At 48.7% G+C, this 72,089-nt stretch overlaps 2 pseudogenes; both read right to left on the reverse strand.

Annotated features, from left to right (window-relative positions):
* Positions 1-40,998: 40,998 nt before the first annotated feature.
* Positions 40,999-47,279, reverse strand: LOC146192647 (uncharacterized; annotated as a pseudogene).
* Positions 47,280-53,123: 5,844 nt separating this feature from the next.
* On the reverse strand, positions 53,124-56,352 carry LOC146192648 (uncharacterized; annotated as a pseudogene).
* Between the last annotated feature and the right edge of the window lie 15,737 nt (positions 56,353-72,089).

Here is a 72,089-nt window from a genome sequence, read left to right on the forward strand (position 1 = left end):
TTTACTAAAACATCATGAAGTAGCGGGCAGAGAAGCTGACCCGGAGAGAATACAGACACTCTCACACAGCTGGTGTCTAGCGTCGTCTCCACGGCGCGTCAAAGTAGTCTATCTCAGCGGAGTCGGCCGCTGCTTTTTATAGGTTTTCCAGTTCACAGGGAAAGGGAAAACCCTCACAGGAAATGGAGAGCCCGACAAGTCTGGGCAAGATGGGATGACTCAATCGCAGGTGGTCCGAACGCATTTGCTCCACCTCCTGCAGACGGGCGAGGGCGGCGCACTCTCTCACGAGCTCCAGGCTTGGCCGGCGTTTGCACACACACGCACGCACACACTTGGCGCGTGGCAGGATCACGCTGAGACTTGTCCGCGGGAGGAAGCGTTGCGCGGCCGATGAACGGCGCCGGAATGGCCGATCCGCTCGCGGTTCTGCCTGTTGCTATACGGTGGCCGCGTCAGCTGTCCCACTTGTCGGTGGAGAAACGTAACAGACTGCTCCGCCGGGGAAGGGAGGTACCGAAGGGCAGGGGACTGCATCCGCTGTCCGGAGGGATCGGGATGTTGCTGCTAGCCGGGGTAGTCCGACTCTGTTTCTCTTCAGCCAGTCAGCCTGAAGAAGTCCTTGGCAAGTCCGGGTTTCCAAGGCACTCTGCAACTTGTCTTCAGGAGAGATTTCTGACAACCCACAACGTCGCAACCACACTAAAAACTCAACCGTTCAGCCAGCAAGCACGGCACAAACTTCACTAAGTTATGCCAGACTATTTCCCTCTTATGCCCCCATCTATATTAAAGGGCAGCTCAGCAGCACTTGGAACGCGTCCACAAATTTGAAAATTTCGCTTTCAAAACCGTCCCTTCAAACAAATATAATGCAATACAATATGCTCAAAATCCTATGCCAGGAAGAAAAACACCAAGAAGTGAAAACTGAGGCTTCTTGTCACGTTATGGACTCCGACTTAGCCATCGGCATTACCGTTGAGATCACCTTCTTCACTAAAGCTTCGGCTGTCCGTTTCACGGAACAACCGTACCTTCCTGTTTCTGTGCAAAGAAACACATGAGCTTGAGTCGCTCACTTTTCTAAGCAACCTATCCCTCTCCTTACGGGTTGCGTACCGGTCATGCATTTTCTTTGCATGGACGCATTTGTGCCTTTGGGATAGTCGCTTTCTCTTTCGCGATAGCTTCAACTTGCACCATTCTTTCTCGCGCCTGCCTTTCCGTTTTTTTCTGCGGCAGCACTGGAACACATGATTTCTGCTTTCTTTTCGCAATCGTTTGAGTTTGCTCCCCTTACGATGGCAGCATTCTTTCTCGCGCCTGCCCTTCCGCGTCTTTCGTCGGCAGCACTGGAATACTAGCCTTCTGCTTTCGTTTGGCGCCCTCTCTGACAAGCTAGCAGTAACCGTTCTAGCGGTAACCGGAGCCAGTCGGGCACGGGTGTCGTCGAAGCGGTCAAAGCAGTCAAAGTGCGGCGCCGCGTCTGCATCGCGGCCAGCAGCGCAGGACTCACTTTCAGTTAAGTTCGAACAACAACCGCTCATGCCAGCCCTCAAGCTAGGCACTTTCTCTGGCGGCTCCCCACTCAGTGTGTCGTCTCGCTCAGCGCTAAGTGGCGCACGATCAAGCTCTTTCGACAGCTGGGCGCTTCGGATTGCGTGAGGGTCATGTGTGCCACGTCCGCGTTCGCACTGGGGTTGCTTTCGCGAATACAACCTAGCGTGGTATCGGAGCAGGAACTATTCTGACTCTGCTCTGGTCGCTCGCTGTCACCTTCGCAAGCCTCGCTCTCTACAGCGTACGCGCACTCCTCGTCGGTCTGCCCTGGCTGATCACAGCTCGCGGGCTGCGCAGTTTCGCTGATGGGCACTTCGTTTTTCTGCGTGCCCTGCTCTACGACACAGCTGATTTCGGAAACCGCAATTTTGTCATTTTCTAGCTGGTTTCCTTCTCCGTCGCGCTCTACACAAGCTTTTGCTTTCGACTCGAGAGGCGGTTCAGTTATTACCAGTTCCCCACACTCATTTGATGGAACTGTATCTCCTACAGCTACTTGGGTCGGCGTGCAGTTCACCTCGCTTAACGGCGTCACTTCGGACTTCTCACCGATTAAGCCTGCGCTAACCGTCTCAGCTAGTGTCTCGACCAAGGTAACACAATACTCCTCTGTTCGAGGCTCGGTCGGCTCGCTACTGCGGTCACGTTGCTCGGCCGCTTCCCGAAGCTGTTTCTCACACTCCGGTGCAAGTTCGATTTGCTCCGGAACTTCCGCACTGTCTAGCCATTCGCTTACAGCGGCTTTCAACTGATACATACGCAAATCAAAGTACGACTTGTCACAATGTTTCTCGCTCCCATACCTCTTCCGAAGATCATGAAGCGTTATATGATATCGTATCAGCAATGACTCTTTAGTGCATAGTAATTTTTCAAGCGGTCGCCAACCAATCGCTTGATTTCTTCCGACGCTTCAACGGAGAGAACAGCTACCAACATCTGCGCCGCTCGAAACGTTTACTTCTACAGACACTCTCGAAGTCTGCCAAATAATCTGCCATATCCTCGGCGATGAGGAACGGTGGTGGACCGTCTCGCGGTATTGAACCGTTACAATGAATGGCATTAAAAGCTTTAATCTTTTCCACGCTCATTCCATGTGCTGAAATCTCCAGCTGCATCAGTTTCCTTACGCGGGCGTCCTCTTTCTCGTGACGTTCTCTACGTTCACGAATCTCTTTCTCGTGACGTTCCCTACGTTCACGATCCTCTTTCTCATGACGTTCACGTTCCTCTTTCTTGTGACGTTCACGTTCACGTTCCTCTTTCGCGTGACGTTCTCTACGTTCACGTTTCTCTTTCTCGTGACGTTCGTCAATGATATCAAGGCATTCCAAAAGCTCGTCATCTTCAGCTTCCAACTCAACAATAGCCTTTAACACTTCTGGTTTTCTGAGTTTGTCTGACGCATCCAGACCAAACTCCTCAGCAAGCTCCAGCAATTTCGGTTTGCGCAACGACTTAAATCCAAACCCATGGCTGTTCCGAGTGCTGCCTTCTCTACTGCTCACTATTGACTTGCTGCAATTAACCCAGACAACAGAATTACCAGCTCTGTTCTCTACTTAACAAAAGCCTGGCAAAACCCAGTAGAAGAAAGTCCCGCACTCACCAAACCTCGCAGCCAAGAATCCAACGCAGTCGTTCCGCTGCAAGCAACCAGTCATCACACAGGGCTCGTCGCACTGCTCCCGCCTTTCCGCTTAGCTGCTTGTTTCATGGGTCACGCCTGGGACATCTCCACTCTTCCCACCAGATGTTGCACCTCGGTCAGGCCTGGCTCGTTTCTCCGACCACGGTCACTGCTTGGTCGTCCTCGTCTCTCCGCTGTTCACCCGTTGTTGGGCGACGGTATCGCCTGGCTCGTCCCTCCGACCACGGTTACGGCTTGGTCATCGTCATCCCTCCGACCACGGTTACGGCTTGGTCGTCCCACCGCTGCCTACCAGTTGTTACGTTCGTGGCTCGCGTGCTCAGCTCACCGCTGACGCCAGTTGTTACGTGCGGCGCGCGGCCCCTCGGTGGCGTTGGCCTGGCGGCTTCGTGGACGGCGGACGGCATCAACGGTCCCAGCAAAGACGAGGCGTCTTCTAACAAAACAACCTTTACTAAAACATCATGAAGTAGCGGGCTGAGAAGCTGACCTGGAGCGAATACAGACACTCTCACACAGCTGGTGTCTAGCGTCGTCTCCACGGCGCGTCAAAGTAGTCTTATCTCAGCGGAGTCGGCCGCTGCTTTTTATAGGTTTTCCAGTTCACAGGGAAAGGGAAAATCCTAACAGGAAATGGAGAGCCCGACAAGTCTGGGCAAGATGGGATGACTCAATCGCAGGTGGTCCGAACGCATCTGCTCCACCTCCTGCAGACAGGCGAGGGCGGCGCACTCTCTCACGAGCTCCAGGCTTGGCCGGCGTTTGCACACACACGCACGCACACTCTTGGCGCGTGGCAGGATCACGCTTAGACTTGTCCGCGGGAGGAAGCGTTGCGCGGCCGATGAACGGCGCCGAAACGGCTGATCCGCTCGCGGTTCTGCCTGTTGCTATACGGTGGCCGCGTCAGCTGTCCCACTTGTCGGTGAAGAAACGTAACACTACCTACAGCCAAAATTGTCATCCGCACCGACTCCCTACAAGCAATACGTCTGCTCCGACGCGTCAGTCGCAGCCCGGAAATCTGCCAGAATATACATTATCTGGCAGCTCGCATCTCGCAAATCATTCAAATTGAGTGGGTCCCACATGACCTACTCAGTCCGCAAACCTCTGCAGATTCAGCAACCCGCCAGGCGACTCTACCTTCATCAATGACAAGCATCCTCACTATGGATGGTGCCACTCTGCTTTTCGTTTCTGGCTATGTGTTAGAAGCCAGAAATATATATATATATATATATATATATATATATATATATATATATATATTGTAATAGGGCGTTTATTGAAGCTCAGATGGAGAGCTGTGAGGACAGGACCTTGCAACGGCGAGCCCAGCGTACTTCGTCTTCGTCGCACAACGCACAGGTGCATGTCGATGGCGATGACTATCACAGTACATTTTCCCCCCGGGTAAAAAAAAGGAGCCATCCTGGCGACTTATGGCGCGGAAAGCACAGCGGGGTCATAGAATGGCTTCAATCGGTTCACGTGAACTGTTTCACGACCACGGCGACGCAAGTCCGCAGAGGGCGTGACGGGCTCAACTACGTAGTTGACTGCAGATGTTTGCTGGAGGACCCTATATGGCCCGTGGTAGCGAGCAAGAAACTTCTTTGAAAGGCCAGGGGTTGTGGAGGGCACCCAGAGCCACACCAGTGTGTCCGGGAGATATGGCGAAGATTCGCCGGTATCACGGAGGTATTTTTGTTGCCACTGATTTTCTGTTGTGAGAGAGCGGGCGAGCTGACGGCATTCTTCTGCGTACGTGACGGCATCGGATAGCGGGGAAGATTCGGAAACGTCAGGGCGGTAGGGAAAAAGTGTGTCCATAGTACAGGGTGGCTCGCGCCCGTAAAGGAGAAAGAATGGAGAGAATCCAGTAGTGGCCTGTGTCGCGGTGTTATATGCGTAAGTAACAAACGGTAGAACTTGGTCCCAATTGGAATGGTCGGTGTTCACGTACATAGCCAGCATGTCACCGAGAGTGCGGTTAAAACGTTCTGTCAGTCCATTCGTCTGAGGGTGGTACGAGGTAGCGGTGCGGTGTATGATGCGGCATTCTTTCAGGAGAGCCTCAAGAGCGTCTGATAAGAAAACGCGTCCGCGGTCACTGAGCAGTTCGCGAGGGGCACCATGGCGAAGAACCAGGTTTTTCAGAATAAAGGCAGCCACGTCGCGTGCGGAAGCAGAGGGCAATGATGATGTCTCAGTGTAGCGGGTTAGATGATCCACTGCCACGATAATCCAGCGGTTGCCAGCTGAAGTTGTAGGAAGGGGACCGTATAGATCTATGCCGACACGATCAAACGGACGGGCAGGACAGGGCAACGGCTGCAACGAAGCAGAGGACTTGAGAGGAGTTTTTCGGCGTTGGCAAGACTGGCAGGAGCGGACAAAATGGCGGACAAAGCGGTACATTCCACGCCAGAAGAAGCGTAGACGCAAGCGCGTGTAGGTTTTCAACACTCCGCCGTGGGCGCACTGGGGATCAGTATGGAAAGCAGCACAAATTTCGGCGCGGAGATGACGGGGGATGACTAAAAGCCACTTCCTTCCGTCGTGAAGATAATTGCGGCGATAGAGCAGCCCGTCACGAATTGAAAAATGGTGAGCTTGGCGGGCAAGCGCCCGAGACAGACGACCTGGAGAGTGACTTGAAAGAAAGTCCAGAAGTGTAGATATCCACGGGTCGCGCCGCTGTTCCGTGGCCATGTCAATAGTGGCAAGCGAAGACAAATCGTAGGCGCAGATCTCATCAGGCAACGAAGAGGGAGGCAGCGGTGAGCGCGAAAGAGCGTCCGCGTCAGTATGCTTGAGGCCTGAGCGATATATGACACGAATGTCATACTCTTGGAGGCGAAGAGCCCAGCGAGCAAGGCGGCCGGACGGGTCCTTGAGGGACGCCAGCCAGCACAGAGCGTGATGATCAGTGACCACATAAAATGGTCGGCCATAGACATACGGACGGAATTTGCCGATGGCCCAAATAATGGCCAAGCATTCTCTTTCCGTAACAGAATAATTTGACTCTGCCTTGGTCAAGGTGCGGCTTGCGTACGCCACCACATAGTCTCGGATACCAGGTTTGCGTTGGGTGAGAACGGCGCCTATCCCAATACCGCTAGCGTCAGTGTGAATCTCAGTTGGCGCATTCGGGTCGAAGTGGCGGAGGATGGGAGGCGAAACCAAAAGACGGCGTAAAGTGTTGAAGGCGTCATCACAAGCAGGTGTCCATGCGGAGAGGTCGGAGCTACCGGAGAGGAGCTGGATGAGAGGAGCAATAATAGAGGCGAAATTTAAGATGAAGCGGCGAAAGTAGGAGCATAGGCCAATGAAACTTCGTAGCTGCTTCAGTGATTTTGGGCGTGGGAATTCGGCAACTGCACGAAGTTTGGTGGGATCGGGAAGAATGCCATCCTTAGAAACGACATGACCTAGAATTGTTAGTCGGCGAGCAGCAAAGCGGCACTTCTTCAGATTCAGTTGGAGGCCGGCGGTAGCGAGACAAGTGAGAACGTCCTTCAGTCGGAGCAGGTGGGATTGAAAATCGGTAGAAAAGACTACGATATCATCGAGATAGCAAAGACAGGTTCGCCACTTGAATCCACGAAGCACAGTGTCCATGAGGCGTTCAAATGTGGCCGGGGCGTTGCAAAGTCCAAAGGGCATGACGTTGAATTCATATAATCCATCTGGTGTAATGAAGGCAGTTTTAGAGCGGTCAGCGTCAGCCATTGGCACCTGCCAGTAGCCAGATCGTAAATCCAACGAGGAGAAAAACTCGGCGCCCTGCAAGCAGTCTAGTGCGTCATCGATGCGTGGCAGAGGATAGACGTCCTTGCGCGTGATCTTGTTGAGCCGGCGGTAGTCGACACAAAACCGGAAGGAGCCATCTTTCTTAGGTACCAACACAACTGGAGACGCCCAGGGACTGTGGGATGGCCGAATGACACCCCGACGGAGCATGTCGTCCACATGATCAGCAATTACTTGGCGCTCCGAAGCCGACACGCGATAGGGGCGCTGGCGCAAAGGTGCAGTTTTACCGGTGTCGATGGTGTGCTCTACGACAGACGTGCGGCCCAAGTCAGTTTGAGGAAAGTCGAATGAAGAAGCGAAGTTCTGCAAGAGGGCGACAAGTTGATCACGTTGCGCAAGTGGAAGATCAGCATCAATAGCATGTTGGAAAACGTCGGAGGGCGTCGAAGCGGTCGCAACATCGCAAGAGCACAGACTAACGTCGAAGGAGGGGGTTGAGTCAGCAAGAGTGGTGATATGACTGGGATCAAGCTCTTCAAGACGTCCAATGCATTCGCCACGGAGCAGGACTGCTGGGCAAGAAAATGGGTTCGAGGCGTAAAGTGCACTCTTGCCGTCTTGAATTTCGAGAACAGCGAACGGAAAAAGAAGGCAGGGATGACGGGAGGTGGCTTCGGAAGGTGTAAAAATCGCAGTCAAAGGAGTTACCCACTCACAAGACAGTGGTACGAGGGCAGCAGAGAACGGAGGAATGTCGGTGTCATGGGCGACGAGAAGTTTTGCAGTGCGGGGAGGGGTATCACAGAAGGGGGCATCACAGAGGGGGGCGAAGGCAATTTGTGCACGAGCACAGTCAATAACGGCTTGATGAGTCGATAGAAAATCGTATCCGAGGATGATATCATGCGAGCAGTTCGGCAGAACAATAAACTCGATGGGGTACAAGACGTCTTGAATGAGCACACGGGCTGTGCAAGATGCGGAGGGGTGAATGTGCTGTGATGAGGCGGTGCGGAGCGAAAAGTCGGAAATCGGAGTGGTCACTTTGCGAATTCGACGGCAGAGCGCTTCACTGATGACAGAGACGGCTGCACCAGTATCGACGAGAGCGAGAACTGTGGCGCCTTCTACAGAAACTTTGATAACATTAGCGGGACGGCATGGAGGACTTGAGGAATTCGAAACAAGCGCAGTTCTTGCCCCCGGAACTGCGACTGTTAGTTTCCCTCAACGGTGCTGGTAGAACGTCGCAGCATTGGAGAAAGCGATCGGCGCCGAGGAGAATGTGATCGACGAGTGGTATAGGTTTGGCGATCTTGTGGGACAAATTGAGAACCGGGCGGAATCATTTGCGAGCGTGAGTCGGTATCGTACGGGTAAAATCGAATGTCAGGCTGTGAAGGTTGGAGGCGCTGGCGACAAAGGCGCGCAACATGGCCCGGCCGACCGCAGGCATAGCAAATCGGAAGGTTGTCCGTAGTACGCCAAGGTTTCATAGGATGTGGGCGGAACCTTGAGGGTGGGGCTTGAAACGAAGGCTCAGCATGCGGCGGTGAACGGTAGGCAGGGGCCTGCACATAGGAGCCAGACGTGGGCGAAGGTGGTGGCCTAGCCGTTACTTGGGCATACGTGAGAGGTGCCGTCACAGGCGGCACCACGGGGTTGGACGGCAAGGCATCAGCGACGTGTTCTTGCACGACACGGCGTATAGCAGGGGCCAAAGATGGAGCCAGTTCAGGAACGAGGCGGCCCGAGTCTTGAAAATGGGGAAGGAGTGAGATTTGACGTGCGACCTCTTCACGAATAAAATCTTTGATCTTTTGATTCAGCGGGCTCCCTTCAGAAGTTGGCGAACCACCCAGGGCTAATGCGGATACGCCTTCGTCGCACACACTGGAGCGGCGCCTAGAAGCGCGCCGCTTGCGGAGCTCGTCGTAGCTCTGGCAAAGCTTCACGAGTTCACTAACGGTGGTGGGATCTTTCGCTACCAGCATCTGGAAGGCGTCCTCAGAAATGCCCTCGAGGATGTAGCGGATTTTGTTTGCTTCCGGCATGGCCGGGTCGACTCGTTTGCAGAGATCAACGACGTCTTCTATGTAGCTGGTAAAGGTCTCATCAGCGCGCTGAACACGATCGTGTAAACGTTGTTCGGCACGAAGCTTACGCACTGCCGGGCGGCCGAACACTTCCGCGAAATTCTTTTTAAATGTCGACCAAGATGACAGGTCAGCCTCATGGTTGCGAAACCAGAGGTTCGCCACGTCCGTCAGATAGAATATGACGTTACTGAGCTTGTATGAGTCATCCCACTTGTTGTAGGTGCTTACTCTTTCATAGGATGACAGCCAGTCGTCGACATCTTGATCGGCCGTGCCGCTGAACAGGCAAGGGTCACGCTGGCGCACGACGCCAGCACACATGATCGTGGGTGGAACGGCCGGCAGCGTCGAAGTGTCTTGCATGGCGGTCGTAGAGGGTAGTGTACGGCTTCGCAGTTCCAGTTTGGGTGGGATCGTACCCAGCACCTCCACCAATTGTAATAGGGCGTTTATTGAAGCTCAGATGGAGAGCTGTGAGGACAGGACCTTGCAACGGCGAGCCCAGCGTACTTCGTCTTCGTCGCACAACGCACAGGTGCATGTCGATGGCGATGACTATCACAGTACAATATATATATATATATATATATATATATATATATATATATATATATATATATATATATATATTCAAACGGTTTGCGGAGATTCTACAAGGCATCGTTTTTTCTGCCATACAAAGAACGCGAGTGTGTCCGCTATTCAGACAATATCCACCAAACCTCTGCGGGAAGACCGCCCACTGGACAATCTAAGCGATTCAGACCTCTGCGTGACGCAATGCCGCGAAATCGTTGCACGATCCTCCGTACGCCGATTGAGTTAGCTCTCCGCCGGCGGGAACTGCCATCCCGTAAAGTGCATTGCGGGGGCAAAACCACCTACACTGGGGTCGTCGTAGCATGGATGCTCTCATCGCTAGCAGTGGAGGCAGTTCGGAAAAATGGTTGACCGATCAACCGAAGAAACAGCTCAGAACAATACGTGCGAATAAAACAGCGTAGTGGGCTCCACCATTGTACCCAAGTGAAATTTTGACTAGTTACCGGTATGAGTACCTGACGGTGCGCTAGGTACAGTGTAACGTCACTCTGTGTGTCATAACATCTTCCTTTCCTTTACTTAGCCAAAGCTTCGTTTCATTTCACATGTGGTCTTTATTACTGCAAAGGCAAAAATTACATTTCTTTCCCTCCCTCCCTGTCTTTTCTTTCCTAGTCAGTTTATTCGGTTAAAGTATGAGGCGAATGCAGCTATGAACCTTTCTTTGTATATTATTTATTCCCAATATCAGAGGCTATCGCATATCTGGCTTGTTCGTGAAGACCTGCTTCTTTCACTGCGCACTCCAAGAGATTTTCCTCCTTGCGGATTTCCTTTCTCCTCGAATTAAGCCGCATCCGGATGGTCCCGTCATACAGTAGAGAGGAGGATATTTCTCCTGCAGAGGTGATGACCTTTACTTACAAAAGAGGCTTCCTTTGTGAGCACAAGTCATAGGTATACTGGTTTGGTTTGTGGGGTTTAACGTCCCAAAGTGACTCGGGCTATGAGAGACGCCATAGTGGAGGACTCCGGAAATTTAGACCACTTGGGGTTCTTTAACGTGCACTGACATCGCACAGCCCACGGGCGCCTTGCTTTTCGCCTCCATCGAAAAGCGGCCGCCGAGGCCGGGATTCGAACCTGCGTCCTTGAGAACAGTAGTCGAGCGCCGTAACCACTGCGCCATCCCGGCGGGGTCATATAGGTGTACTGCTCACTCAAATCTAAAGCTGAATTATATTCCCCCTGTAGAGGCAATAAGAGACTTGGGCTTCTTTTGTGAGCACACTTCCTAAGTATACTGCTAACCCAAATATAAACCTGAATTATGTTCACCCTATAGAGGCGATAAGACATTTACTTACAAAATGGGCTTCCTTTGTGATCACAACTCCTAGATAACTGCTACGCCAAATCTAAACCTGAATTATCCATGATGTCGTTGACAATAAACTGAACTCCGTGTTTGAGAGCCAATCAGATCGTTTCTAAGGCGTCCAGAACGCGCATAAATAAGACGCTAAAAAATGTGCCAGGGCACAGACGTCGGTCTGTAGCACGTCTTCTGGAGACCGAACTGTGGTGATGAGATTGACACGCCGCTCTTCATACAGCCGCGTTATGTGCCCTTTCACAAAGGTATGTGCAGCTTTATTTCTTTATGCGCGGAATTGCGAAGAGCTGAATATCGCCTCTTTCACCTGAAAGCATATAAACACCAAGCTAAACATAATTGTTCAACACTGTCATTTAGATTTGGAGTACAGTTCTTTATAGACAGCAATTATTAATTCCCGTTAATGATTTATTATTCATAAAATGTTCAGAACTGAGGGTTTTAACACTGTTTTGCCATTTCAAACATTTCTGTCACAGTGCACAAGCAGCCCAGAAACCTGGCGGTGCTGGATTTCCCGCAGGCAACACTAGGACAGCGTCGTAATTTCGTTTTCGAACACAAATTTCTTCACCTTGAAATTGCAATGCTAGATGGAGATGACTATTAAAATTAAAAGATTTGAAACAAACCTATGGCGTTCTGCGGCTGATGCTTTTTTGGCTTCTTTTCAAATCATGTCGACGACAGGCATAATATTTTCATTTTCCCAGCGTTTAACATTTTGAATAGTGTTCTTCCTCGTGAGTGAACTCATTTTGTTTCTTTCGTCTCAGTGTTCTGATCTGAATCCGAAGGCACCGATTTTCTTTCCGAAGGCTACCAGGAAAGACCCGATACAAGATAGCGACAGTACGTCCAAGCATGAAGTGTGCTATTTAGGTGTTTTAGTGTTATTACTGTGTTTTATATTAAAAAAATGGTCATAATTGAGGGTTTTAACACTGTTTTGCCATTTCAACCCTTGCTGTAACAGTGCTCAAACTGCGCAGAAATAGGTTGCTCTGGATTTTCCGTGGAGAATACTTCTGGGCGGACCCGCGCAGCTTTGCCGAGGGCGGCTGGTAAGTTTATTTTCGAACACAAATTTCTTCACCTTGAACTTGCAGTGCTAGATGGAGATGACTGTTAAAATTAAACGATTTGAAACAAACCTATAGCGTTCTGCGCCTGACGCTTTTTTCCCTTCTTTGCAAATCATATCGACGACAGGCATATTATTTTCATTTTACCAACTTTTGACATTTGAATAGTATTTTTCCTCGTGAGTGAACTCATTTTGTTTATTTGATTTTAGTGTTCTGATCTGAATCTGCGGGCATCGATTTTCGTTCCGAAGGCTACCATGGAAGACCCGAGACGAGAAAGCGAGAGTACGTCCGAGCATGAGGCGTGCTATTTAAGTGTTTCCGAGGTATTGCTGTGTTTAATAATAATAAAGTGCTCAAAATTTGGGGTTTTAACACTGTTGTGCCATTTCAACGGATGCTGTCACAGTATGCAAACTGCCCAGAACAATGAATTTGCTGGATTTTTCTCGCGGAAGACTACTTTTGGGTGGACCCGTGCAGCTTTGCCGAGGACAGTGTTGTAAGTTTATTTTGGAACACAAATTTCTACACCTTGAAATTACTGTGTTAGATGGAGATGACTATGAAAATTAAACGATTTTCGAAGTAGCCTATAGCGTTCTTTAGCTGGCGCTATTTTCCCTTCTTTGAAAATAATATCGACGACAGGCGTATTTTAATTTTCCCAACTTTTCACATTTGAATAGTATTCTTCCTCGTGAGTGAACTGATTTTGTTTATTTCTTTCAGTGTTCTGATCTGAATATGGAGGCCCCGGGTTTTTTCCCGAAGGCTACCATGGAATACCCGACAGGAAATAGCAACAGTACGTCCGAGCATGAGGTGCACTGTTTCAGTTTTTTCGGGTTGTTACTGTGTTTTAGATTATAAACGTGCTCGTAATTGAGAGCTGTAACCCTGTTTTGCCATTTCAACCCTTGCTGTCACAGTGCCCAAGCTACCCAGGAATATGGCGGTGCTGGATGTTTTGCGGGGAACACTATTTTCAGATGGACCCATGCTGCTTTGCTGAGGACGGCGTTGTGAGTTCATTTTCGAACACAGATTTCTTCCCGTTGAAATTGCAGTGCTAGATGAAGATGACTATAAACATTAAACGATTTTCGAAGCTACTTTTGGCATTCTTCAGCTGACGCTATTTTCTCTCCTTTGTAAACATCATCGACAGGCGTATTCTTATCATTTTCCCAGCATTTAACATTTTGAATGGTGTTCCTTCTCATGAGTAAACTCATTTTGTTTCTTTCGCCTGAGTGTTCTGATCTGAATATGGACGCACCGGTTTTGTTTCCGAAGACTACTATGGAAGAGCCGACACGAAATAGCGACAGTACGTCCGAGCATGAGGTGTGCTATTTCAGTGTTTCCGAGGTATAACTCTGTTTTATAATAATAAAATGCTCGTAATTGAGGGTTTTAACACTGTTTAGCCATTTAAACCCTTGTTGTCACAGTGCCGTGCCCAAACTGCCCAGAAATATGGTGGTGCTGGATTTCCCGCGGGGAAGACCACTTTCAGATGGAACCGTGCGGCTTTGCAGAGGACGGTGTTGTAAGATCATTTTCAAACACAAATTTCTTCACCTTGAAATTGCAGTGCTAGATGGAGATGATAATTAAAATTAAATTACTTTTGAAGCAACCTTTAGCGTTCTTCAGCTGGCACTATTTTCCCTTCTTTTCAAATAATATCGACGACAGGCGCATTATTTTCAATTTCCCAACTTTTAACATATGAATGATATTCTCAACGTGAGGGAACTCATTTTGTTTATTTCATTTCTTTGTTCTGATCTGAATTTGGAGTTACTGGTTTTCTCTCCTAAGGCTACCATGGAAGGCCCGACACGAGATAGCGACAGTAAGTCCGAGCTCGAGGTGTATTATTTTTAGTGTTTTCGTGTTGTTATTGTGTTTGCGTTCTCTTTATTCGGTTCGCATCGCAGCAGGCAGCAACATTATGGTCCGGATAGTTTCCTTGTATCTTTAACTTTAGCTATGCCAGCTAACGTAGGCCACGCAGAAAGCCTAATCTAATATGCGTCTTCACCCTATTTTTCAATCCCTGAGCAGTGCAGGTGCATCATTTGTTGCCGCAGTGCCTCGTCCAGTCTTGGCACTCGCACCCAGTTCAGATCTGAGCCATTCCGGACGGTCATGGTCCCAGATGAACTCAGTTTTCCAGAGCACTTCGCGCCGGCATGGGACAAGCACTTCACCGCCTTCAGCTTCGACCCCCTCCAGCCCCGACCAATCCTTGGACGACGTGGAGACACGGGCAATGCTGTAGATCGCCGCCATCCTGCTCCTGTGCGAACCCGCTCGCCATCGCCTTGCCTGCCTCCCGCACGCCCTGTAGAGAAATTGAGGAGCCGCTAGTATTTCAGTGGTCTATGTACATGTCATGTGCAAAAAAAATCTTTTTAATTATTTTGCCAGTAATTTAGCACTTTCCTTTCTTCGAGGCACTCGCAACCAACACCTCTTTGTGTCAACAGTGTTGCGGATGGTGTTGTGGCGGCTCAATGTCAAAGGTCACATATCTCCCGCGGTTGAACGATGAGCAAAGCTGTGCATGCCGCTTCATTTAGAGCGCTACTGTCCCGGAATTTCTGTCGCTGTTTGCAACAACCTTCTGTTTCAGCCCAAGGGACATCCCCTAACGCTCTTAGTAAGATCATACCAATATTTGAACGGTTACATCGTGGTCAGGGCTTTCTGGTTAATGGTCCGCCTTGTAAAACCAGACTCTCTTGTAATACTTGCTCATTGCTGTTACATAGGTCACTCTGGTAATGCCACTTTCACGCTCCTCTCTTCTGAAATGTTTACGATGGAGACCCTCGATTCCAGGGTCTCTATCATATATCATAGATACTGGATTCCAAGGGAAGGAAAGCGTAGCAGGGAGCGGCAGAAACTTAGGTGAGTGGATGATATTAAGAAGTTCGCAGGGGTGAAGTGGATGCAGCTCGCACAGGACGCGCCGCTCTCACTTTTTGCAGTTACATGCTATGAACACCTCCGTACGTACCCTCCCTCTCCCAACCTTCTGCGTCTGGTTGGGGTTGTCGTTTTAATATATTTGCTCTGTTCCAGTGATGATCGTGACTGTGACCTCATTTGATGATTTTCATTGTTGACTACCTCACTTTCACTTCCTGACGTCTTCATTATCGCGTGTGCCTTTTTGTCCCGCTTCTTTATTTCCTCAGGCCGCACCTATACTAGTAGGTGGGCCGCACGTGTACGTCCGGTAATGGTTTGTACAGTGGTAGTGCCAACCATTTTTTCGTAAAGCATGCAGTTCTGAGCAAGCAGAGTGGGGTAGCTCATGTTACCTCAAAGTATAATTAGATATCGCTTTATTATTATAATACAACTGGGGAGACTCGGGTACGCAATTTCGTCTATTTTCCTGCGGCTAGGTTGTTACAACTGGTACCTTTAGCATTTTCGGAAGAGAGGACTCAGTTGTTTCTAACTCCAGCTATCTTACGGAGAACTCTGTACGAGACACAGGTGTTGCATTTTCACTGTTAACCTTATCAATCCGAACCATCGACATACCAAATGTGGTCCCCCAGTTTAAAGAATTACATTTTATTCCAGCGTTGCTGTACTCTTCGCACTAAAACTTCCAAAAGCATTCAATTTAGCCTGCGACCTTCAGCCACCGAAACCAACCTATAGAACGAGAGCACGGCCCGCTTCTTCGTCTTCCTTTTCTTTAGCTCTAGCCGGGGCCACCAAGCGATCATCCCAACTGTGGACACGAGGTGTGGGTTTACCAACTTCGTCACCGGTGCTTGGTTGCCCAATATCGCCATGGTGAGGTGCGCATCGGTCCGAGTTTGTTAAAGCTTCAGCGCAGTCGTCACGCCGAATGTTTGGTTTGGTTTGGTTTGTGGGGTTTAACGTCCCAAAGCAACTCAGGCTATGAGAGACGCCGTAGTGGAGGACTCCGGAAATTTAGACCACCTGGGGTTCTTTAACGTGCACTACATCGCACAGCACATGGGCGCCTTGCTTTTCGCTTCCAGTGAAAAGCGGCCGCCGAGGTCGGGATCCGATCCGTCGTCCTTGGGAGCAGTAGTCGAGCGCCGTAACCACTGCGCCACCCCGGCGGGGTCTCACGCCGAATGTGATGATCACTTAGCCTAGAAGGAGCAGCGAAGAGAAAGCGTGAAAGAGACTGACAAAGAGCGAGAAGCACGCATAGAAAGTAAAAAAAGTATGACCTTGTAGCCACGTTTAGAGAGCTTACGCTCGGGTAACTAGGCCTAGCCGAGATAAAGTTCCGCAATGTTTTTAGTCAACTTTGCCAACACTCACAGTTCTCATATTGAGCATACTCTTTTTTGCTGTCTTAGCTGTCATTTTCGCATTGCTACCCGAGTAATGACCGGAGGGATCAATGAGACTTCCCAGTTTCCAAATTTTTCAATGAATTCGGTTATCATGGCCTCCAAGTCTATCGCAAGAGACAAACAGGTCCCAAAAATTGTTATTAATGGTTTTTTCAAGCACTCTCCAGGTGCCATTTATAATAAGCTGAGAACTAGAAGAAAATATTCTGCGGGCCGGGTTAGGAGCGCGTAACAAGCTGCGGCCCGTCGCGGTACAGATTTTCAGTCGTACATAACCCTGCAGTCAGGACTCACACGACGAGCAAGGGGGGCCAATGGCTGGCTCAGCTTTTCCGTGCAGTCGCTGGCAATCCCGTTTTGGCTCAATGCGGGAAGGTGCGCGATTGGCGCATCGAAATGGGCTGAGTTTTCTTTTATGACACCATTCAAGTTGCCTATTTGTGCTGCCAACTAATACTAAATACAAGCTAAAATGCAGCGCAGAGCCAGGGAAGATGTTTAATTATTTCGTGCCTCTTAAATCATTCTGTCGACCATTACGGCACCAAGGGGAGATTAAATGTAACGTATGCCGCCAGAAAACGTTCTGTGGGGCAGAAAAGAAAATGTAGAAGGTGGCATACATGACGGTGCCTGTGGCAGAGCTCATGAAAACATGGTGCCTCGATGTCAGTGTCACATATCGGGGCTCCTCAAAGAAAAGTACCATTCAAAGCTGTCTAGCATCAGGTACTGAGATCCAAACAATTATGGGGGTGCCCCACAGATGGTCTGGGGATGCCCCATCGATGGCGTTTCGTTGCAGCTTTTCCGATGTCCGCCACCGGCTAGGTGGTTTATGCGACTTTATCTCACGGCTGTACATTGCGCTTAGTCAACAGCACGTGCCATTGGATTTAATGGGGGGAAGACTCTTGTAGCTCCACATTTGCTGATTTTTATCGTTATGAAAAGCAGTGGTACCGATACGTGATGGGTGACCAAGATCTCTTCCTCCTCCATGCTATCCCCGTTACTGAAGAAGAAGCTGAAGTCTGTTGCTGTCTGTAGGGCACCGCTACGAGCAGAAGGCGTGATTCGGCTAAGTATTGGGCGGCTAGTCCTCTTTTTCTGTTTTCCCCTGCGCATTTGCGCTTTTCACCGTGTTGATAACGCTCGCAGAGAGATTGTAACTGTAAAGTGATGTCTACGCAATCTCCCGGCCAGGGGCGCTCCCCCTGGTCGGCTTTCATTACTCCTCAAGATCTACCTCTGGAAGCGTTCCAACGATCTGGCGTTCCAAACATTCCTGTGGCGCTAGTGCCCAAGGATGGCGGATTTATTAAAATGAATAACCCTGGGACTGTTCGAGCTGCTCTCCAGGCAGCCTCTACCCTGTATGACTCAATCACAGAAGTGAGGCAGTTTGGGCGCGGCGGGATACTGTGCCGATCTCCAGATCTCAATTGCGTGAAGGATCTGCTTAAATGCAATTTATTTGGATCGCTTCAGGTGAGCAGCTTTATCCCTACTCATCTTGCATGCACAAAGGGATTAGTCCGAGGAGTAGACTCTTCTTTAACTCCAGCTGAGACCCTCGACCTTCTTTCGGCGGCTGGTGTGGTAGCGGTGTATCGTTGCAGCCGGGAGGTTAATAATACGCGGGTACCAACAGAGTCGGTGATTGCCACATTTGCGGGAACTTCATGCCCGTCAGAGATAAAAGCATGGCCATTGATCTTCCGTGTGGATCCTCTTAAATCTAAGCCACTGCAGTGCACTAATTGCTGGCGATATGGTCACAGTGCTCGTGGTTGTAAGTCCTCCGTGCGGTGTTCCAAATGTGGCGATGGTCATCATTCGTCATCTTGTTCACAACAAAACGATAAATGCTGCCTTTGCGGTGGAGCCCACGCTGCAAACTCCTTGGAGTGTCCATCTCGAAAACAGGAGCTGGAAATTCTAGAGGTAATAGATAGAAAACGCTGTTCGCGTCGTGACGCTTTAACAGAGGTTAAGGAACGATTACACGGTTATGCAGGTGTATCAGCCCGATCAGGTGTGCCTCTGGATGCATCAATCTCAAAGGCGATAATGACTGCAGTGGAATCATCAATGACTAAAATGGTCGACCGAATAGTTTCTACGGTCACAGAGTGTTTTTCTAACGTTCTGGCAGTTCAGCTAACGCAAGCCCTGCAATCAGGAACAGCCCCTTTCATAGCAAATATGCCCTCTGAAAGCTCTCAACCGCTTGAAAGCACTGCTGTTGCTTCGCCTAACAGGGCTGCTCCTCCAGATGACGATGAAAACATTAATGACGCAGAGATGGTAGAATCAGATGTAAGAATTTTAAAACGGTGTGGGTCTCCCATGTCCAATCATTCTTCTCCGCGGTCCCAACCAAAATCAAAGAAACATCAGCATACATTAAAGCCAAAGGATAATATTTTGGGGCAGGCAGTTGCGGCTGCCAATATTCCACAATCATAGGGGCACTAAGACTTATCCAGTGGAACTGTCGTTCAATTCTAACAGCTTCAACAGATTTAGTTTACATTTCTTCTCAATATAATCCACATATAATTATTTTGCAAGAAACTTGGCTAACAGCTGAAAAGCATTTCTATTTACAAAATTATAATTCATTCAGACAAGATCGCCAATCAAAAGGAGGAGGTTTAATTATATTTGTCTGTACAAAATTCTGTCACAGGGCTAGGATTTCCTTCCAGTTATCTTCTATAGATTGTGAGTTATTGGCCCTAGACTTTGAAATTCCAGGGCACTGTCCGTTTTCATTAGTGAATGCTTATTTCCCTAGCGGTGTACAAGATACAAAACCTCTAGATCTGCTATTAGTTAATTGTCGAAACTCAGTTCTTCTGGCTGGTGATTTTAATTCGCATCATGTGTCATGGGGCTACAAGACAGATAGTTGTGGCAAGCGTCTTTGGGATTGGGTAACAAATAATAACTTTTCCTGTAGAAATTCGGGTTCGGCCACTTTTATAAGAAAACACAGTCAATCTGTGTTAGATTTAACTTTTACCTCTCCCAGTCTCTTCGTTAATAATTGGTCAACACTTGATTGTGGCACCTCTAGTGACCACATACCGATTGCGTTTGAGGTTAATCACCCTGTAACTCCAGCGACTTCTCAGTTGAGGTCATTTATCAACTATAATAACTTTCAGTCAACGTTACGCTCTAATCTTGAATCATTGACTAACACGGATAAAGAACAAAAATCAAAACGCTTATGCTCGGTGATTGAGGATTGCCGTAAGAAGTCTGAGATCTTGGTACGGAGCTCAAAGGTGAATACTTCAGCTGTTTGGTGGAATGCTGATTGTTCCCGAGATTACAGACGTAGAAAGGCGGCATGGAAAAAGCTTCTCCACAACCAGTGCCCGAAAAACTGGCAGGATTACAAGTTCATTGCAGCTACATTTAAACGTACAGTTGCAAAAGCGAAGGACGAGTATGATGCAAAGCATTTTGATTTCCTCTCTAAATCAGGCAATCGAACTGCACTTTTTGGTTTTTTACGCTCGCGGAAAAAGATTCCGCAAGCACAAAATCTACATTCCTTTATTTTGACTCCCCATGAAGCAATAGACACAATTGAAAAAATTGCCAAAGGACTGGAGAAACGTTTCTCCTCTGCACTACCTTCGGGCTCGATATCTGTAATGCCAATGGAAACTGTTAATTATGATCCTCAAATTTCCGTTTCTGAGCTTACTCCAATAGTTATGAGATTACCAGCCGCTGCTCCCGGTCCTGATAAAGTAACTTCAAAAATGTTAAAAATTCTATTTGACGAGTCACCTCAGACGTTATTAGAGCTAGTAAATTATTCCATTAAACATGCTTGGATACACCCAGAATGGAAACTTGCCAAAATAATTCCTTTACTTAAGAATAAAGGCGGTGCCTTGTCTATTGATAATATAAGACCAATTGCATTAACATCAAACATTGTAAAATTAATTGAAAGAGTCATACTTATACGTGTTTCGGAATTCATGAATAAAGAAAATATCCTCAGTCCTTGCCAAATTGGTTTCCGTCAAAAGTGTTCCATCTGGAATGCGCATGCTGATCTCGAGAGTCGAGTTCTTCTAGCGCGGCGCCAAAAAATGCACGCTGCCTTGATAACGCTAGATATAGCCAAGGCCTATGATAGCGTTGAGCATAGCATTCTATTGCAAAAATTAAAATCTCTTCAGTTTCCACATTATTTAGTAGCCTGGATATCCGAATTCCTACAAAACCGAGAGTTTTACTGTGCATTAAATGGCGTCCATTCTGGCAGATATAAGCAAGCCAGGGGAGTGCCGCAAGGAGCAGTCCTTTCACCAGTCCTTTTCAATATACTACTCAGCTCAATACCTGTTAATCATGACGTTCGCACTTACGTATATGCTGATGATATTGCGTTTTTTGCAACTGCATCGGATATTCAATCCCTTTATCTCCACTTGCAAACGTACCTAAACTCTATTGAGAATTGGTTGTGTGGCTTGCATCTCACATTAAATGTCAACAAAAGCGCAGTCCTCGTATTTAATATAAAAGATTCTGTAAGTCTGTCTGTAATGTATCAGCAACAAATAATACCACAGGTTAAATCATTAAAGTATTTAGGGGTCACTTATGATGATAATCTTTCATGGCAGCCCCACATTAACCATATTGCTACGAAAGGGGCTCGGGCCGTGGGCATGTTGCGCCGAATTAGTCGTCCCAGGTCTGGAATGCGGAGAGATGTCCTTTTAATGATTTATGTTATGTATGTGCGTCCAATTTTAGAGTTCGGTTCAGTCTTGTTTTCTGGATCAGCAGCTTATAAAATTCGACCGCTTGTTCTTTTGGAGCGAGAAGCGCTTCGTTTGTGTATGGGACTTCCAAAATTTGTTGCCAACAATGTGCTCTACCTTGAAGCCCGGATTCCACCCCTGATATATAGATTACAAATTCTAACCGTTCAGACGTACTTAAGGATATATGAATCAGAGTTTCACCGATCTATGTCTATTTTTTTCTGTCAACCGACCTCCTTTTTCGGTGTCCATTGGTCTAAATTTCACACCCCGCAGGTTGTTATGGTCAAAAATTTGCTGGACCCCTTAAATGTTTCCCTTCCTAGTATTCTACCCATACAAACCATCGGTTCATCTATTAAAATTGTCTTTGACGACATATTCCCGAATAATGCTAAAAACTTATCATCCGTTATTCTAAACGGATTATTAGAAGATCATTTAAGAAGTCTTTCTGCTAGTTTAGTTGTAGCTACTGACGCATCTCAAAGTAATGAAAAGGCGGGAGTGGGTATATATTGTCCACATTTAGACTGGTCTTTTTCTGTCCGGCTTCCGGACTTCACCCCAATTTTTGAGGCGGAGTTTCTGGCGGTGGTACTCGCTCTACGTAAATTAGACTCCTCTTTTTCTAAAGTGGCAGTAATTTCCGACTCTCTATCATTGTGTTCATCTCTCTCTTCGTCGGTGGATTCTGCAATAGTAAAAACCTTTGTCTCCCTGATCCCAAAACATTTGAAAATTGTACATATGGTATGGGTACCAGGCCACAGCAATGTGGATTTAAATGAATATGCTGACAATTTAGCAAAAGAGTCCCTTAATGGCCCCGTATTATCTATCCTTCCGGCGACCGCGTACATCACCGCAGCGAGGTTTCGAAGAAACGTTCTATTAAATATGAAAAACGGACATCTTTTAAGATCTGAGGACTACCTGCATCTAAATTATTCTTGGAATAGAAAATTATGTCATTCACGGCAACTTGAGATTTCACTAACAAGGCTGCGATGCCGCATCCCACCTTTAAATTTCTACCTTCACAGGTCTGGTTTGGCAATGTCTCCCGTCTGCGCATTTTGCGGTGAACAAGAAACATTAGATCACTTTTTATTGTTTTGCCGCCGCTTTACTACGCTGAGAAAACAGTTGATGGAAAGGCCATTGCAACAGCTTGGCCTTAGTTTAAGCAGCCCGACATTGTTATCATTTGGCGCCACCATCCTTGGGCACAGTCACAGGTCTATTTTTACCGCCATGCAAAATTTTTTACTGCACTCAAATCGTTTTCCTTGCTAAATATTAAAACATCACTTGTCCTACAAATATAGTGTCAATCTCCCGTGAGTGTTACCACTTTTCATATTATATTTCACTTATTTCCCATTTTGTTTCGTTTCCTCTACCCCTCAAATTATTATTAATATATATATATATATATATATATATATATATATATATATATATATATATATATATATATATATATATATATTTCTTTTTATGCAAGTATATTAAAAAAAAAAGAATTCTTTGCTAACCCAATTCTTGGCCGATCCCCCTCTGTGGGTATGTGCCATAAGTTATTTGGACAACAACAACAACAACAACGACCTCACTGGTTGTTGGTGTTCTTCGGTGCCAGAGTGGCGGAGCGCCTTCTGTGTAACGCTATGATACAAATCTGGTGGAGGAATTGCCGGGTATCGATCCAGTCCTGCATAATCAACCTGTCACTACGGAGCTTACCCCCGTACATCAACGCCTCGGCCGTCGCCTACGTGGAGAGCCCCCTGAATTCGGACCCCTTCCGGCCGCTACCACGACGCCGCACCCTCAGACGGCCGTAGAACCTGCTGCAATGACATCTGAGAGCAGGCTTCCCACCCACATCCTATGTCATCAGCCGCGAACACCCCCTCTTTTCATGGAGACGTGTTCGAGGACGCCGAGGACTGGCTTGAGACCTAGAGCGGGTCGCTCGTTACAACGGGTGGGCTGATGAGCGTAAGCTCCACAACGTGTACTTCGCTCTTGAAGAGTCTGCACGGACATGGTTTGAAAACCATGAGGCTTCCTTCCCATTCTGCGCAGCCTTCTGTCGTTAGTTGAAAGCCACTTTTCCTAGCGCTGACCGCCGGGCAGAAGCTGCGCTACACTCGCGCAATCAGTGCCAGAACGAGAGCGTGCGTATGTTCTTTGAGGACATGACACACCTTTTCAAGCGTGCTGACCCACAAATGCCAGAAGATAAGAAGCTGCGTCACCTGATGCGGGGCGTTAAACAAGAACTTTTCGCGGGACTGATGCGCAGTCCATCGCGCACTGTGGCGGAGTTTCTCAGCGAAGCAGCGACCATGGAGAGAACGCTGCGACACCGAGCCCGTCAGTAAAAACGTGACGTGAACATCATATTGGGTCCGACGCACCCCCCTGTGCACGTCGGCAGCGAAATGGACGTACTACACAATATCATCCGTTCTGTCGTGCGGGAGGAACTGCAAGGGCTCCGGATGCCTTGTAATACATCTTTTCCTTCACTGGCTGAAGTCGTCCGGGAAGAGGTGCGTATGGCAGCTCAGCAAGTTGCTGACGTTCCCCAGCAGCGCGTTCCCCACTAGATGTTCGACGCGAGGCCCACCTACGCGTCCGTCCTAAGCAAGGCTCCCCCGCCGGACCATAGTATCAGTGCCGCAGCTCCAGCAATGTAGCCGCAGGGCCCCCACATGGAGGACCTCGCATGGAGCCGCATGGAGCCGCATGGAGCCTCGCTACTCCCCTCCGCCAATCTACCAGCGACCCCGTAAAAGTCAAGTATGGCGGCCCCGGGACCGTCGGCCCCTGTGCTATCATTGGGGAGAAGCCAGTCACCTTTACCGGGCGTGCCCGTACCGCCGCGTCAACATGCGGGGTTTCGCCTCGGAGGACCTCTACCCTCGGAATGCCGAACGGCCTACTGAGATTGCAAGCGACCTTGCAGCGCGACAGTATCCCGTCACGTCCAGTTACCAAGAGCGTCGATCTACGTCCCCGACCAGCTGCCGTTCGACAAGTCCCCACTCTTCCCGACGCCGCTCCTCTCCCAGCCCTAGCCAGGAAAACTAATACCAGCGGCCTTCGGAGGCAGAGCCACTGATGTCGGGAAATGTGAAGATCCCCCGTCATCGTCAGGCAGACCCGACGAGATTTCGCTTGTGTCAGGTAGCGACAGCATCCGGCATACTACCTCCGATTTATGTGTAACGATTGATGGAGTGGATGTCACCGACCGCGTTACTCGACACTGGTGCCGATTATTCAGTAATGAGCCGTGATCTCGCCCGAGAATTGAGGAAAGTTTTGACACATTGTTCCGGCCCGAAAATTCGCACGGCGGGAAGTCACTTGATTGAGCCTTCAGGCAAGTGCACAGCGCGGGTCGGCATCCGTGGTATTGTGTATGTCGGAGAATTTATCGTGCTTCCTGAGTGTTCGAAAGACTTGATCCTTGGTCTAGACTTCCTGCAGACCAACGGCGCTGTCATTGACCTGAAAGAAGCGCGTCTTTCCTTTTCGACGAAGCGAGCCGTGGCGCGCATTGAAAACGAAGATCCGGTTCTGAACGTTTTGCGTATAGTCGATGATGACGTGAGGGTTCCTGCACGTTATAGTGTGTTGGTTCTTGTAAAGCATGACTTATTCCACGATTACGAGGGCATCGCGGATGGGCACTTTCCGCTACTAGTCGAGAAGGAATTAGCCGTTGCTCGAGGACTCGTACAACTCCAAAACAGTTGCGCTGCTGTCCTCCTGACAAATTTTGCTAAGGAGATGCGGCATCTCGCCAAGGACACGGCTGTTGCCGTCCTTCACGATGTTACTGAATTGCCTCATTTATGCACCGCTGGAGCAAACCCTAAAGAAGAGGCAGCACTTTGTCATGCTCTGCAAACCGTTAAAATTAACCCCGACTTGAGGCCCGATCAGAGGAATCTTCTCCCGGCTCTTCTGAGCGATTTCGCCGACTGCTTCGCCACAGGTTCTAAGGTCGGTCGCACTCCTGTCGCCAAGCATCGCATCACCACCGATGAGACCACGATACCGGCTCGTACCGGGTTTCTCCTAAGGAACGTGACGCCATCAAAACGCAAGTGGATGAAATGCTTGCGGACGACGTGATCCAGCCTTCGACGAGCCCATGGGCGTCGCCAGTGGTCCTTGTCAAAAAAAAAAAGATGGCACCTTGAGATTCTGTGCCGATTACCGAAAGGTAATCTCCAACGATCTCCAACGATAGAGTTAGGAAGCAAAGGCACACCGCAGGGCTCAGTGCTATCGCCTTTTCTATTCAACGTGGCAATGAGAGGCCTCCCGGGTAAACTTAACCAAATCAAGGGGCTAAATTGTAGCATGTATGCGGACGATATTAACCTCTGGATTAACCATGGGAGCGATGCGAGTACGGAGGAACGCCTGCAAGCAGCGACCGACATCATTGTCGATTACGCGGCTAAAAGGGGACTTTCGTGCTCCCCGCATAAATCTGAGTTGTTCGTTTATAACCCAAAGTACCTCCGCTGCAAGAATAGCGGGGAGTTTCATATTCAGGTGGAGGACAAACCGGTGCCAAAAGTAGATCAGATCAGGATTTTGGGGATGGTCATTCAATCCCACGGTCACAACGGAGAGGTCCTGAAAAAATTAGAAAGTTACGCGATGCAAACCCTCGGGCTCTTGAGGAGGGTCGCCACTAAAGGAAGAGGCCTCAAGGAGAGAAATTTACTAAAACAAATCCAGGCATACGTAATAAGCAGAATCAGTTACGCCACGCCCTACCTGGACATCAAGGCCGGCGAAAAAGAAGTTAGACTGCCTGATTGATTGATTGGTTCACAGGAAAGGAAAGGCGCAGTATCTGTCACACTTGTAGCTGTGGACACCTGAACCGCGCCGTAAGGGAAGGGAGGAAGGTGGGAGAGAAAGTGGATAGAGAGAAAGAGGAGCCGTAGTGGAGGGCTACGGCGTAATTTGGACCACCTGGGGATCTTTAACGTGCGCTGACATCGCACAGCACACGGACGACTGCCTGATTCCAAGATTGCTTAAAGAAGGCGCTAGGACTGCCCATGGGTACCTCGAGCGAACGACTGCTCGAACTCGGGGTGCATAACACGTGGGCAGAATTGACGGAGGCAGTGCGAGTCTCCCAATTAGAGAGACTAAGCACAACCGAGGCGGGCAGGGTAATCCTTGCAAAAGTAGGCCTCAACCCAGGCAGGGGAGTTAAAAAAAAGTCACAATTATTAGTGAAATCAGGAATGCCTTGGTAGTCCTCCCCTTCCATAGGAATATGCATCCAGAATTTAATGTCGAAAGAAGGGCCAAACGAGCCGAAGCTCTAAAGCGACGGTTCAAGAACATGGGAGCAAAGGAAGTATCTATGTTGATGCGGCAAGTGACAGAACAGGTGCGGCGGTAGCTTCGGTAGTAGATGGCCAAGGGGCACCGGTATCCGCGGCAGCCATCAGAGGCCGCAACATAGAGACTGCGGAGGAAGTTGCAATAGCGCTAGCTTGCGTAGGAACAGAAGCAAAGTTCATAATTAGCGACAGCAAAACTGCCATTCAAAATTTTGGGAAGGGGAGGGTATCGCCGGAGGCGGCTAAAATCCTCATCCAAAGAACAATAAATAGGAAAATTCAGTTAATTTGGACACCCGCTCCCGCTGCCGTCCCTGGTAACGAGGCGGCTCACGAGCTAGCCCGAGCTCTCTACTTCCGGGTAGCCGTCCAGCCCCCCGAACACTGGGCATACGACGAGCGTCTGCAAAATTACGGGGAAATCATCGACCATTATAAATTGGGACATAGACTGATACCCCCGCCAGATGTTAGACTTAATATTAGAGAAGCTGTCGCGTGGAGGCGGCTACAAACTAATACGTTCATGAACCCGGTCTGGGCGTTTCACGCGCAACCAGACTTTAGGGACAATGATCTCTGCAAACACTGTAGGGCGAGAGGGACCCTCGACCACATAATTTAGGAGTGCCCACAATATCCAGGGATAGGGCAAAATATTACAAGTAGAGAAGCCTGGGATACCCTGCTGCGAAGCGCGAACCCTGCGATCCAGCACCGCACCGTCCATCTGGCGGAAGAGGCCGCAAGAAGCCAAGGGCTACCTGCCAGCCTCTAATCAGCGGGCGCACGACTCCCCGTTTCCGAAAGAATTAAAAGTTGTACAACCAACCAACTCAGCACCCCGGACGCTGCTTTCGGCCACCTGGCGTTCGCACTGACTTTGTCGCGGCTGCTTGTTATAATGACACCCAAGTGCGCGTCTGTTGAAGGCTTTTTGCGTTCGGTAATTAAGTGAGCTTAACAAACACTCGAGTATATTTTTTTCGCACCACCGAGGCATGCGCCGCCAATATCTAAGGCAGCTTTTAGACTTCTAAACAGCGTTCTGAACTAGAGTCGCAAATGCTTTTATACAAATGGTTTTATTGACAGGAAGGGTTGGAAGCTGCCAATTTCATTTTTCTGTCCGCAGCTTTTTCTTTTCGTTGTACTTGGAATATGATCGTTTCTCATTTTACAAAAGCTGTTCAAAGTAACGTTTGTTGCGGCACGCACTACATACCGCACTAGACTTTCTGGTGTGGGACCATTTTTACATGTTTCCAAGGCGACATCTCGCAGAAATGAAATGCCTATGGGGCTAGCCTGCCACAGGATTGGTATCTTGCAGGCCGTCATTTCACCCGCCACTGCTTCGGTGGTGGACAACGGCATGGCCCTACGGGGCTGGGACTGGTTCAAGTCAGCTGAGCAGTTCGGGTAAATAAGTGGTACTGCATTGGACACCGCATGAAACTTGTCACTGTCAACTGTCAAAGTCTTTCCTGTTGCTGCATCAAAGTGTGTAGCTTCTTCATTAGGTGTTTGGAAGTGAACTTCACAAACTCGCGCAATGTATGAAAAATATGTAGTCACTTATTGCCGGTATATGGACACACTATTACATAATTTGCGTGTTATTAAGCAGTCCAGGACAGTGTTGCATCCACAGTAAGTAGGCGTAGGCTTGAACAAACGGCTTTATTCACAGTGCTGCATACTGGCAGCTCGAAATAAAACTCCCCCCAGTACAGCACATGACAAACGCATATATACACACAGCAGCCTGACACATGCGCAGAACAGACATGATGTTGATACCATTATATCTTATCACACAACAGTAAACGCACGTGTCGCACCCCAGATACCGACACAACACTTCCTCCCCTACTAGATCAAAAACGGTCATAGCCCCAACGCTCCGGAGGTCTCCTTTCCCGGTTGCTCCGTCTTAACGGAATAGGTTCATTATCAGATGGCAACTGATCCTGTGGGCTGGGTCCAACCTGAGGCGCTGGCTGCGCCGAAGGCATTGGAGGAGAGGCGATCTCTGATGCGTATGGCAGGCACATTTCTTTTGCAGTTGGTTTTTCATCATCAAGAACAGAATGTCGCAAATGATCAGCATGCACAAAACGCACTTTGTTTCCAATGACAACCAAGTACGTAGTTGGGGACTTTACACGCGTAATTTTTCCAGGACGCCAGTTCACCGAATGACCGCGCACGGAACGCACTAGTACCCTGTCCCCAGCAGCAAAGGATCGCGGCTTCGCTCTACGCTTATCTGCAGCCTGTTTCACCCTTTCGCTTTTCTCTGTCATTGCACTTGTCAATTTTGGTCTCAACAAGCAAAATCTGGTTCGCAACTTTCTTCTTAAGAACAATTCAGCCGGAGTCTTTCCGGTGAATGTGTGCGGCGTTGTTCTATAACAAAATAGGAAGTTGTCTATTCTGTGCTGCAAGGTTCTTGTAGTTCTCTTTTCTCTGTCCTCCAGCAACTGCTTGAATAGTGCAGTCTTTGTTGTCTGTACAGCCCGCTCCGCCGACCCATTCGACTGTGGGTGGTACGGAGGGGTGCATGTGTGCTTTACTCCATTTGCTTTCAGGAAGTTTTCAAACTCAGCAGCACGGAATTGCGGCCCGTTATCAGTTACAACTTCAACAGGTAGACCATGGGCAGCAAACATAGATCTTACAACTTCAATGGTCCTAGCGGCCGTAGTCGTTGTACACACCTTCACTTCCAACCACTTGCTATGTGCATCAACTGCTAGAAGGAACATTTTTCCTTCCTTCTCGGCGAAATCGAGATCAACCCTTTCCCAAGGGTGTTCGCACACTTTCCAGGGAGCCAAGGGAGCTGGTTGTCCTGCAGGTTGAACAGTTTGACAAATGCGGCAAGTTCGTACCGTTTGTTCCAGCGCTTCGTCGATACCTGGCCACCACACCATTGACCTTGCGACCATTTTCTTCTTCGTGATTCCAAGGTGCTGCTCGTGCAGCAAGTTTAGTACAACACTGCGCAAACACTCCGGGACGATTACTCTGTTTGTCCAAATAATGCAGCCCGCTTCAATGGACAGTTCGAAACGTCGAACCCAGAAAGGCTGCAGGTCCTGAGAAACAGATTTTGGCCAACCATGCCATATCATGTCGCGAACCACCGTTAGCAGCCTGTCGCGCGTTGTTTCCCGTTCAATGTCTTTTGCCGTCAAAGGAAGCTCGTCAAGTGTAGAAAAATAAAAAATGTCTTCAGTCTGTTCTGACGTTTCTGGCAAAGGAAGTCTAGATAAGGCATCGGCATGGCCAATTTCCGTACCTGGTTTGTGCGCTATTTTATAGCTGTAGTTCGCGAGGAACACAAACCAACGGTGCACCCTAGCAGTTGCCACAGCACTGCTGTTTCTTTTCGGGTCGAACAGTACGGTGAGTGGTTGATGGTCTGTCAACACCTTAAATGTTCTACCATAGAGGTAGTTATGAAACCTTTTCACACCAAAACAATACTCAATGCTTCTTTTTCGATTTGGCCATAATTGCGTTCTGCAGGTGACAGTGACCGGGATGCAAATGCAATTGGTTTATCTTTTCCATTCACGATGTGCGACAGTACAACACCAAGACCATATTCGGACGCGTCACATGATAGCTGTATTTCTTTTTTGACATCGTACAACTCCAGAACACGCTCGTTAGTAAGCATCTCTTTAGAATTCGTAAAGACAGTATCACATTGACGCGACCAGTGCCATGCAGTGTCTTTGCGCAACAAGTTATGCAGGGGTTCGAGAACTGTAGCCAGATTAGGCAAAAATTTTGAGTAAAAATTAAGCCCAGAAAGGCCTTTAGCTGGGTCACATTTCCAGGTTTTGGTACATTCTTTATGGCTGCCACTTTATCAGCTGTGGGATGTAATCCATCTCTGTCAATTTCATGGCCCAGATATCGTATTCGTTTCTGGAACAGCTTACATTTCGCAGTGTTGACCCATATGCCATGTTCTCTTAGGCGTATGAGTATCTGCTCCAATCGGTCATGGCACTGTTTTTGATCTTTGCCCGCGATGACAATGTCATCTAAGTAGCAGGCTGTGCCAGTCAGTCCGTGTAGGACTTTGTCCATCACAGCTTGAAACACTCCTGGCGCGCAGGCTACGCCGTATGGCAAGCGTCGGAACCGGTACAGGCCGAGGTGTGTATTGACAGTGAGCAGTTCTTGCGCTGGCTCGTCTAATTCCAGCTGCAAGTACGCCTTAGACAAACCCAAAACTGAAAACACGGACCCGCCTTGTACCATTGCAAAAATGTCCTCTGGTAGAGGGAGCGGATACTGGTCAACCTCAATTGCCGGATTTACCGTGACTCGATAATCACCACACAGCCGAAGCTCCTCGCCGTTTTTCTTTGGAACAATTACCAGTGGTGTCGCCCAAGCACTGTGGCGCACCTTATATATGACTCCAGCTTTTTCCAAATTGGCCAATTCCTGCTCGACCCGTTCTCGCAGCGCGTACGGCACTGATCACGCCTTACAAAATACAGGGGACGCGTTCTCCTTAACTACAATGCTCGCCTTGAACCCTTTTATCGCTCCGTAGCCCTGCTCGAACACTTCGCGATATTTCTCAGTCAATGTCATCAAGGGCATTTCTTTCGTCAGTGACTGCACATGCATCACTTCATTCCACCGGATTTTGATTTTACTCAGCCAGTTGCGGCCAAACAACGTAGGCATTCTGGCACCTTTCGTCTCTTTAGCAATTACTAGCGGCAAGCGTAAACACTGCTCGTAGTACTTAACTTCCACGTCCATTATACCCTTGATATCAACCGGAGTGTCATTGTACGTAACCAGTTTGACGTCTGCTGGCCTGAGCTTAGTGTTTGGAAAGTGCTTCGCACACTCTGCCTCTGACATCACGGAAACCGCTGCTGCTGTGTCTAACTCCATGGGTACGTTTTCCCCATTTAACCATACACTGACTACAATAGCAGGACTGGCCGCACAGTTGTCGGTGTGGCAAAGGGTAAGAAGTTCACTGTCCGACGATTCCTGCTCTAGCTGATGTACAACTCTAGTTTTGCACATTTTAGCAACCTGGCCTATCTTTTGACATTTGTAACACACCCTGTTCAAGAAAGGACAACTTACAGGTGCGTGCTGCCCACCACATCGATGAGAATTCAATTTAGTCCTTTGAGCCGTAGACTTCGTTTTTGGCTTGTCAGAGGCGTGACAGCTGAACGCCACCCCTTCGGAGGCCGGTCTCGCCATCGACGACTTGCTCTGCCAGAGGACATCACTGCCGCTTGAAGAGTGCTCCCCACTGGTTTCAGACATCATTGCCACTGTGTCTCTCGCTGCCATTTCCATGGCCGTAGCGATGCTGCAAACACGGTCCCAGGTGAGTTCGGTGTCGGTCATGGCCAACAGCCAGCAACGTATCGCCTCCGAGTATAGGCCAGCAATCAGGCGGTCCCGCAGGGCTTGTTCCAAGAAGCGGGCGAAGTCGCATGAGGCTGCCGCTTGCTCTAGCTTCACTATGAAATCCGCGATACTTTCTTGAGGTCCTTGCTTCCTTCGATTAAAATCATATCTCTCGCTCACCACGGACCGCTTCGGAGTGTAGTGCTTCTGCAGAGCCGATACTAATTCCTTGTAAGTTGATTTGCTGGGTGACTTTGGAAGAAGCAGACCTCGGAGCGTGACATACGCTTTTTCACCTATGGCGCTGAGGAACAGATGCAGTTTCTTTTCCTCGGCTACTTCATTCCCCGTGAAGTACAACTCGAAGCGCTCGATGAAGACGTCCACGTTTCCGCTGTCAGGATCAAACTCCGGTAGCTTGCTGACTGTGGATGCCATCCTCAGTTCGTGTTATCCCATCCTCGTCACCAGTTTGTTGCATCCACAGTAAGTAGGCGTAGGCTTGAACAAACGGCTTTATTCACAGTGCTGCATACTGGCAGCTCGAAATAAAACTCCCCCCAGTACAGCACATGACAAACGCATATATACACACACCAGACTGACACATGCGCAGAACAGACATGATGTTGATACCATTATATCTTATCACACAACAGTAAACGCACGTGTCGCACCCCAGATACCGACACAACAGACAGTACCGCATACATCTGTTCATTGTCCCTGCCCTGGTCAAAGTTCACTAAGACAGCCAGTCTTTTCACGTCAAATATTATTTAAGCGCTACCTGACCTTCTGGTCGAGCACGTGGGACATTAAGAGTACGGCATAAACTTCAGTTTCTCTCCACTGAATGCACGCTGGGTGTGAACTCCTTCCGCGGGATACTCTAATCCACGATTCATTTCTTGAAAGAAGGCAGCAGAGCAGGTAACAACATACAACATAAGAAGCACACACAAGCACAAAGACAGCGCTTCATTCCTACTGACATCCTTTGGAAACGCGAGAACACGCACCTTGGAACCAGTGTCAAAGTTCCCGCAGCACCCAGGAACACAGCACCGCCCCATATTACGCCACGTCAAGTGTAGTCTTCTGCGCAACGCCATATCCTCGTTTCAAGCACCGGTGATGCTGGTCACACTTCATTTTTTGCACGCACTGATACATGCAAAAATGCATTCACACGATTGAAAGCACAGTTGAGCGTGGGAAAGCAACCCAAAAATAACGTAAACGCGGAGCTGTGCAGCACCAATCCTAACCGAGAGAGTAGGCAGCGATGACTAAAAAGCTGATATTCAGTTGCTCAAACATTTTTGCTCGAACCTGTTTCCGCGAACGTTCTGAGAAAGCCTTTATTGGCTCATACTGTCGTCGAACAAAGCTGGCCGGGCCAGCGGCGCACCTGATTGGTCGGCAGAGAAGTGACATCACCAGCCACCAAAATCGAAGCAACCAATCAGAAGTCTCGTTTTGTCTAGCGTTCCTGCTATCTGCAATCCCACACTTGAACGCCACTTGAAGGAACGCCACCCGTGCAGGAGCGATGGTATACCGTACCAACACCACCTAGAAGAACTTGTCGTCTAGGTGGTGTCGACCGTACCAACTGTGTTGGGAGAAAAGGACAACTAGCGTGACGTAGACGGCTGAGGAGAGGAGGATGTGAGCAGGCCTTGTAAAACTCGAGAAGGTGTTGCTGCGTTTCGATAGAGGCGAAACGAAGAGGCGTCTGTGTGCTGTGCGATGTCAGCGCATGTTAAAGTTCCCCAGGTGGTCGAAATTACTCCGTAGCCCTCCACTACGGCGTTTCTTTCTCTCTTTCCACTTTCACTCCCACCTTCCTCCGTTCCTTTACGGCAAGGTCGCGGTGTCCACAGCAAACAAGCGAGACAGTTACCGCGCCTTTCCCTTCCTATAGACCAACACCGATCTGTGACGTAAGCACGATGCAGTGGCGCTTCTATCGCCTGCGTGGTCCGACTGGGGGTGAAAAATAGGCTTAGCGCCCATAGGAATACATGGAAGCGAAATATTCCAAAGCAGTTTTCTAATTTCACGGCGCACCTATGATCTCGTTGTTCGGTACAGAGCAACCAGGAACATCTTAGAACAGATCACGAAAGTGTGAAATCTCATTAACGAGGCGAAGTATTTTTAAAATACCGCGAAACGTATGCGGGTGCGAGTTGGGAGGGCGACACATAGAAGCACATGTAAACACAACTTGCCGCAGCATTTTACTCGGTTCAGCAGCGTTGAACCCTTCTCAATTTTTGGTGAACGTCTTGTACGACGCCCCGACGTCATGTTGCATGACACACTACATTCTCTTGCAAGTAATACAAGTCTGACGACTTGCGGGACCGCTCACAGCACTATAAACTGACCGCGCACAGTTGCAGACGACCATGCACCACTCGCTGTCTCTAACAGACGCTCCGGAGCTGGAGGCGGCCTCGGTGGGTATCGCCAGCTACGCTGTCGTCTGCTGCAATGCGCGAATCTCGTTCGGTTCATATTGTCGTATGGCGTTTGACAACTGCTTTTTAAATGTAATTCTGTCTAGGACGTATCACTGGAGTGACAGTATTATCAAGCTTATTTACCCTATGCGGCAGCATATCAGACGGTAAGCAAAACTGCGCGATTTGCTACTCCCAGCTTGCCTTTTGGCGGTGTCTGGATTCATAACACAGGTTATTCGGGGAGTTTTAAAAGTAGAGTGCCTCCGTAATGACGCACCATACTTTATCACACATTTCTTCAGAGCGCTGGTCATTTAACGACTGGCCACCCTTTCTGACGCTCTGCGAAATGAGAAAAATGTTCTGGTAAGTTGTGTTTACATGTATTTCTACGGGTCGCCTTCTCAACTCGCACCCCCACATGTTTCGCGGTATTTTAAAAATGCTTCGCCTCGGTAATCAGATTTCATATTTTGACGATCTGTTCTAGGATGTTCATAGTTGCTTTGTACCGAATAACGACATCACATGTGCCCCATGAAATGAGAAAACTGCTTTGAAATATTTCGATTCCATGTATTCCTATGGACGCTAAGCCTATTTTTCACTCCCAGTCGGCTGTGGTGCCGCGAGCGCCCCCTTTGTTTGTAAACACGGTGTTGGTATATAAATCAATCAGTTTTTTATCGGCATAGGTTGCAGTGCTAGATAAAATTATAATTGATTTACAGGAAAGGAAAAGTGCGGTTTCTGTGATACTTTCTCCGGCCAATATGTTTAGACAGTACACCACCGCTCCTATCGCGTGGCGTTCCATGGACGTGTTCGTCTCTTTCGGAATGTTGACAGCGCCCCAGACTGCAGCGCTCCGTTTGGCCCCAGCGGCTGTCACGCTCGTAGGGCCACCCCTCTTTATGGAAAGCGCGCCACGTTCATCACATCTCTCCTCTTAGCCACCCTACCATAGTGGAGGGCTACGGAGTAATTTCAGCCACCTGGGGATCTTTAGGCCCAGCCTGAGTGGTGCAGTGGTCAGAGTTCCAACTACTGTGCCGGAGTTCCCGGGTTCGAACTCGATCAGGACGGCTGCGTTTCATGGAGGCGAAACGAAGTGGCGTCCGTGTGCTGTGCGATATCAGCGCGCATTAAAGATCCCCAGGTGGTCGAAACTACCTCGTAGCCCTCCACGGCTCCCCTTTCTTTCTTTTCACTTTTATTCCCACCCTCCTTCCTTCTCTTACGGCGCGGTTCAGGCGTCCACAGAGTGACAGATGCTGCGCCTTTCCCTTCCTGTGAACCAATTATCTTTTGCATGCACAGACATCGCCATCGCACAGTACACAGACGCCTTTCCGTTTCGCCTCCATCGAAACGCAGCTGCCGGCGGTCGGGTTCGAGCCCGGGTATACTCTGCCTAGAACGCCGGTGAACTTCGATGCGCTCAACGGAACTGGTTGAGTTCGATGAACGCTCGGTCGCCTGTAGCCAAAGCTTTCGCTCCACATTCAGTTCAGCAGCGTTGAAGCCCTCAAGTTTTTTTTTCTATTTTTAATTATTTAAATTTAGTTGGTCAATTATAACGGCATCGTCAAACCGGATTGCATACTGACATTTTGATACCCTTATCCGGCACCTGAACATAGCTGGCCTTTCAGCGACCAATCCTGCCTCATATGTTACTTGGACGCAAGGACCTCATCATCGCTCACTCCTGGACTTCATAAAATCAGTCAATATTTTTTCATTCATTTATTAATTTACTCATCCTTCATCTCATACCCTACTGATGCCCTGGGGCAATAAATATCGATTAAAAAAACTCTCTTTTTATAATTTTGTTCATTTTTATTTCGTTAACCCATTAATTACAATAGTTTTATTACCTAGCCATTGCCTACCTATCACACGGACCAATCGCCATCAGTCACTAGAATCATAAGTTATGATTCGAATTTTTTGATGCAACCCGATTACTTCCGACGCACGGTGACGGCAATTACAGCTACTTTTGCTACTAGTACTGCAGAGGCGTCAATGGCTTTACAGCCGAGCCAGCAGTACAAGCGATCACTCAATAAATGGCCTTTCGGCGAACTGCAGTGAAACCGGTATTGATACAGTTAAAGAGCAGTGGGCATAACGAATTCAAATATGTACATTTTGCCAACGTATACACGGCTGTAGAGGGCACTCAAAACTCAGAACAAAAACTCATCGTCGATGGTTACACGCCTAAGATTCGCCTCATACAGCAGCGGAGTACGCGTTCCATGTAGATACCCAATGAAAAAAATTACGAGGGATTTTAGCGACTAAAGTAGCGAAAGGCGAAAGCCTGTGTGCCGCATTCTGCTACGCAACTGACACCAATTACTAATAAATACTAGTTAAATAGCGGGAAATAATCAATTATAATCAATAATTATTTAGTGAAATAATTGGATTTTAGCGACTAAAGTAGCGAAAGGCGAAAGCCTGTGTGCCGCATTCTGCTACGCAACTGGCACCAATTACTAATAAATACTAGTTAAATAGCGGGAAATAATCAATTATAATCAATAATTATTTAGTGAAATAATTGGCCGTTTATTAGTATTTAATTATTCATTAATTTTCAATAATCGGCAATTTATCATTCATTGACATATGGCCATATAAGGCACGCATTCGTGCATACTGTGGTGGTGCTGTGTGATTGGTAGAAACCTCTATGACGTCATTCCGCCTCGGCCAATCAGAGCCGCCGCAAAAGCAGGACACACTTTGTCCACGACAGTATGAGTCATTAAAGGCTTTCGCCTTAATATGCTTGGCTGGTATCACCTACGACAGCCTAACCGTTTTACCCTAAACGTTAAAATACATGAGTACACTGAAAATACAAAATGATTACTAATTTTAATAGACATGATATATCAGGGCGAGGATTTGCCCGTCTTTTGTCCTTGGATGCCGAGGCGATCCAAATTACTGCCAGTCGAACACCTACTCGTGATGCACAATACGGAGCAATAGAGGTGGGAACATAAAACACAGTGCGACGGTAATTCAGCAGCGTATTTATTTACGCCTATAATTCAATAATTACGTTACACAATGCCTCCTCTGCACAGTGGACGTGCAGAGCGGAGATGTTTTGGTGTTCAGCCGGTTGTAGAAGAACATCCAAGAGCAAATGCACACATCCATATGTCCAGAGAAACGATCACCCAGACGCCGCCTGGATCCTGTGGAATAAGCGGCAAACAATGGAACGAGGTGATCTGACACTTAGAGGTTACAATTTTTTTTTAAAACAATGCATATTTCTGCCGCTGTTCAAGAGCACGCTAGCGCGTAGTACGCCAGCTCAAATAGTGAACGCCCGAGACATTTCCTACCCCCTATGGGTTTCAAGACGCGCGGTAACTATTGAAAGGAGTATTAGTGTATATTGGTTACTACTGAACAAAGAAGCCTCAGGAGCTGGTGGTCTTAATGCAGAACCTGCGCAATTAATGGGCTCTATAATAAGAAAATAGTCAACCTCAGGTCACAGCATAGATCACGACTTTAAGGGTTCAACGTCCAACCGCCAATCTGTCTAAAGAATCCAGAGCGTAGGACGCAGTTTGGCGCCTTGCGTGTCGCCTCTGTCGGAACGCGGCCGTCACAATCCGAACAAACTCTTAGCTTTCCTGCGAGTGATCGACGTGCAATGCGTAAAATCAGTATTTTACATATATTGCAGAGAAGTACTGCAAAATTACCGAGGTTTCGTGTAGCTTTTCCGTGGTAATAGCAGTAATAGGTGGACAGAAGAGCAGATGCCAAAGCCGACATCACCCGAGTTCACATTGCTTGATTTCGGAACAAGCATTGGGTTATAAGATCGAAAGCAGCCACAACATTCACATCATGAATGACATCAATGAGAAGAAACGTTATGCAGTCGACAATTTTCTCACACGCCTGCCAGCAAGCTGCAAATATTTCAAAACTGCTGCCTCAAATGTAATGCTTCTACATTACTTCCAAAAACATTGTAAAAATTTTCAGATATTATCAGGCGGAATAATGCAAGCGAGCCTGTGTTATAGTAGGTTATCAAATACAGCTTACCTGCTCGCCCTGTGCCTTTTAAGTGTGCCACTGGGATGATGGTAATCAATGCGCCGAGCTGCTGACCAGGGCGTCACGCTGGACGTTTCTTGGGGCCACCGCTTGTCCGCCCCTCCGCAGTATGCCACCAGAAGCCAACGGTCAGCAAGTCCAGACGCAGAATTCCCATATGTAGTAGGCGACACATACGGACTCAGGCACTGAAAGCCAAGTTGCTGCGTCGGGCACACTATGATTTTCGTGCTACCTTCGGAGGCCTCTTGGTCAGAGAATCTCGAAATCATGGCGTTGCAACCGCACAACGTTCTCCATCCTCCAAAGGAATCACTGGTGGCATTTAGGTCGCCGAAAATGTCGCCGGTGTTTCGCCACGTCATTTCAGAACACACTGCTGAGTACGAATGAGCACAGCAGAGCGTCCGCCTTGGAGCGCTCTCGACAGCGTGAGTTGTTCCAATGAAACTAGGTGGCGTTGGCTATTCTCAGTAGCGCTTCTCGTGCCACGTTTATTATTATGCGGAGTTTTTCAGATTTTGTCTGGTTATTTTCCTGCATCGCTTAGATGGCGAATTCTTAAGCCAAGCGCAATTATTAATGCATTCTAGGCGGGTTTCGCGTCGGCATGACTTTGTCGGCGCTGTAAAAGAGGAACTAGTTGGTATATCGGAAGAAATCATACCATGGGATAGAGCGTCAAGAAAAGGTGTGAAAGGGACAAAATAGCTGATGAAGCTTAATTAGGTGAATAATTAGAGCCAATAAAAATAATAACTGGTTCACAGAAAAGAGAGGCGCAATGTCTGTCACTCATTATGTAGACACCTTAACCGCGCCGCAAAGAAATGGAAGATTAGAGTGAAAGTTGTGGCGTAGCTGAGTGCTCCGGAGTAATTTCGGCCACCTGGGGATCTTTAACGTACACTGACATCGCACAGCACACGGATGACTCTTCGTTTCGTCTCCATCAAAATTTAATACGAGCCAGTTAAATGATTTACAGCAAATGAAAGGCCCAGTGTCTGTCACTCGTGCAAGAGGACCTAGTTGGTATATCAAAAAGGAACGTAACCGTCGAATAGAGTACCAAGGAACGATGTGAAACTGACAAAACGGTTGGCTTATATTAATTAGATAGTTAATTAGAGACAGTTAAATGGTGTACAGGAAAGAAACGGCCCAGTATCTATCACTCGCGGAATCCCGCTGACACATCTTGCGGACAACACACTTAGGTTTACGCGTTTCGCCAGTGCATATTCTGCAGTGATCTAGGAGACCCTTCAGGGGTGCTCTGCCCTGATGCGGCTGGTGCAGGTGGGTCACCTCTGCTTGCGGCGGGGGCTGGCCTGGTACCGACTTTTTTATCTGTTGTAGGCCGTCATTGCACCCGCCACCACTTCGGTGGTGGACGACGGCTGTTGTTGTGGCGCGCGTCTTTCTTTCCCTCTTCCTTTTCTTTCTTCTCTATATTCTCTTCTATCTGCACGAGGCAGCGGAGGTGGCTCAGCTACAGGGCCAGTAGCAGGCCCGTGCATTTTCTTTTCCTTCTCCCTACAGCCACAGCAACAACAACAACGGAAAGGTTTTGCGACTTCCAGCTTCAGGCGAAATCCGCACATACCGACCGACTGAGAGTAGGAGAGTTTCATCGTTCTCGCTTGTCAAGCAGATCGTGAAACTCAGCAGGAGCTAACTAGCTTCGGCTGGGGATTTATCGCACATTAAGGGCAGCTTGTACAGGAAACCGCGTCGAACCGATATATACGATACATCAGGAGAATATGACAAAGGGCCCGTTCTGTAAAGCTGAAACTTAAAAGAAGCGCGTGTGCCGTGCTGTGTCAAAACTCGCTATATACTGGACGGTGGAAATTTGCCAGATGCCCATCAGCATGTGTAGCCTCTTCAAAGGCGCAAAGCGTGTAAAGCCCCAAATTACGATTTATCAATCATGACAGCGACACCAAGATGTTTCGAAACTTCGGCACCATGTGGGGCTTTCACCAGCAGCGGCGCAATTATAATTCCCCCACTGTAGTCCGCATATCGGTGTGTAAACGTTTTACGCGAAATCGTTAAGTTCGCGTGTAGTCGAAGTTCGCGTCTAGTACAAAAGCCGTTGTCGGTATTGCCATCGTTGTAACGCAAAAACAAACTTGGTTACAAAGTGTAATTATTGTAAATTAGTGATTATGAAAGACGCAGTACTTATCACACTCCTCAAAGGCACATGAAACGCGCCATAAGGAAAGGCAGAGAGAGAAAAACTTTTATTCGCACCCGTCAAGAATGACCTACAGCCTCAATCATTCCCCTAACCGTCAGCTGGAATCTCTTGGGACCCGGCGGCAACTAGGGCGAGACTGATGACTGCGCTGCTCTTCTGCTTCGTGATTGAATAATAAGGTCTCGCAAGGTTTCATATTTCTGTTGGGATCATTATAAAATGGGCAGGTCCAGACGATGTGGCCTAGATCTGCCATGCTGTTGCAGTGAGTACAACTAGGATTAATGACTTCCAGAAACCATCTACTGTACAACTGAGGGTTTTGGAAACCCCCGGTTTGCAATTTCCTCCACATGACTTCTTCTTTTCTGCTGAGCTATTTATCCGCTGCTGGATAGGTTTTACGACCGAGCTTGTAATGAGAAATGATTTCACTGAACGTTCGAAGTTCGTCACCAGGAGGGTGGGATTCGTCCGCAAAGTGAACCCTCGGGCGATCGTGTGCGCCTTCTCGTTCCCCTCAAGGTCCTGATGAGCCGGGGATCCCATCAGTGCGATTTTCTCTGCTGGCACTTGAGTTTCTTTCAGAATTTTGGCAGCTGCAGCAAAGATTCTGCCCATATCGTAATTTCTAATGGCTGCATTAGAGTCGCTAACCATCACTGCTGTACCCTTTTGTGGTATTGCTAGATCAATGGCAACTTCTTTTGCTTCAGTTGAACGTGTGTTTTTACCGGTGCAGCACGAGACCAGATCTCTATTCCCACGAACCACACTGCTGTGTGTGCTGCCTTACTATCGTATGCGACAGCGTCCGTGTAGAGCACATCGGATCTACCTTCAAATCTGACTTTTAGGGCCACAGCCCTATCTTTACATCTGCCTTCGTTAAATATCAGATATGTGTTTCTTGGCAGCTGCGTAATTTTGAGTATATCACTAGTTGCTCCAGGTACGTTATCTGTCCGCTTTGAACGTTCAAAGGGTTGGAACCCAAGGCGCTCCATAATTTGCCTTCCAGTTTTGATTATTAAAAGTCTTTTATGCTAGCTGCGACACCGGGGCGGCTTTTATGAGCACATGCGGAGTGTTGGAGACACCCAGCCTAAATAAGCTTTACCGTCGAAGTGTTCGGAGGAAGACTTAGTGCGGTTTTGATCCCTTTTATGATCATGATTTCAAATTTGTATTTTTCTGCTTTGGTCAGTTTGAGATAGATGGCAACTTATAGCACACGGCTTATGACGAAAGCCTGAACCAAACTCAAAGGATTTGCCTCCTTCATCCCCAGACGCTTGTTAGAGATGCGCTTGAGTAGCCAGCCCGTTTGACTGGTACTCGCTTCAAGGCTCATTATAGTTTCAGTGCTTTCACCATTTGCTTGTATGCGCAGCCCTAGCATTCTAATACTGTCTACGGTAGGAATGGTGTTGCCATTCACTCGTAAAACAATATCATAGCTCTTGCAAGGGGAGTGTTCCTTTTCCTTTTTTGAGATGACAGATAAAGAGCCTCTGATTTTTCTGCCGAGTATTTTATCCAATCGGCTCGAGATATTCCTCTTTAATATATATGATCCTCTGAAGTATGCTTTTAATTTGTCCATCACTACCCATGCTCACCTACACCGTCAAATCGTCCGCATATATGGTGTGATGCAGATTTTTGCTTCCATCCAGCTGCCTTGGGAGCCCAATCATTGCTACATTAAACAGGGTCGGAAAGGACGGACCCTTGCGGCATCCTTTTATTCCCTAATTTCATGTTTTCGAGTTAGTGTCGACCCAGACTGATGGTTGCAGTCCGATTTGAGATGAGTCCCTTATGTAGTTATATGTCTTGACGCCAACATTTAACGCACTAAGGTTCTCAAGTATGGCTGCATGTTTATCATTGTCGAAAGCTTTAGCGACGTCCAGTACCACAATTACCCTAGTGTCAACAGTTTATTATCGACAATCTGCTCCTTAAGCAGCAGCATGATATCGCATGCTAAGTTTAATCTGAAGCATATATCATGGTATCAGAGTAAAAGTTTAAGTTTTCCATGAATCTATTCAGTCTAGTTTGAATGGCATGCTACAGCAACTTTCCAGCGCAAGATGGGCTGGAAATCGGCCTAAGATGCTCAAAATTCAGCGTCTTCCCTGGCTTGGGGATGAAGACCAGATTCGCAGCTCTCCACGCTTGCGGTATCTGCCCCTTATCTCAGCATTCTTGCATATACATCGCAAGATTTCGAATGGAACCGTCGTCAAGAGTTCTGAGAATTTTTTGCTGATTTTGTCCATTCAGGCAGAGCTTTTGGTTTTGAGGCAGTTAATTTCAGCCCTCACTTCCCCGACTGTAATGGGGCTGTCTAAATCCGGCTTTTCCAAACCCGCGTAATAAGGGAGGCGCTCAACTCCAGAACAACTGATGTATCGATCCCTAACCTCGGTTATCAGTTTTTCTGTCGGACCTTCACATTTGTACGCAAGGTTTCGAAGCTGCTTTCGAGCCTCCGGCTTTGTTTTCTGTTGACCGAATAGATGTCTGAGTAGCTGCCATGTTCCTGCAGAGCTAATCTTCCTATTCATTTCATCGCAAATGTTGCCTCAATTTTCTTTGCTGAATTCCAATGCATCTTTCTCAATTTTCTTTTTTCAATAATGCAAGTTCTTTTCGGAGATTTCTGTCGCCTCTTTTCTGGCTGATCCTTTGCTCCAACTCTTTCGTTTTCTTCCATAAGCTCACGAGGTGTCTATCGACGACTTAGTCACCTTCACATTAAATCGCTTCGGTAGCGTCCTAAATAGATTGAACAACCTCTTTACTCCAATCAATAATATTGCATATCGGGCCCTGTGCCGACCTGATACTTCGAAAAGCATCCCAATCTGTAGACTTAACTCTCTTGTTACTGTTTACTGGTGGGCAATTCATCCTTCATCACTGGGCTTCAACATTCCTCTCCTTCCTAGAATCATAAGATTGATTCTATGAAAGGGGTGACTGTGGAAGGGAAGAAGAAAGTGGCACCATACAAGCGGGCTGCAGAAAAAATCGACCTTCTGTGCTTCTTCAATTTGCACAGACATCTAACAGCAACCGAACTCATTTGCGTTTCACGTCCATCGAAATTCAGCAGTCATGATCGGGTTGGAGCCCGGGTACTCCATTCAGGCGTCTTTATTATTGAGCCACCATAGCAGATATTATGGATACCCAACCACTGTTTTTGGGACGCCCAAAGATATAGCTTCTGGGGTCATTTAACACACCTTGTTTGAGATAGCAGGATACGAAACGTGGATTCAATTCGTGACCAGAACTGAAGCACTGCAGTGTTAGCTTAGGACGAAGTAGGGATCGAAGCGTGAAAGCGATGGTGGAGCACACGCTGTATAGTTCTGTAGTGGTAGTAGTAGCCATTTATAAGTTATTTTGTTCAAGGAAGTGTTTAGCCCAACTCCTCATAAATCTAGAAGCTCCTATTCCGGAGCCTCACGCCGCTCGCACCCTGTCGACCAAGGTCTGTTGGCACTGTAGGTCATGGCTGCTGAGCAGTGCCGCCTGCCAAGCCTCCCAGATGGATGGGCGATGACTCACTGGGCACGGTAGGGATTTGAAGTGCCGGCCCAGGGCACGTGTAAAACATTCGAGAAGGTCGCTCGACACAGGCCTGAAGTTATAAAAAACTGTTTTGAAGTGTTTCAACGCTGGCGGACACAGTATTGTACTTGTAACATTTTGAGAAGGAGCCTTTATTCGGCACTCATAAAACCCTAACATGGTCCGGAAAGCGACGGCGGCTGTCCTCATAATGTGTAGTTATGTGCTTGAATCGGATTAGATATTGGACGGGGTCGTGTTAGGCTTCCAGAGCAAGTTTGAATGCCCGGAGAGAGAGAGAGAGAGAAAGAGAGAGCGAAAAAGCGCGGACCTCTAGCCAGATAACTAATTGACCAGGAGTTCCTGATGGTCAAGAGCCCAGGTGAAGTTGGGATCATTAGGGTCGCTTGGCCGACAGCAATTTTACGCGAGAATGTAAGTGTCCCATGCCGCAGAAAAACAGGTGTCGAGGTTACTGTTGGCCGTTGTAAAGCGAAAATACACAATGAAAGAAAGCAAGAAGTGTGAAATTATCCTCGGTGTGTCGAAACGGTATTGCGTAATTAACGGTGGAGACCGCAGCCTCGTCTTAACAGAAACACCGAGTTCTGTAGAACGCATGCTGAGACACGTCGTTTTAAGAAGTGTAATTTGAGCTTACCGCTGACATCATCGCTAAGCAGGCCATAAGAGAAAGTATATAAAGAATAAAGATAAAAACGGGTAAAATTTTACTGTATGTGAAACGTTATCATGCGTAATCCTTACAGTGGCGGACACTAAGGGTTACCCAAAGATTTTCAGAATGCTCCAGGCGAGAAAAGGTACCCAACTAAGCTCATACGTAGGACAGAACCCCTTCTAGTCGGTAATGAAGTGCTTCACTTGAGGGAGAGAGGGTAAGCACAATTTTGATTTCCTCCGCATGCATGTGTTGTACTGTATGCGCGGAACGTTAGTCCTACCACTGTGTTGGTATTATGGACCAGCACCGCAGTCAACCAGATCCCCCTGTTGGAAGCGGAAACATCAATATAATACACATGTCGTCGACGATAATATCGCTACAGTGCTTCCGCACTCGCCTTGCGACAGCCAATAGGTGAGAGTGTGGCATGTTGCGGAGGATGTGTCGACTCTTGAGGTCGTGCCTCCACGTCCCTGGCACTCGTACCTATTCCTCAAAGGTGACAGTGCAGTGTATTTGAAGTCGGTCAAGGATGCGGCGACAGGAAGACGTTTGTGATAGGTGCTGGTGGTAAAAACGTTTATTAAAAATAGTTACATGGAGGTTCCTCTGAGGTCAGGCTTAGTGCACTTCCTCTCACAAACACTAGATGGAGTCCCTAGTACGGGACCCCAGTGGCTTCCGCTGCCGCCATTGCTAGTTTCACCAACGCCTTTTGGGCTTTCAGGTCAGAACAGGCGAGCAGGGTCGCCTCCCAGTCTTTCAGGGTGGGGTTTGAGTTAGGTGCAAAGGCAGGGTCGGAGGGGCATGCCCACGCCATGTGGAAGAGGTCCGAGGGCATTTCCCCACAGGGCGGGCACTCCCCGGAGAAGGCACTGTCAAAGTGTTTACGTGATGCCGGGCACATCATGGTGTTCGTAAAGAGGCGAAGAAACAAGCGTTCCTCTGATCTCGTCAGCCCTTTGCACGAGTGGGGGTAAAGATTGTGTCTGGTTTGGTACAGCTGAGTAATTTCTCTGAAAGTGTAGGCTGGTGTGAATTCTTCTGAGGAGGAGGGGGACGAGGTTGCCCGGTTAGAAAGAGCGCGGGTAGCGGCATCTGCTGCCTCGTTTCCTCCTAGCCCCGAGTGTGCCGGAGACCAGACTATGAAGCGACGGGATGGACTTCCCACGCACGAGCTGTTTTGCAGTAGTCGGTAGGCCTGGTCCGAGCTGTTTTGTAGTAGCCGGTAGGCCAGGTAAGAGATCCAGCCCTGTTGAACGTGCTTACACGCCCCTCGCGTATCCGTTATAAATTTTTTAGAATCACAGTGTGTTGCTGCTAACGTGATGGCGACCTCCTCTGCCTGTGTTACGTTTCGGGCTTTAAATGTGAGCCTGTTCACCGTTTTGGACTCGTGGATCACTACTGCCGTGTACCACCCGCCTTGGTTCGGGCGGGTCGCGTCCGCATAGTAAACTCCGGGTTGCCGCCCGTAGTGGTGAGCTAAGGCCTCTGCCCTGGCCACGCGTCTACCCTCGTGGTTGTCCTTGTACATGTTAGTGGGTAGCGGTTTTACGTGCAGAGCGTATCGCCACTCCTGGGAGTCTTACTCTTTCCTCGGTTACAGTCGCGTGTTGTATGTGTAGACGGGTTAATAGGCGACGCCCCGACGGTGTTTGCGATAATCGCGTGTATTGGCTTAGGAGGTGGGCTTCTCTGAGCTCCTCGATCGAGTTCGTCATACACAGACCTTGGAGTCTCAGGTTCGACGTGGTTATAGGGAGGTCTAGGGCCTTCCTATTTTGCGCGTGATCACCTCGAGGATGCTCTCGCCGTGTTTCTTGAGGTGGGTATAGGGGTTCGAGTACAGGATTCTGCTTGTTACAAAGGCATTGGCCAGTCGTGGAACGTCTTTACTTCTGAGTCTCACTTTCTTGTTTGAGACTCTGCCAACCATTCGGCCCACCTGATCTCCCACCTTCTTTAGCTTGTCGAGCGTGCTCGTCGCTAGCTTCTGCTGCTGAATTAAAAGACCTAGGACTCCAATTTCCCGTCTCTCAAGCCGTGCATTGAGTCGGTGAAGGCTCGCTTGTTTTCTCACCATTGTTTCCATCAATTTGCCCACGCAAGACGTGAAAGAAATGTGCCTGAGGTTGTCCATATCTATGGCTTTGCCCGCCTTTGGGATTAAAGGTATGAGTGCCGTCTTCCATTCGGGGAGAAGAGGAACTTCGCCCGTCCAGATCGAATTAAAGTGTTCCATAAGGAATTGGCACGCGTGCTCTGGTAGGTTTGTTAGGAGTTTTACCATGATCTCGTCCCTCCCTGGTGTGGTCCCGCGTTTCATTCTCGCTAGGGCCGCCTAGAGCTCGTATAGTTTGGAAGGCTCATCTAGCTCAACATTTGCGTCTCCACTGTACCTGTAAGCTTCTCCCTTTGGGGTTTGGGTCGTGCTCAAGCCCTGGTCTCGGAGCTTCAGTGCTAGCTGGACCGTATTTCCTTCAAAAGTGTGTATTGTTCTCTGCAGGCATTTCTGCGTCTCGGTGCGCGTCTGGTTTGGATTTATGAGCGCTCGGAAGAGAGGTCATGTGTTTTTGCCAGACATCTGCCTAGCTGCCGCGTTGCACCGCTCTACCGAGTTACGAGTCCGCGAGTTGCGCCGCGTATTCTGCCGCCTCTTTAGTTATTGCCACGACCCGATGCTTAGCTTGCGGCTATGTTTCTGCCTGCGCCATCTTTTGAGTATGCTGCATAGGGCTTCCCAGAGGTAGAGGAGGTGGGTGTCCACATCCGTCACCGCCTCTGAGAGCTTTACCCGCGTTTCCGTCAAACCCAGGCTGGTCAGCAGCTGTTTGATCCAGGCTTGGTATCCCTGCTACTGGATAGAACTAACGTTATATTCTTTTCTGAAATTTTCCCAGCCCGGAAGCCGAGTCTGCCCCGTCGTTCTGGTAAGGGGTTTAGTGCGGATCGTTAAGTGTATCAAGCAGTGGTCGCTACCGAGTGTTTCCTCTGTATTCATCCACTCCACTCGCCTCGCTTATTTCGAAAAGGTTGACTCCGAACAAGTGTTTCTCTGCGCCGAGTTCCCAATCCGCGTGAGGTACGCTGGGTCGGTGTGTATGTATGGTTAGGCCTAATGTGGACGCTACCTCCGCTAGCTTCCAACCTCGTATGTCCTCGCGGTTGTAGCCCCATGAGATGCTCTGCGCGTTGAAATCTCCTAGCACTAATAGCGGATCTCGTCCCGCTTCTCTGATATCCCTGATCAGGAGTGTGGAGAAAGTTACGTTTTTTGCTTTAAGTGGGCAGTACACATTCAGGATGGGTAGAGGCGGATCATCCTTTTTTATGGGCAGGAGAGTCACCATCACGTATGAAAAGCTGGGTAGTAATTCTAGAGCTATTAAATTTGCTGTTAAATGTTTGTGATAGGCGCGTGTATTGGTTGAGGTGGACCCTAGGAGTTCCCTTTAGGTGTTGGCCATCCGATGGGGAACAAACGCTTACTGAATGTGGCAATGGAAAGGTCAAAAGCCCGTTTAATGATTTTACGGTGTATGACCTCAAGTTGATCCGCGTTGTATTTGCGCATGCGAAGGTATCTGAGTAAATAATTGTACTCGATACGAAGTCGTTCCAGCCGTTGGGAAGGTTTACATAGTAACCCCCTATGCTTATTGGAGACCCAGTGGACCATAGGGTCCATATAGTCACCCTACATGCGGAGTGTCGCGAGTGTTGTATATTTACTGCGTTGTTTGTGAATAAAGACGTCGAGGATGCGGATCTGTTTCATCTCTACTCACTCCGTCGGCTCGCGAGGCGGTAGCTACCAGCCGCGGCCTAACTCCCGCTCGCTCCGTGAGGGAGCGCTACAGCCGGAGTGACGTTATCCCTGAGATTGTTGTGAGACCGTTTAGAACGACGTTTGGGGCGCCGGTTCGGGTACGCCCCTACACACCGAGAGTTAAGCCCAACGTTGATCTATGGCCGGGAGGAGCTGCATTTGTGCCCCATGCTCCTAAAGCTAAGAAGAATTATGGGGCTGCAGCCACGGCTACCGCCGGGGGTGCAACGTTGGATACTATAGGAGGTGTCCTAGCGGCAGGTGGAACCAACGCAGTCTCCAGGGATGCTTTCATTTCTGCTGGCGTAAAGAATGCCGTTGCAGCCGGTGCCGGAGCGGCAGTTGTTCATTCTGCCTTAACCTCATCCACAACCAATTATATCGTTGCAGCCACGGCGCTCCTTGCCTCGCTACTAGTTATGCATAAAATAACCAGGTAGCACCCCGCAATAAACAATATTTGAACCAAATGCCGTGGCCAGAGTGAATGACTGCATAACCATAGGCACAACCACAAGCACCCCAACCAGCTACACCACCAGCTGAACCCAGGCGTAGCCATAGCTATTGCTTTTGTAATTGCCAGGCTTAACCAAGCTAAGCCATTGCCAATTTATATCTTGTAAACCCATCCGAAACGCTGCTATGCCTGCTGCACTGCGTCAGAAAACCAGCGGTAGCCACCACAGTTGACCACACCGGAAGAGAGGGGGCCAGCTCATCGATCAAGACTAATAACTACATGGCAGATGCAGAGGAAGTTGCTATCGCCCTTGCAGTTAAACACGCTAGCAGCCAAGGCGGGAAACTCATAATACTCAGCGATTCCCAAACGGCCTGTCGTGCCTTCCTCCAGGGACGCATATGCAAACAGGCACACCGAATAATGGAGCAGGAAAAAAAAGACGGGCAATATGAAGCACACAATCCTGTGGATACCGGCACACGACAGTATCGACGACAACGAGGCTGCCGACAGGATAGCCCGAGAACATACTTTCCGGGCACCTGCGCCAGCTGCCCCAGAGCCTTCAACCCCTCTCACATACGGGGAACTCATTCAGTACTTCAAGTTAGAAAGAAAATGATAAGCAGAATCACACAAAGACCTCAGCAGACAGAGGCAGTAACCTGGATGAACATACTGGCTAGAACATTCCCAAACCTAGCAAAGTACCACAAAATCAGGCCCGAAAAATTCAAAAATAACACATTTATTTATTTATTTGTACATACTGCAGCCTCTATGAGGCTATGGCAGGAGTGGGCAAACAAAGAAAAGTGTCTCAAGAAAATACATATATAAAACAAAGAAAAAATAAAATAAAAATGGCACTAGGAAGCAATGGCTGTCAAAAATTCCTCAATTGGTAGCGAGCGGTCGTTTCCAGGCAGCGAATTCCAGAGTTCAACGGTCAGAGGAAAGAAGCTGTGTTTGAATGCTTCAGTGCGGGAAAAGAAAGGGATGAGATTCAGGCTATGAGAACTTCTAGTTATGGAAGGTTTGCTAATGTTCAAATAATTATTTTGTGATGGAAGGCGCTGAGAGTGAACCAGTATGTGCAAAAATTTCAAACCTTCTATTTCACAGAGAGATGATAGGGCTTTGAGACCTAAATCAGTATAATGGGAAGAAGGGAAAAAATGTCGGCCGTATAGTTGTGAAAGATGAAGCGTGCTGATTTCTTTTGAACTGATGCTAATTTTTTATATGGGATTTCGTATAAGGGTTCCGTACAATACAGCCGTAAATCCAGAATAGGGCGGATAAGTGTTTTATATGTGAGCAGTTTGGTATCCTTTGGGGCGTTACGCAATGTACGATGGAGGTATCCGAGACGTTTAAAAGCTTTGTTACATAAGATGTCATTGTGTTTGGACCATGAGATTTCATGAAAGAAATGAAGGCCGAGGTATTTATATTCTGTGACTCGTTCTAAATCCTGACCGTGAAAACTGTACGTGAAATGTGAAGGAGATGGGCGTCTATAAAATGACATGGAAACGGTTTTAGAGAAATTGATATTCATTTGCCATTCCTTGCACCATTTACAAAAATTTGCAAATGAATCGTTGTGTATATCATGGTCAAGTGGTGTATTAATGTCGAGATATAAGACGCAGTCATCAGCGTAAAGATGAATTTTTACAGATGCACAACATGGAAGGTCATTATTATAAATAAGAAAAGAAGCAGGCCTAAAACGGAACCTTGCAGAACGCCAGATGAAACACTAACAGGAGTGGAAATAGATGAATTGAAGTGTACAGACTGCGGACACTGATTTAAGAAACTGGATATCCAACCAACCAGGGAAGGGTTTTTTAGAACAGAGTTAAGTTTGTGTAGGCGTTTAGGGTGTGGGACAGTGTCGAAAGCTTTGGATAAATCAACAAAAATGCTGTCGACCTGTCTACCTAGATCTAATGACTGAGAAATGTCGTGCGCGAATTCAATTAGTTGGGTAGTGGTGCTCAGGCCTTGACGAAAACCATGCTGGTAAATGTTTAGGATGTTGTGGGTTTCAAGAAATTCAATGAGGTATTTGAAAATAACATGTTCGAGTAACTTGCATGAATGGGCTGTTAAGGAGATAGGTCTGTAGTTCTGCAGTAGTTGAATACTACCGGATTTGTACAATGGAATGACCTTGGCAAGCTTCCAGGAGTGGGGAACAGTGCTGGTGGATAATGATTTACGGAAGATTGGGGTACGATATCGGCTTGTCCAAAGTGAGTAGCGCACATGGAAGGAGTTAGGTATGTCATCTGGGCCACAGCTCTTTTTAGAAGCTAATTGGAGTATCTTATTGAGAACACCTGTACCAGAGACGACGACATCTTTGATGGGAGGTTAAGAGTCACATTTAAAAGAAGGAACTACAGGGTTATCCAGTGTGAATACAGAATGAAAATAGGAATTAAATTCAGAAGCAATTGTCAGTGAATCTGAAACAGGAACGCCATTAACTATAAAACTGTTGCAAGTACTGTTGCCCAGTAATATCGATTTCCAGAATTTACGAGGGTTTGTTTTCATTAATTTTGGCAATGTAACAGAATAGTAAAAATCCTTGGCAGACTTTAACCTGACGCGTAGTTCCTCATGGCATCATTGAACTCTGCAATTGTGACAGGGTTGCCATTTCTTTTCGACTTACGCAATCTTGCAACAGGACGCGATAAATGCAGTAAGTTTCTTGTTATCCATGGTAAATCTCTATTTTTCTTTTTTGTTTTCACCGGAACAAAGCGATTAATACATGCTTTAACTATATGTTCAAAAAGCCCCACAACAGCATCAACATCACTGGTCAGAGATAATTCTTCAAACATTCCAAAGGATTCACTTAATCTGTGATTTACTCCAACATCATTGGCGTGGCTGAAGTCACGAAAACTGTTGTACTCGAACTGAGATATGGGAACAGTGCAGCTGATTGAGAATAATACAACCTTATGGTTCGATATGCCGTCAATAACACAGCACTGAAAACCATTCTCGAATAGATTAGAGCTGAGAAAAACTAGATCTAGGACTGCCGCTTTCCTGGTGTTCGCATGAACAATTTGTTTGAGTCCAAGAGATAAGGAAAGGTGTAACACTTTTCTTGACAAAGAGACATGATGGCCGGTATTGCCAAGAGAAAGCCAGTGAATACCTGGAACATTAAAATATCCCATAAGTATTATATTTGTTGGATTCAAGTCATGCAAAAGTTTACTTAGAAGAAAAAATTGATTATCATCAGAGCCAGGAGGCCGATAAAACACTCCAATTAATGTGAATGTGTTTTCCAAATAACTTTTACACAAAAGTAATTCAATTTCACATGAATATTCAAGGACAGAAAACTTCAAGTGTGACTGTATATAGAGGGCGACACCACCGCCTCTACCATTTGGTCTGTCAGCTCTTAGCAACGTGAATCCGCTTAACGCAACTGCAGAGTCGTATATGCTACCATGTAACCTAGTTTCAGTAACACTAATGTGAGGAGGATGAGCAGTTATCAAGGCGTTAAAGTGGGTAAATTTGTTTAGCAGGTTTCTAGCGTTTAAATTTAACACACGGAGGTTATTACTGTGATCAGATAGTCAAGGCGAAGTGGCTAGGGCATTAGTAGCATTATTTAGGGGCGCAATACGGGATGCTTTCTTCAGTGTATTAGAAGAACTATTCCAGTTATACCGAAATTTATAAATAAATGCATGATCAAACCGTATTCGGACTGTGCAGCCATTGCTTCTAAAACTTAGTCGCTTCGCGAAGCTTTTTGCGGATATTGCGGACACGTATTGAAAAATCCTCCATTATACAGTAATCGGATTCCTTAAGCTTGTGGCCATTTTTTAACACTGCAGCTTTCTCCCAAAAGTGCAGAAGATTCATAATCACGGGACGTGGACGGTCAAGTGAAGGCCTTACAAGACGATGGCACCTCTCTATTTGAGGGCAGCTCATGTTGAGTTCTTCCTGAAACCATTTTGCTATGTCAGAGGAGAGACGTTCATTACTTTCATCAGAGGATTCGGGCAAACCATGCAATATTAAGTTGTTCCTACGTGCACGGTTTTCCAACTCATCGTTTTTATTTGAAAGATAGTGAAGTTCGGAACTTAGACGTGCAACTTCACTGTTGAGATTGCCACTGTCGCCGGCGGGCTTTTGTGACGAGGACTCCAGAGCAGCCACGCGCGATTCAATTGTCTCGAAACGTGCAATAATACATTCATGAAAATTTTTAATTTCTGCAATATCCTGAGCTAATTTTCGCTGTCCGTTCAAAACCTCAGCAAACATATCAGACACCGACGATTGACCGGTGGCAGCTTCCGAATTTGAAGGGCTCACATTACTTTGAGAGCGAGTAACCATCCCTGATATGGCGGAGGACCAGGATTACTTTCAACATCCCTGCACCTCAGAAGTCTACTAATACAAGCCGCAATTTGCGAGTACAGCGAAACATAAGCAAAGCACTTGCGAGAGTGGTGTGGGCAAGTGAACAGCAGTAGAAATCGATTATCAGAGCGAATACAAGGGGCATTCTGAAGATAACATACCTGCGTAAGAAACAGGCTGCGAGTAAGCATGATGCTCGCACTGCTGCCACCTCGCCCACTGATGAAGGAACGGTCCAGCACACAATTTATAGGCAGGTCTTTGGACGTTCCGTGACCGGGCTTGATGAGGTGTGGAGGACATATGCACTTCATGCGGTGGTCTTGCACATCCTTCACATGATATGGAACAGCAAAGAGTAATTAGAGAAACCCAGCCAAGTGGAGTAGGATGCAGAGCTGGCTCACACGGGCCTCTCTGAGCAGCGCAGCCTGCTCACCAGGGCTCGGGAGGCAGCCAAAGCCGCTGGTATTCTGGACTGAGAAAACCACTCACGCTATTCCATTAAACAATTAACTCTCTCTCTTTCTCTGCTTGTGTATGCTGTGTGGTGGAGTATTCGAGAGAGAGAAAGAACCTTTATTACACGTAAGAACTCAGGACGCGCAGGCCTCTGGGTCCCCGCACGACCCCACTGAAATTCAAGTGTTTATGTCCCTCGGGATCATAACACTAGAAACCCAGCCGGTGGCGACGGTCTGCACGCCCGGGTTCTCCGAACGCAGTAGGGTCTCCCAGTCCTGCCAGGTCTTCAGTTTCTCTAGGCCTGGCGGGGGAGGGTCCGCTGGGCACACGTAAAGGATGTGGACGGAAGAGACAAAGGGTTCTGGGCAGAAGGTATAAGCAGGAGTGTGGAAGGAGGGATGGTAGTGGGAAAGAGTAAGGGCTGGAAGAAGAGTGTGTGTTTGCAGTCTGCGCCATAGTGTTGCGTGTTTATTGTCTAGGGAGGGGTGGGGTGGGAGGTAGCGCTGGCGCGAGGCTCTGTAGGCCTGCGTCAGCTCGCTGAACGAGTGCAGGCGCTCCTTCGTAAATCCCGGATTAGAGGCCACCTGAGCTCGGTTTGAAGAACCTCGCGCTTAAAGGTTGGCAACCTCGTTTCCGGGATTCCCGGAGTACGCAGGCATCCATATCAGCTCCACATGGCGGGGTGGGGTGCATCGGGCGAGTCCAGTATGCTAAAAGCAGGGACAATGACTCGGCCTCGTGCAAAATTTAGAATTGTTTTTGAATACGTTAAAATGTACTGGGCTTCCGTGCGGGTTATGGCTAATGCATTGGCAGCTTCCTCTGCAACTTCTGAGGAAGTGTCTGGGGGAGAAGTAATGGGATGAGAGGGGATGAGGAGGAATCCACCATGGCTGCGGTCGCTTCATCACCCGTGCATGCAGCGTCCACCCATACGGCATCCGACTCACCGCCATAATATCGGTGGAGCGCCTTTGCACGGGCTCTGCGGCGTTGATCATGGTAGGATGGATGCATATTTTTGGGGAGTAGCTTGATAACTAGTCCTTGTTGGATATGTCGAGGAATGGAGAGAAGGGTTGGGTCGTTAGCCGGTATCCTGATTCCAAGGGAGTCTAGGATATACCGTCCAGTGGATGTTTGCATGCGTCTGATGTATTGGGCCTGTCGGTGGGCCTCCGCGAGCTCCCCAATCGTGTTTTGTAGACCCAGGCCTAGCAATCTGTCTGTGGGTGTGTTGAGGGGAAGGTGAAGTGCGACCTTGTATGCCTTGCGGATCAAGGCATCCAAAGCATTTATCTCATGTATGTACAGTTGTAGGTAAGGTAAGGATGGCTGAGGACGAAGTCATGGATGAGGCGACAAAGGTCACGCTCCTTCATGCCCTTATGGTGGCCCGAAACTCTGCGGATGAGGTGTGATATCGCACCTGCAATCTGCCTGAGTTTATTTAGGGTGGTGATGTTTTATCATTGCTCTGGATGTGTAGACCAGATACACGGAGGGTTTCGACCTCCGGCCCTGGACTCCCATTCAGGTCAATAGTAATAGGGGAGTGGGCGGAATTGCAGTTCTTGAGGCGGATGAGCAGCAATTTTGACTTATCTGGGGAGCAAAACAGTCTGGTGCTCCCTGCGTAAATTTCGGTCTGGCTGGCTGCTTCCTGTAAGGAGTCTTCTATGCCGCCATCACTGCCGTGAGTGGTCCACAGCATGATGTCGGCATAGAGGGTGTGTTTCAGATGCGGGATGTCTGACAGTTTTCGGGCGAGGGGGATTAGGGTGACTTTAAACGAAAAGGGGTAGAGGACGGACCCTTGAGGGGTGCCGACACTTTGGAGCGTGTAGGAGGAGGAAGAAATAGGGCCGAAGCACACCTCAGCCGTGTGGTCAGTGAGGAATGTTCCAATTAAGTATACGTTCGCACACCTGCCTTCAATGCGGATAGGGCAGCCATGATCGCCTGATGTTCGATGCTATCAAAAGCTTTGGAAAGATCCAAAGCTAAGACTTTTTATCTGTGATGAATAAGTGGGTCAAAAATGTCGTGGAAGAGTTGCAGCATGGCGTCCTGTGCGGACAGATGGGGTCAGAATCCCACCATGCTGTGCAGATATAGATTGTTGCCTGCCATATGTGTTGCAAGTCTCGCTAACACATGTTCAAAGAGCTTGCCGAGGCAAGAGGTTAGCGAAATCAGGCGAAGGTTTTTCAGTGCAAGTGATTTGTTAGGTTTGGGTATAAATATAACCTTCGCATGACGCCAGGACTGCGGGAGCACATCCTCCACCCAGCACTGGTTAAAAGTTTTGGCCGTCGCTAAAGACCGCTTTCACCAACTTAGCAAACGACGCCCTAGAGCGAGGGGAACTAACTCCAAGTATGAACGAAGGCCTCATCACACTCCTGTGCAAGGACACTTCCAGGAGCAGCGACCTTAAAGCTTGGAGGCCAATAACCCTTCTAAATACGGACTACAAGGCAATTGCCAAATGTCTCTCCTTACGCCTGACGCCTGCTCTATCGTCAATAGTAGGCCCGCAACAGGCTTGCTGTGTCCCACGCCGTTCGGTAGATCTTCAAGGCATGGCTCTGAGAGACCTTTTGACATGGATGGAATCGCGCAGCCTCAATGGCTTTCTTTGCTCCCTGGACCAAGAGAAGGCATTCGACCGCCTGAGTAACGAGTACCTGTTTAGGACACTTGAGCTCGCGCACATTCCCGTACAATACATAAATATGTGCAAGGCGCTTTATGCCGCACCACAAGCAGCAGTCATTGTACAGGGGCGCATCTCAATGCCATTCCCCGTGGAAAGGGGTGTCCGTCAAGGTTGCCCCCTCTCCCCGTTGCTCTATGTCATAGCGATTGAACCCCTCCTGCAAACGATTGTTAGAGATGGCGGCATCCACAAAACACCTTTGCCAGCTGGCCCTCCCTGCACTCCAGTGTTCGCCTACGCGGATGACGTTTCTGTGGTGGTGCCAGACACAGCATCACTGGAGAGACTACTTGAATTAACTACGGAGTACTACCAAGCGAGTGGGGCTCGCCTCAATCACAAGAAATCCGCTGTTATGGCCTTGAACGCGACCCCCTCCCCTACCACTATCCAATCGATCTCTGTTACTCGCGAGACACGAATCCTCGGATATTTCTTCGATTCGGTTGGGCCAGCGCCTAGAAATTGGAATAGGGCTGAAGAGCAACTAAGCATCAAAACCCACAACATTGGTGCTCTAAAATGTCCCCTGACTGCGCAGGCCACCATCATCAAGACAATGCTGATTTCTACCCTCAGCTTTGTGGCCAGCATTCTTGACATTCCCCCAGACAAGAAAAAACAGCTCCAGAAACACATATACCGCTTTTTGTGGCAGGGAGCCCCCGATAAGGTAAAACGAGCCATTGTCTGCCTGCCCAGATTCAAAGGTGGCCTGGGGCTGCCCGATCTGGATATTCTCGCAAGGGCTCTGCACATCAAATGGACATTCAGAGCCGTCGAATGCGACATGCCGCTAACAAAAACGATGGCTTCGTACTATCTGTCGACACGGCTGCGAACATTCACTGAGAAGGCCCTACACCTCAACACCCCGCATGCAGGGTCGCCCCTATCATTTTACCGAACCGCAGCCACAGACTTAGAGTACCTGAAAGAAAACTCGTCTGACGTTGACCCACGAACCATGCACCTGAAAGATATTATCAATATGATCACCCCTCCGCTCCCTGCCCACCTATCAAGCTACATGCTATGTGCAGAAAGACCCAGTTGGCAGTACATAACCGCCCACTTCCTCGATGCACGCCGAACCTCCCTGATGTGGGGTTCGCAAGAGGCATCTTACCTATCAGAAGGCGTGCCTTCGTCCCTGCGACGTCAGGAATGATTGACCTGTGTCCCTTCTGCTTGGCCCGAGAGACAGCGGAGCACATCTTTCTTGACTGCCTAATTCCCGCAGCACTCCTAGAGCGTCTGAGAGATATGTTCGGCCTTCCCGGGATCCCATACCCCACCGTGCGCTACTTCAACCAGCTTCCAAAGGAAGGGCGCAAACAGTTTGTCTTGACACTGGCAGAGGTCAACTATCAGGTGTGGTTGGCCCGCTGCAAAGCGGCCTACTCGAACAAGACTCCGAGCCTCCATGAAGTGAAGGCCAAAATCAGAAAAGAACTATGGTTCCACCTAGAGAGAGAGAGAGACGCCACTTAGGGAGAAAGAAGTTTTTTGAAGAATGGGGACACCCCATGGTGATCTTCAAAGAAGAAAACGGAAAACTCGAAGTGAGATATTAGAAGACTTGCTCGCGTCAGGCTTCGACCCACCGGCGTGGTGCGGACGTTGTGCATATGCACTGCGACCCCGCCCCGGTGGGAACAGGCCGGATTGCATGAGCCCCTTGGCTGGGAAAAGCCCGCTCCCCGAAACAAAAAAAAACCAAACCTTATGGTGCGGGAGGCCTTGCCTGGGGTAGCCGTAGGATGATGATGGTCGCAGGTTGAGGTCTGTACCCTCACAGGAGGATCGCACCTAGTGCATCCTTCCTTCCATCTGACAAGGCAAGTATGCCGTAATTTTGGTGATCGACTGGTCTTCCAGATTACGGAGAATGATGTTTGTGATTTGGTCCAATCCAGGGGCTGAGTTCGTTTGGAGACTAAGCAGGGCTGCTCTGACTTCCGTCTCCGTGATATTTGTGACCAGTGTCGAATTGGACTGTCCTGTATTGGGCTGCGGGAGCTCCCAGAGAGGTGTATGTGTTTTGAAGTGTGTCTAGGACGGCGTCGAGATCTTCAATATATTCGTGTATAAGTAGCGTCACGCGGTGTTGTGTTGTTGACATGGTGCGTGTAGGGTCAATGAGATGTCGAAGAAGTTGTCAGCATGTTTGGTTGACAGTTTTCCGGCGATGCTATTACATACTTGTCCCCAATCGGATCTGCACATCTCCTCAGAATATTGCTCTATTTGTGTCTGAAGCGCGGGCAGCCGCTTTTTAAGTCGTCTGTTGTGCTTATTGTTTTTCCAGCGTCCCAGGATGCTATACGCCTCTCAGAGGTGGGCTAGGCCTGCGTCTAGGGGAGGGGTTTCGGTTGTAGTTTCTATGCGTCGCGTGTTGTAGTGAACGTCAACCATAAGTGATTGCACCCAAGCGTCGACGTCTTTGATGGGAGCGTCTGAACGGAGGGTTCGCGAAGTGCGAAAGGTATCGCAGTTAATGCGTTTGTGTGCTGTGTACGTGTGACGGGGATGTTTGTACGGGACAGTGATCTGTATAATATAGTGATAACTATGTTGTTCCTGTTCCAGGTAACACTCCGTAGATAGCGGCTCAGCGTCAGATCTAGACTAGTGTATATGCTGACACTGTTTGGAATGGGTTGTGCACAGTGAGTAGGAGGTTTTGCAGAAGCAGCCAGAGCCAGTGACCTTGATGTGTGGTTTTTGTGTATCCCCCGTCGTTATGCTGACTCTTGAAATCTCCGTCTATCAGCAGCGGGTGTTTCCCTGCTAGCTGATGCCACTGTCGAAGAAGTGTATCTAACGAGGCCATTGGCTTGGATGGTGGGTAATATATGTTTGCTATAAAGATTCATGGGAGAGTGTGTGATGTATAAGCTCTATGATCACGCATGGCGTCTCTTACGTGATGTGAAGAGTTTTGTACGTGATACTGCGATGAATGAATGTGGACGCCCTGGGTGTGTTGGTGCTGTCAGAGTTTGTCGATGTGTAGCCAGGGAGTGTTGTCGGGTGTGCATTCTCTTGTAGAAGGAGTATGTTAGGGGTGAGGGTGGGGAGGAGAAGTTTCAGAGGTGTGCGTTTACCCAGGAAGCTACGGCAATTCCAACTTAAGATGGTGAGGAAATTATTGGTCAACTTTATTGTCCCACCGAGAGGGGGCCTCCTATTCGCCAGCCCCGTCACACACGCCAGAGGCGCTGCGCAGGAAAAACTTTAATAATCCTTAGCCTGGCGGGGTAAGCTTCGTATATGCGTGGATAGATGGATAACTTTTACTGTCCACCTTACACGGAGGCCCCTTACTTCCCAACCCCGGCCAGCTTAATCTAGAATTGGCGCAGGCCTGAAACGCCTGATGTCATGACCGGCTGTAACGTCATAATGCGTCAGTTCCGTTTATTCGACACGGATGGATGTGAAGTCATGATAGCGCCACATCCAGACACGTCACCACCATGGGATAGCTTCATAGTGTGTCATCACTGTCATTATCCGTGATTAGTTAGCCCGTTAGTCTTTAGTAAGTACTAGTTATTGACTAGTTAGTACTGGTTAGTCGTTATTCATAACTTTTACTATTTCTACTTAAGCATTTAGGTAGAAAGATAGGAAGAAGATGGGTACACGGTATCAAAGAGCACTGAACAAGGATAGAGGGGGAAGCGTTCGCAGGTCGAGCCAACGTTTCGACAAATGGACTCGACTTCGTCTGGGCAGAACGATCCTCACTGTCCCCCCTCTACCCTTGTTCAATGTTCTTTTTAGTACTAGTCAAGGTGCGACAAGGATGGATGGATGGAAACAACTTTATTTCATAATCGCTGATGGGAGATGGTAAATGGTGCGACAAGGAGATCTAGGATACGTTTCTCCCGTGCCCGGCGCGGCTAAGCAGAGTCTGGATGCCTGGCGTGGGTGTCAGGGTTGTTGACAGCTGTAGTGGGACAGGTGGCCCGACGCCGTGCGAGGCATGACATGTGAACTGGGTTCACCCCCTCTGCCGTACGACGCAAATTTCGCTCTACCACTAGGTTCCACGCATCATTAAACAGCCATAATTTTTATTATTGCGTAAGCATTGTATGGCTACCTGGTGATTTTCGCGTTGGCATGACATTATCAGCCCTGTAAAAGAGGAACTAGTTGGTGCATCAGAGCAAGAATGATATGAAAGGTTAGTGCGTCATGAAATGAGTGCAAATGACAAAATGGGTGGTGTGATTTAATTAGCTAATTAGAGCCAACAGCAACAATAATGGTTCACAAAAGAAGAAAGGCGCAATGTCTGTTCCTTGTTCTGTGAACGTTTAACTGCTCAGTAAAGGAAGGAAGGGAGATGGGAGTGAAAGTGTGAAGAGTGAAAGGGGTACTATAGGGAAGTGCTCCAGAGTAATTTAGCCCATCTGGGGATCTTTAACGTGCACTGACATCGCACAGCACTCGGACGCTTCCTTGTTTCACCCCATGGAAAACCACAGGAAAGGAAAGGCTGAATATTTGGCAGTCGCGGAAGGGGAAATAGTTTGTATATCTAAAAAGAATGGTACCATCCGATAGAACACCAAGAGAATATGTGCAAGTGGCAAGGTGGTTGATGTGGGTTGATTAGGTAATTAGAGACATGGGGTTTACAGAAATGGGAAGCCCCAGTGGCTATCACTCGATCTCGCGGACAACACAGTAACGTTTAGTCTTGCGCGTTTCTCCAATGCAGAATCTGCAGTGATCTAGGGTAATTTTTGTCAACCCGTTAGAAAGGGGAAAGCCTCAAAACCAATGCCATTCATTATCATTAAGAGCATCATAATTCTCATCGCTGCTATTATCCTCCCGATAGACAAGAAGCTAGCCCGGCGCCCGGCCATCCCTGCTGAGTCTCTCGGCATAAACTCGGTTTGGGATGTCAAATTTGATTCGGCGGAGACACTCGCGGGACATACCCAGCGGATAGGCACGAACACCATGTGGCTATAAATGCTTTCGCCTTAAAAAGTCTAAGCAGGAAAAGAAAGAAGCTTGGGACGAAAATAATGCCAAATATGACAGCTGGCGAGATGCGAACTCGTAGCTTTTCGGTCAACTGCAAGAGAGTACATATCGATAACAGTAAATGAATAATGGGCATCACAAGTTCCAATATGCATACCTCGGCAGTGTTGCGCGATTAACGAGCATACGTGTCGGGAGCTGCAGAAACCCGCTGTCCATGGTTACACGCGTTAGGTTTGCTACATAGCGCAGCGGGGTACGCATTCTATGTAGCAAAATGAAATCTGGTTGGCACAGCATAAGACAGTATTTAATAATGTGCGATGAACAAAGCCCTCCATGAGCGTGCTGAAAGCGCTACAGAATTACTAAGTGAAAGAAAGAACTATATTCGGATGAGGATTTACCCGTCTTTTCATGGTCTGCGGATGTCATCCAAAAAAACAGCCAAACTAACACCAGCTCATCATGAATGGCAATGTGAAGAGAGAGGTGAGAAGAAAAAGCACAGTGCGACGGCAATTTTCAGCAGCGTACATACGTACGCATATAATTCATGAATTACGTTGTGCAATGCGTAATCGGCGTGGTGGACGGACAGAGCAGAGGTGTCTTGGAATTCCGCCGGCAGCAGCAAAGCATCCAAAACAAATGCGCCCGTCCATCTGCCTGCCCGAGAAACAATCACTCGGAGGCCACCCGGATCCTGTAAAATAAGTGGGAAACAATTACACGAGGCAATTTGACACATAAACGTTACAAGTTTATTAAAAGAATGCATATTTAGGTCAGAGTAGCACATACTGCGCCACTTAAAGGCCAACTGCATTGTTATCAGTGAGTCGTTATGTTTGGTTTGGTTTGGCGACTCAGGCTATGAGAGACGCCATAGGGGAGGACTCCGGAAATTTAGACCACCTGGGGTTCTTTGGCAGTCGTTATGTTAATTCAGCAAAGTTTCATTTACCAGAGAATAGTAATTCAGTAGTTACAAGCGTTTCAATCCTGTGTAGCAGACAACGCGTACACCTGGTGGCGTGTTGTGCAGGTGGGAAACTTGCGGACATAGAAGCGAGAGCTCTAGAAGCGTTCTCAATCCGGGCTCATTGTGTGCGGACGGCTTGCAATCAACAGCTTTGGGCTCAAGTGTAGCTTTGTGTTGACACATTAGTTACAATGTTGAAGTGTTTATAATTTCCGCCGTTATTATCACACAGTGTGCGTCAGTCACGAGCACAAACGCGCGCATCGCGCAAGAAACGCGTGAGTCGCAAGCGTTTCAGAGTTACGGCTGAGAAACTTTATTGCGAATAAGTGTCACGAATAGATGTAATGATGTCTTCGGCTGAGGCGTACTGCCCCGCGCCGGTGTGCAGGAACTGACGTCAAGCAAGGCACAAGTAGACCGTCCATGTGTGCTCCAGCCGAACGTGTGAGGCACACAAGGAGTGCCGTCGTTTCTGTCGTCTATTCTGCATAGCCTCCGAGACTCCCAACTGTCTCGAAGGGTATCCTTAATTCCTACAAATGGTGTGTAGAGCTAGTGCTAAGTAGAGACGCCGGCGGATGCTGCGAAGTGCTGCGATTGTGGCGGTGTTGGTTTGTCAGGCACTACAACAGTGCTATTCTTACCAGTTTCTATCTGTACGTTTCACAATGCGCACATTGTAAACCTTCCGCTACGCACGGGTTGTCGGCCGGTGACTGCGTAATGGCAGTGCACATTTCAGCTGCTAACATGTTCATCATGTCCTTGCTATACGACCACCTGATATGCTTTTTCTCTTCTCCGAAGCTCGCTATCGGCCGATGTAGAGCAAATACGGATACGATGACAGCGTCGTCTGCGCACAGCTTCTGCTAGTGCGTGCTGCCCCCTCCCCCCCCCCCCGGATGGGATTTCACTACGCTCCTACCGTCGGTCCCCGTGGTGGCACGGTGCCGCACACTCGTGTCGTGCTCGCTCCAGCCTAACGTACGGCACTGCACGAGTGGTGACTTGCCGAACATGTGGCATCTACCGTGCCGCAGGCCGTGGAAACATTTCGCGACGCCTGCCAATTGGACGGCCTTGAAATGAATGGTAGGGTCATCGCTGAACCTTAGCTTATCCAAAACTTCTTTAGATGGATCAGACAAGATAAGGCAACACTGTGTGAAGTCCATGTTGATATTTGGTTTCTGTGCGGATTGCTGCAAATTGATACGATCGACCCTCATGACTCGCTTAATACCGGAATAAAACCGCTGCCCACTCGCTGAAGTTTCTGCAATAGGCAACAAACAGACAGTGCGCAACACCTACAGCACTCGAGGGCCCGATTGCGTCCGCTTCTACATAAGCCCGTTTCCCAGTTTCAGTTCAAGAAACGACGGCTTTTGTGAGCGATAACGAAACACTCGCGCCAGTTACGGATGATATATCACGCTTTTATTTATCTGTTTTGACGTACTGCTAGAAAACGCTTCTTTCACGTAGGGAAAAATTTCGATTTTGTTGGCCTTTTACTAAAACGCACAACACCTATGAGTTTTAGAGTGAGGAGGTATCTAATAAAATTAGTATTGATTATTTTAATAAATCACCATTAATAAACAGGCCTCTTTAGTCTGCGCAATTAATAAACTGCAGGCTGGGAAGTAATCAAATTTACTTCACAATATTATTTGAGATTTTAAAGACAGAACGCCCCAGAATGGCTCAGGCAAATAAGGACGCCATGTTGGATGGCTTAGATTAATTTAGATCATATGGAATCTGTTACCTTGGACTGACATCTCATAGGAAGCAAGCACATTGCGTTTAGATTACGTAGAAACATGATGCGCATGGCTTAAGTAAATGCCGCGTTTCTTGTTTGTGAAGGACATGACTTGTGTGAGGTAAACATTTCACGAATGAGGAAGAGAAGTGCAAAAGTATTGAGGTGTCGCGTAGCATTCTGCCCTTAGAAGTAGGTCGATATAAGAGCGGATGCCAAAGCCGACTTCAACTGAATTCACTTTTCTTGATTTGCGAAATAACATTGCATGAATAAGAACGGATACAACCACCACTCCCGCACCATTAATGAAATCTGCGAGGAGAGAGACGATGTATTCGAAAAATTCTGTACCTACAGGGGCTGTCAGTAAGCCGCAACAAACTGAACACCACTTCCTCAAATACAACGCTTCTACCCCACATCCAAGAACATTCTAGAGACTTTCAGATATTGCCAAAGAAAGTAATGCTAACGAGACGGCGTTAGCGCTGACTGTAATGCATCTTACCTGCTCGCCTTGAGGCTCCTAAGCGTGCTACAGAGTCGAAGTAAGTCGTTCCGCCACATTGGGGACCAGGGAAACACGCTGGACGTCTTCCCGGGCCAAAGCTTGTCTAGCAGTTGCGTAGCCTGCCTCCAGAAGCCGACGGTCGGAAATACACAGGGTGAATGCCTAGGCGCAGAAGACTGCGCACAGGGATGACGACAAAGGGGATGGATGCCCAGACGCTGTGTCCGGCACACTGTGCTCCCACCAGCCTCTTGGTCTGAGCTTCGTGAAGTCATGGCGGAACAACTGCACAAAGCTCGCCATACTTCTGAGCCATCCCTAGTGACATTTGTGCGCCCGCGAGTGTTGCTGGGGTTTCGAAACGTCATTATGAAGCGCCCTGCTGAGTACGGGCACGGTGAACTGCCTGCGACCACGGCAGTGTAAGGTGTTGTAATCAAACTAGGTCGCGTTGGTATTTTTCGAAGGTAAGGGTGCCTCGATTCGCGCGCCCCTCTCAGCCGCTGAGCAAGAGGGCGTGCCAATCTAGGTACCTTTAGGGTGCCCTGATGCCAGCGCCGTCGTACGACGGCGCGCTACATCGAGGCACCTTAGGTGCCTTATCGACGGCAGGCTGTGAGCATTGCGACTGCTGGCGCGTCGCGAGCCACGTTTCGAACGCACATGTCTTCGACCTTTTAAGGGACTTCCTCTCGAGACGCCGAGCTGTGCGGACGTGCGCCGTATAGGCTCTGGCCTCGCGACCAGTTTTTGTCACATTTCTGTGACTTTGGCCCTGTGAACAGTGTTAAAGATTCGGAAGGGTGTTCCATGCCAACCGATACCGGATTTCGCCTGGTACGACCACTGACAATCCATTTTTCGGAACTTGTACTAGCACTTGGTGAACCGCGTTTGGCCTAACGTTAGGCCAAACGCCGGTGTCGAGCCGCCGGGACCCGCGCTCGCTTTCGCGAGTCACCGAGGGATACTTGCATCATGGTCTACACCGTAGAGGGTGAAGACGTTACTCCGGAGCAGCTTGCCGAAGGAGGATGGCAGACTGTACTAAACCTACAAGAACGCTACCGGCGCCGTGGCCCGAAGGAAGACGGCCAAGCGAGCCAAGACCTGACGGACGCGCGCGTTCCTCATAACCAAGGCAAGTCCAAACCATCTCCTCTCGAAAATCGGAGGAAACCACCTACCCGACGTAGAAAGGCACCGCTCCCACGGCTACCAGCAGACGACTATAAAGTAGTCGTTAGGCCTAGAGGCATGGACTTGCGCACCGTCGCGCCACGCAACCTTCTCAGAGCTACCTGCATAGCGGTTAACCTACCGCTTCAAGAGGTGCTGGAACAAGACAGCCTTCGTGTTAACACAGTTAACAACACTTTCACGATAAGCACACCGCATAAGCTCAGGGCTTCGGTTTACAGTAACCTGCGACGGCTCAAGTTGGGCGAGAAAGAGTACGAAGTGACATCGTACGTGTCAGCGCCGGACGACTCTACGAGAGGCGTCATTTATTATGCGTATGACGGCGGAACTCCCGATGAGGTGCGACAAGGATTCCTCAAGCGCAACCAAGGGATTCCGGTGGTGGATGCTCGTCGCCTTGGCCAGTCAATGTCCATACTGGTGACGTTTGCCGGAAAGAAAGCTCCAGACACCATCTACTATTGGGAGAGTCCTTTCCGCGTACACCCGTACAGAGAGCAGGTGGAAACCTGTTTCAACTGCAGAAGAGTCGGCCATCGGGCGGATGTCTGCTACAAGCCCAGGACTCAAATTTGCCGCAGGTGCGGTGAAGAACACCTTCCGCCAGCCGAGGGGGAAGCTCACACCTGCACGCCGAAGTGCATTGTGTGCAAAGGGGCCCACAACACCGGGAGCAAGAACTGCAAACATCGCTTTGTAGAACGCCGCCCCAAACACAAGCAACAACACAAGAACCTGAACGATGAAGTCGACCAGCAGTCCGAACACACGCCGCGCTCAAGAGACAAAGCCGGTAGCCATTCGTCGAGCCACCATCGAGGAAGCAAGACGCGCCACAGGTCGTCCTCCTTCCCACCACTGTCATCTAGCCAGGACGCCAGTTCGAGGCAGGGAAGCATGGACCGACGGCAGCGTTCGAGCAGGAGCAGGAGCAGAAGCAGCTCAAAGCAGGTGAGCTGGCCGGATACGGCTTCCCAGAATTACACCGCTCGGGAGAAGGAGCTCTTAGCTAAAATACAGTCCAGAGACGCAACCATTGCGCAAATGCAACGGGAAATAACAGAAATGAAAAGTCTATTTCAATCTTTGCAACCACCCGTAAAACCTACGCCAGTACCCCGTGCGCCTTCATCCACCACGCTAAGCGCCATACCCTCCACCAGTAATGCAATGGAGACGGACAGCCGCATTAACCTGAAAAGACCGGCTCCTTCCGACGAGGGTTCCGGATCGAAACGCGCTGCAGAAGCGTCTAAAGATGACAACCCGCAACCCACTACCAAATCTAAGTCAGCAGACAAGCTAAGAGCAGAATTGAGCGCACTCGAGAATAAATTTAGCGGTCTCGAGGAAAAAGTTAACGTTCTCACGCGCGAAGTAACTGAGCTGGGTTCAAACATCGCTGGTTTTTTTCAGCAAGTAGTGCAGCGTCTCGCGGCCCTGGAGGCAAGCCGTAATGTAATGCCGGCATCCGCGACCGTGCCCGTAATTATTCCTCCCATGTCTCAAAATGGCCCCTCGCCAGCAAATTGAGGTATGGCAGTGGAACTGCAGGGGATTCCGCAACAAACGGAGTAACCTGTTGTTTCACATCCAAAGCTTACCTAAACAACCGGACGTAATAGCCCTTCAAGAAGCTAGCGGTCCGGCGAAATTACTTGGCTATAAAGCGTTTACTCCCCCCTCGAACGCAGGGACGACGGCGACCATCCCTTTCACAGCGACATTTGTTCAACGCAACATTACTGCTATACAACACACGATAGACAGTTCTAGCGAACAGTACACGCTACTTGAAATTGTGCCCAGAAAAAAGGGTGAAGCAAATCTTTTTATACTCAACCTATACAGTCCACCGAAAGACAGAGGGTCAGGAATTCCCGACCTACTGTGTAAAGCAACTCGACTCGCCGCAGGAACGCAGCTCCTTGTGGTGGGCGATTTTAATGCCCACCATTCGGCTTGGGGTTATCGGAAGAACAACCCCAAGGGTACAAAGCTGTGGCAGTCTATCCAGAACCTGGGCCTCACAATTCTTAACGATCCCCAAGAAATCACGCGGGTCGGCAACAGCATTAGCGCAGATACCTCGCCCGATCTCACACTAACCAAAAACATTAGCGACGCCTGCTGGTCCAACACCAGAAACACACTAGGGAGCGATCATTACATAATAGCTACAACATTTGACACAACATTTCACAAACTGCACCACATGCGCACACGCATCACCGATTGGGATAGGTTCAGACGTTTACGAGAGCAAACTGCCCCTAGTCAGATAAACAACCTAACGGAGTGGATTGCTGCACTTAAAGAGGACGTCAAGACCACCACGGTCGAGACGCCGACTGAGGAGCCGCACCAGACGACTGACTCCAAACTCCTCCACATGTGGGAAGCGCATGCCAGCCTACTAAAACGTTGGAAGAGACAGAGACACAATAGAAATCTACGCAAGCGTATAGCGCAACTCGAGCGCCGTATCGAAACGTACACTGTAGAGCTGCAGGAAAAACAATGGGGCCAAATCTGTGATAATATGAACGGGCTGCTTGGAAACAAAAAGACATGGTTCTTCCTCCGACACTTGCTCGACCCCACACAGACAAAATGCACACAGCGAGACCGACTCACGAAATTAATTCACCAATACCAGGGTACGGACGCTGAGCTACTTGCCGAACTGCGAACACGCTACCTGAGCACATCCCACACAGACCCTCTACCCGCGTATGAGGGTCTCCCCAACGACACCCTGGACGCCGACATAGCAGATGCCGAGGTCTGGTTTGCTCTCAGCCAGCTGCGTACCACCACCGCGGCGGGACCTGACGGGGTGTCAAACAAAACGCTCCGAAACCTAGACCACACGTCTGTCGCGGCCCTGACGGAACTAATGAACACCTACTGGAGGGAAGGCGAGATCCCTCAGGAATGGAGGCACGCGCGGGTCACCTTCATCCCAAAACCAGGCAAGAAACTCTCGATCGAAAATTTGCGCCCCATCTCCCTCACGTCTTGCATCGGAAAGCTAATGGAACATGTCATCCTTAACCGACTGCAAAATTACGCGGAAGACCGCGACTTACTTCCTCCAACAATGATTGGCTTTAGGGCAAACTTGTCCACGCAGGACGTGATGCTACAGCTTAAGAAGGATGTGCTGGACCCTCCATGTGGAACTGGGACGAAGGCGGTACTCGGGCTCGACCTGAGCAGAGCCTTCGACAACGTCTCGCATGAGACAATCCTCACGAATCTCTCTCAATTGGACCCTGGTGAACGGATATTTAATTATGTCCGATCATTCCTATCAGAGCGGACAGCAGAGCTCACTCTAGGTAGCCTTAAATCAGATCCCATTCCTCTGGGAAGCCGGGGCACGCCACAAGGCTCGGTGCTCTCGCCTTTCCTATTTAATCTTGCACTCATTACACTTCCCCCCAAGCTCGCTGCCCTGCCGGGGCTGCAGCACACCTTCTACGCGGACGACATCACCCTGTGGGTAACCACGGGGAATGACGGCCAAATAGAGGATACGCTGCAGCAGGCAGTCGACATAATCGAAACCTACGCGTCGGGAGCGGGCCTTGAATGCTCGCACGCAAAATCAGAACTGCTGGTTTTCAGGGCCAAGCCGCGAGGAAGAAATGCAAACCAGGCCCCCCCGATCGCCCTGAACGTATGTTTGAGAGGCCAACCGGTCAGGGAGGTTCAAACCATGCGCATACTGGGCATGTACATACAAAACAATCGCAAAAACACTGAAACAATCAACAGACTCACTGCCACGGTGAATCAGACTGTACGACTTATCAGACGAATCGCCAACAAAAGAAAAGGAATGAAAGAAAAAGATATCTGTCGATTAGTCCAGGCTTTCGTACTGAGCAAAATTGTCTACTCTCTCCCGTACCTGAAACTGCAATTCGCCGAAAGAATGAAGGTCGAGAGCCTAATCCGACAGGCCTACAAGGCTGCCCTTGGGCTCCCGCACAGCACGTCTACGGAAAGGTTAGTGGCCCTTGGGGTTCACAACACACTTTCGGAGCTGTGCGAGGCACACCTTGTCTCCCAGCTCGGACGACTCACTCGCACGAACGCGGGAAGGTACATCCTGTACAGACTACACATGTGCGAACAACTTCCAGAGAAGGACGCGAAAACACACTTACCTACACACATTAGGACAGCTCTATTCATTAAACCCTTGCCCAAGAATATGCACCCCACGCACCACGAAGGCCGACGCATGGCGAGGGCTCGCGCCCTACATGCCAAGTACGGCCGACACGTCAATGCAGCATACGTGGACGCGGCGGAATATCGGCACACCCAGATACAAGCGTTCGCACTGGCCGCTGTGAATGGGAACGGTTCTCCGTTGGCGGCCGCATCAATCGCATCCACCTCCTCCGAGACGGCGGAGGAAGCGGCCATAGCCTTAGCTATTGCAAACACGTCCGCCGATATTATATTCAGTGATTCTAAAACAGCCATTCGCAATTTCGCGAGGGGTCGCATCACGTCTACCTCCCTCCGCATCCTCCAAAGCACCCCTACTCCGGTTAGGGAAATTGAACTAATCTGGGTCCCGGCCCACTCGTCTAATCCGGGGAACGAGGCGGCTCACGCGCAAGCCCGAGGTTTCGTCGACCGGGCAGTGAGCGCGCCCTCCGACCCGAATTTCACGAAGGACGGGTTAATTTCTTTTCATGACATTACCCATCACTTCAGGCTGGAAAGGCGCACATATCCGCCCCCCCACAAATCTTTAACAAAGGCACAGGAAGTTACCTGGCGCCGACTACAAACACGCTCTCTCCTAAATCCGGCGGTGCTTGCACTGATGTACCCAGGCCAGTACAATCCAACCTGCAGTAAATGCGGCGAAAGAGCTACATATGATCATATTCTCTGGAACTGCGCAAATGATCCACCTGCGGTGGAATTAATACAGCTCCCTTCTCCCGAGCAGTGGGAAGCCGTGCTGGTCAGCTCGGACCCGCAGATTCAACTACGGGCCATCGAGCGGGCTAATAAGGTCGCCGCCAGCCATGGACTAGCGGCCATCTAGTACGTCTCTCCATCGACCTGCTTGAGCGACGAAATAAATGTTTTCCAATCCAATCCAATCGACCTTTTAAAGCATAAGCTTTAAAAGTCGAATCTGGTCACTGGCATGTGGACTCGATGGTACCCTAAAATGACTTCTGGTGTCTACAGAAGTCAGTGATAGGTACTCCGCGTTTCACTTTTTGTGAATCAATTATGGCGAAAGCCTTTCTTGGCTCATTGGTTGGTTGGTTGCCCAACTTCTATTTCTATCGGAAATAGCACGCGTGCCGGGGAAGACGGGCAGTCGTGCGCCCGCGGATTAGAGGCTGGCAGGTAGTCCTTGGCTTGTTGCCGCTTCTTCCGCCAGATGGACGGTGTGGTGTTGGATCGCAGGGTCTGCGCTTCGCAGCAGGGT

Source organism: Amblyomma maculatum, chromosome 4 (assembly GCF_055883805.1).
Source record: "Amblyomma maculatum isolate TAMU_Amacu chromosome 4, ASM5588380v1, whole genome shotgun sequence".
Classification (NCBI taxonomy): domain Eukaryota; kingdom Metazoa; phylum Arthropoda; class Arachnida; order Ixodida; family Ixodidae; genus Amblyomma; species Amblyomma maculatum.